The 71490-nt window shown below is 47.0% G+C and overlaps 2 protein-coding genes across 4 annotated transcripts; one reads left to right on the top strand and one right to left on the bottom strand.

Annotated features, from left to right (window-relative positions):
- Positions 1-11396: 11396 nt before the first annotated feature.
- LOC137320414 (sialic acid-binding Ig-like lectin 12) lies at positions 11397-50158 on the top strand. 3 transcript variants are annotated; one of them, XM_067982114.1, is made up of 13 exons: positions 11397-11472; positions 13215-13607; positions 16888-17247; positions 18717-19076; positions 19630-19998; positions 21690-21761; positions 30362-30433; positions 39487-39558; positions 40050-40121; positions 42207-42242; positions 45632-45703; positions 48407-48453; positions 49006-50158. In XM_067982114.1, the coding sequence occupies exons 1-12, from the start codon at positions 11424-11426 to the stop codon at positions 48448-48450; spliced, it is 1971 nt and encodes a 656-aa protein (XP_067838215.1). In that variant the 5' UTR covers positions 11397-11423; the 3' UTR covers positions 48451-48453; positions 49006-50158. The 3 variants fall into 3 exon arrangements, with proteins under 3 accessions (XP_067838215.1, XP_067838218.1, XP_067838216.1); XM_067982117.1 differs by lacking the exon at positions 16888-17247; XM_067982115.1 differs by lacking the exon at positions 30362-30433.
- Positions 50159-50336: 178 nt separating this feature from the next.
- Positions 50337-69892, bottom strand: LOC137320413 (sialic acid-binding Ig-like lectin 15). Its single transcript, XM_067982113.1, has 6 exons — positions 69780-69892; positions 61153-61554; positions 58882-59265; positions 55838-55868; positions 52888-52943; positions 50337-51949 (listed from the first exon to the last, which is right to left on the bottom strand). Exons 1-6 carry the CDS (start codon positions 69829-69831, stop codon positions 51906-51908), a joined length of 969 nt encoding a protein of 322 aa, XP_067838214.1. The 5' UTR covers positions 69832-69892; the 3' UTR covers positions 50337-51905.
- Positions 69893-71490: the final 1598 nt, after the last annotated feature.

The following is a 71490-nucleotide window of genomic DNA, read 5'->3' as shown; positions in this document are numbered from 1 at the left end:
CCTTCAATCTGTGTCCTCTGGTTACCGACCCTTCTGCCACTGGAAACAGTTTCTCCTTATTTACTCTATCAAAACCCTTCATGATTTTGAACACCTCCATCAAATCTCCCCTTAACCTTCTCTGCTCTAAAGAAAACACCTCATTGCTATTTGTGGGACTTTGTTAATGAAGAATAGAAGCTGCATTTAAGAAAGAAATTGCATTTCTAGAGTGCCATTCCTGACCTCAGGATGTCACAAATGAAGTACTTCTGAAATGTAATCAGACTTCAGTGTAGAATCAGACTGACACAAACAGAGGAAAAGGGAGGGACAGCAACATATCAAGGTCACCAGTCAAATGTGCTAAGTATTATCGCAAAAATCACCTTCTAATGAGGTTAATGAGCTTCTAATTAGGGGCCATAAATATAAGATAATAAATCCAAGAGAGAATTCAGGAAAAACTTCTTTACCCAGAGAGTGGTGAGAATGTGGAACTCGCTCCCACAAGGAATAGTTGAAGCAAATAACATAGATACATTTAAGGGGAAGCTGGATAAACACATGAGGGAGAAATTACATAGAAATTATAGCACAGAAACAGGCCCGACAGGCCCATGCCGGTGTTTATGCTCCACACGAGCCTCCTCCCTCCCTACTTCATCTCACCCTATCAGCATATCCTTCTATTCCTTTCTCCCTCATGTGTTAATCGAGCTTCCCCTTAAATACATCCATACTATTTGTCTCAACCACTCCACGTGGTAGCGAGTTCTACATTCGAACCAAACTCTGGGTAAAGCTGTAAAGTAAGAAAGGAATAGAAGGTTATTTTGACGGGGTTAGATGAAGAGGGGGGGGAGGAGGCTCATGTGGAGCATAAACACCGGCATGGACCAGTTGGGCCGAATGGCCTGTTTCTGTACAGGCTGTGTAATTCCATGTGATGAACTGGAAGTAGATTAAAAAATTAAAAGTGTGAGAAGCGCTGGGTGATGGACAAAGGTCACCTCAGGCAGCCCTGAAATGGTGTTCGAAAGACAAAAGGTGAAGAGAACAGCTCAAAATTACAGTCCGCCTGATTCTCTTCCATTTTGAGATTCTGATCTGGATTCTCCTCTGAATTTGTTTTGGGCAGATTTGAGACATTAAGTGGGTTCTTACGAACATAGGAACAGGAGTTGATCATTCAGCCCCTCGAGCCTGTTCCGTCATTCAATTCGATCATGGCTGACCTGTACCTCAACTCCATCTACCCGCCTTTGACCCATATCCCTCGATACTCTGACCCAGCAAAGTACATGTCTCTGGACCCCGGGGTAAGTGTGCAAGTTGGTGAATTTTGTTGTCAGGAGGAGGGTGGTGGAGTGACAGAGTGACCTCCTGCAATGAGTGAGGGTCTCCCCCCAACCTGTCAAATGGACCTTTGCAACTGCCACAGGCTGATGGCAAGTTGGTGAATTTTGTTGTCAGGAGGAGGGTGGTGGAGTGACAGAGTGACCTCCTGCAATGAGTGAGGGTCTCCCCCCAACCTGTCAAAGGTTACAGGCCACGGCCTCAAATCCGCTGCTAGAAAACAGCTCTTGAATTACCCTCCGAAACAATTGACAGTGCAGTGATTATATTACTGGACTAATAAACCTAGCAGGCCTGGACTAATAATCCAGTGAGAAATGGGTTCAAATCTCACTCTGGTAGTTTGAGAATTTGATTTCAGTTTTCTAAAAAAGTCTGGAAATAAAAAGCAGGTCTCAGTAAGCGTGACCTTGGATTGTCATTAAAAACTCAACTGCTTCATTAATGTCCTTTAGGGAAGGAAGAACATAAGAAAATAAGAAGTAGGAGCAGGAGTAGGGCCGCACGGCCCCTCGAGCCTGCTCCGCCATTCATTCAGATCATGGCTGATCTTCAACCTCAACTCCACTTTCCCGCCCGATCCCAATATCCCTTGATTCCCCTGGAGTCCAAAAATCTATCGATCTCAGTCTTGAATAAACTCAATGACTCGGCATCCACAGCCCTCTGGGGTAGAGAATTCCAAAGATTCACAACCCTCTGAGTGAAGAAATTCCTCCTTATCTCAGTCTTAAATGGCCGACCCCTTATCCTGTGACTATGACCCTCTAGTTCTAGACTCTCCAGCCAGGAGAAACAACCTCTCAACATCTACCCTGTCAAGACCTCTCAGAATTTTATATATTTCAATGAGATCCCCTCTCATTCTTCTAAACTCTAGAGAGTATAGGCCCATTCTACTCAAACTCTCCTCAAAGGACAACCCTCTCATCCCAGTAATTAATCCAGTGAACCTTTGTTGCACCGCCTCTAAGGCAAGTATATCCTTCCTTAGATAAGGAGACCAAAACTGGACCCAGTACTCCAGATGAGGTCTCACCAAAGCCCTGTACAATTGTAGTAAGACTTCCTTACTCTTGTTCTCCAAACCCCTTGCAATAAAGGCCGACATGTCATTTGCTTTCCTAATTGCCTTCTGTTTTTTTGTACCAAGACACCCAACTCTCTCTGGACACTAACATTTAATAGTTTCTCATCCTTTAAAAAATATTCTGTTTTTCTATTCTTCCTACCAAAGTGAATAACCTCACATTTCCCCACATTATACTCCATCTGCCACCTTCTTGCCCATTCACTTAACCTGTCTATATCCCTTTGCAGACTCTTTGGGCTTGATTTTCGCACCCCCGAGCGGGTGCATTCATGGCGGGGGGGCTGCGAAAATTGGGGATTCCCGGGGCAGGTCTGGAGCCCGGCTCCAACCCGCCCACTTCCGGGTTCCCCAGTGACGCGCTGACATGCGCGCGCAGTCCCCGCATGTGGGACTCCCGCCAGCAATTAAAGCCGGCGGGATGCCACTTGAAGTAATTAACCAGGTACTTCAGGTCGTTTACAGACCTGATTGACCTGATATTTTAGGAGGGGTGGGATTTTCAGATCAACTGGGACTGTTTCCCGTACTGGGGGAAACACTCCCAGTTCAAATGGACGTGTTGCAGCCATCAGCCTGTGGCAGTTGCAAAGGTCCATTTGACAGATTGGGGGGAGACCCTCACTCATTGCAGGAGGTCACTCTGTCACTCCACCACCCTCCTCCTGACAACAAAATTCACCAACTTGCACACTTACCCCGGGGTCCAGAGACATGTACTTACCTTGCGGACCCCCTCAAATGTACATCTTCCGGATGGGGGCTGCCGTAGCTGCAGTCATGACCACCTCGGAGGGCGAACAGCATCACCAGCCTCACCAGCCTCGCCAGCCATGCCGTCCACCTCTGACACGTGGAGCTCTACAACACAGTGCTGTGACACGTCCATCTGCACAGCAGGAGGGAGGGCAACGGCAGAGAAAGATGCATCGCAGAAGGTACTACCCTCGCCACAAGGTCTACAGACCGAGGCTCAGCTTCCTGGACCTCTCTGAGCAGCAGTGCACACGGAGGCTCAGAGTCACTCGGCATGTAGTCGTGGACATCTGCAGCCTCCTTCATGCCGAGCTGCTCCCAGCTGGCCCGAGCACCATCTTCTTACCTGTCGCTGTCAAAGTCACCACTGCCCTCAACAACTTCTCCTCCACATCCTTCCAGGGTGCCACCGGGGACATCGCCGACGTCTCTCAGTCGTCTGCACAAAAGAGCCCTGCAAATACACCTACACCCACTCTGCAGTGACACAATGGGTGGCATCAGTTGTGGGTCTTCATTGTGATCCTCAGGAAAGGGCATTATTGCACAAACCAGACAAGATTCGCACAGACGTGGCAGTAGTGGTGCCAATATAATATGTAATGTGGGTTGGTCAGAAATTAAATATAAGTAAAAACCATGACAAACCCTCAAACACCCTTGTGCATCCCCATCATGCTCATGACACGTTTGCCTTACGCTTCCTACTGCACATATGTGATGCATGCCCTGTGGCTGCAGCACGGGTAGTGGCAGGTGGGGTGAGGCTGACCGTGAAAGAGATGCACGAGAGGGTGAGTATGAGATAGAGCCATGAGATTGTATGAGGATTGGGTTGAGTGGTAGTGGTGGGATGAGTACTGGCGAGGTGAGTAGGTGCAGGTAAGATGAGGATGAGCTTTGAGTGGGTGTGAGGGGTGATGTGACAGAGTAGTGTTGGCAGTGCAGAAGGAGATGTGGGGTGGGGGCGGTGATGTGGCAGACGGAGTGTAGGGGAATGAGTAAGTGTGCTCACTTTGGCTGACCTACTGAGGTCATTGCAGCGTCTCCTGCACTGTATGCAGGTGCACGATATGTTGGTGGTGCTGGTGACCTCCTCTGCCACCTCGAGCCAGGCCTTCTTGGTGGCAGAGGCAGGCCGCTTCCTCCCACCCGCCGGGGAGAAGATCTCTGTCCTCCCTCTCCTCCTCACCCCATCCAGTATGACCTGGAGTGAGGCATCATTAAACCTGGGAGCAGCCTTCCCCCTGGGCTGCTCCATGCTGTAATTTTTCCTATTTCCTGCAGCTTCAGTCAGTGGAGGACTGCCCCTTTAAACAGGGCTCCTCCAGCTGACAGCCTATGATGCGCTGCGCAGCTTTCCAGGGCGAGACCCGGAAGCAAAGGTAAATGGCTCCAATTAGCCTGCGATTCCGTGCGGAGCACCCCGATTTCACTGGGCGCGTTACCCACGCACCCAGTCGACCCCCCGCTGCGTACCCGCCTCCCTCCTAATATCGGGCCCTTTGTGTCCCCCTCACAGCTTATTTTCCCACCTAGCTTTGTATCGTCAGCAAACTTGGATACATTACACTCGGTCCCTTCATCCAAGTCATTAGTATAGATTGTAAATAGCTGAGGCCCAAGCACTGATCCTTGTGGCACCCCACTAGTTACAGCCTGCCAACCTGAGAATTACCCGTTTATCCCTACTCTCTGTTTTCTGTCCATTAACCAATCCTCAATCCATGCTAATATATTACCCCCAACCCCACGAGCCCTTATCTTGTGTAACAACCTTTTATATGGCACCTTATCGAATGCCTTTTGGAAATCCAAATATACTACATCCACTGGTTCCCCTTTATCCACCCTGCTGGTTACATCCTCTAAAAGCTCTAATAAATTTGTCAAACACGATTTCCCTTTCATAAAACCATGTTGACTCTGCTTAATAATGGATTCCAGTATTTTCCCGACGACTGATATCAGGCTAACTGGCCTGTAGTTCCCTGTTTTCTCTCTCCCTCCTTTCTTGAATAGCGGGGTTACATTTGCTACTTTACAATCTGTTGGGACTGTTCCAGAATCTAGAGAATTTTGGAAGATCATAACCAGTCCATCCACTATCACTGCATCCACTATCTCTGCATCCACTATCTCTGCAGCCACCTCTTTTAGAACCCTCAGATGCAGGTCATCAGGTCCAGGGGATTTAGTCCCATTAGTTTCTCAAGTACTTTTTCTCTACAGATATTAATTATTTTAAGTTCCCCACTGTAATTAGCCCCTTGGTTCCCCACTATTTCTGGAATGCTTTTTGTGTCTTCTACTGTGAAGACAGATACAAAATATTTGCTTAACGCATCTGCCATTTCCTGATTCCCCATTATATATTCTCCTGTCTCAGCCTCTAAGGGACCAACGTTTACTTTTGCTACTCTCTTCCTTTTTACATACTTGTAGAAGCTCTTACAATCCAGGAAAACTGCCATCCTTACCCAGTCTGCCCTACATGTGATAACATCCCACATCAATGTGGTTGACTCTTAACTGCCCTCTCTACTGGTTGACTCTTAACTGCCCTCTCTAGTGGCCCAGCAAGCCGCTCATTTGTATCAAACCACTCCCACCACTACCTTCTCAAGGGCAACAAGGGATGGCCAATAAATGCCGGCCTCGACAGCGACGGCCACATCCTGAGAATGAATATTAAGAAAGGTTCTCTTTATGGTCCACTGGGATCCTGTAAACAATGTCAAGGGGGGCCCGGCTAACCCCTCTGACCCATTCTCCCCAACTTCAGCCCCAAATCAGCCCAAAAAATTAACACCTACTTTGGAGATTCAGTCAGGACTTTTTTCTGCTTGTTTTACTCAACTCTGCTCAAAGTATTGCTTTGCACAGGGGGCACGACCTTCACCAGGAGGACGGCACAGTCTGTATCTATTAAGGGCAATGTGGCCCTGAGTTACTTTGAGACTGGATCCTTCCAGGCAGCATCTGGTGCTCATTGCTACATTAATCAGACAGCTGCTCACCACTGTCATCAAGAAGGTTACAGAGGGGCTGCCCAATCATATCCTTCCAATGAAAGCAGACATTGGTGAAAATATTCTCCACATCTCCTTTCTGGTTCTTTTGCAAATTACCTTCAATCAGTGTCCTCTGGTTACTGACCCTCCTACCCGTGGAAAGATTTTCTCCTTATTTACTCCATCAAAACCCCTCATGATTTTAAACATAGAAAATAGGAGCAGGCGTAGGCCATTCGGCCCTTCGAGCCTGCTCCGCCATTCAATATGATCACGGCTGATCCTCTATCTCAATACCATGTTCCCGCTCTCTCCCCATACCCCCTGATGCCTTCTGTGTCGAGAAATCTATCCATCTCCTTCTTAAATCTATTCAGTGACTTGGTCTCCACAGCCTTCTGTGGTAGAAAATTCCACAGGTTCACCACCCTCTGAGTGAAGAAATTTCTCCTCATCTCAGTCCTAAATGTCCTACCCCACATCCTGAGACTGTGACCCCTCGTTCTGGACCCCCCATCTTTATTAGATCTCCCCTTCTCTGCTCTCAGGAGAACAACCCCAGCTTCTCTAGTCTCTCCACATAACGGAAGTCCCTCACTCCAGGTCTCTTAACACCACGTCTACCCTTTGTGCCAGTTAACTTGTTCATGCCCCGAGGAGGTGCTTCCTAAGTGAAATTGCGGAGCTACTGGCCATAATCTTCCAAACATTCATAGATACATGATGGACAGAATTAACAGTCACTTGGACGAGCGTGGATTGATTAGGGAAAGCCAGCACGGATTTGTTAAAGGCAAATCGTGTTTAACTAACCTGATAGAGTTTTTTGATGAGGTAACAGAGAGGGTTGATGAGGGCAATGCAGTTGATGTGGTGTATATGGACTTTCAAAAGGCGTTTGATAAAGTGCCGCATGGTAGGCTTATCATCAAGATTGCGGCCCATGGAATAAAGGGAGCAGTAGAAACATGGATACAGAATTGGCTAAGGGACAGGAAACAGAGTAGTGGTGAATGGTTGTTTTTCGGACTGGAGGGAGGTGTACAGTGGTGTTCCCCAGGGGTCAGTACTGGGACCACTGCTTTTCTTGATATATATTAATGTCTTGGACATGGGTGTACAGGGCACAATTTCAAAATTTGCAGATCAAACAAAACTTGGAAGTGTAGTGAACAGTGAGGAGGATAGTGATAGACTTCAAGAGGATATAGACAGGCTGGTGGCATGGGCGGACACGTGGCAATGAAATCTAACGCAGAAAAATGCGAAGTGATACATTTTGGTAGGAAGAACGAGGAGAGGCAATATAAACTAGAGGGCACAATTCTAAAAGGGGTACAGGAACAGAGAGATCTGGGGGTTTATGTGCACAAATCGTTGAAGGTGGCAGGGCAGGTTGAGAAAGCGGTTAAAAAAGCATACGGGATCCTGGGCTTTATAAATAGAGGCATAGAGTACAAAAGTATGGAGGTTATGATGAACCTTTATAAAACACTGGTTCGGCCACAACTGGAGCATTGTGTCCAGTTCTGGGCACCGCACTTTAGGAAAGATGTGAAGGCCTCAGAGAGGGTGCAGAAAAGATTTGCAAGAATTATTCCAGAGATGTGGATCGACTGGAGAAGCTGGGGTTGTTCTCCTTGGAACAGAAACATTTGCGAGGAGATTTGATAGAGGTATTCAAAATCATGAAGGGTCTAGACAGATTAGATAGAGAGAAACTGTTCCCATTGGCGGAAGGGTCAAGAACCAGAGGACATAGATTTGTGATTGGCAAAAGAACCAAAGGTGACATGAGAAGAAACTTTTTTACACAGTGAGTGGTTATGATCTGGAATGCACTGCCTGAGGGGGTGGTGGAGGCAGATTCAATCATGGCCTTCAAAAGGGAACTGGATAAATACTTGAAAGGAAAAAATTTGCAGATCTATGGGGATAGGGCGGGGCAGTGGGAATAGCTGGATTGCTCTTCCACAGAGCCAGCGTGGACTCGATGGGACGAATGGCCTCCTTCCGTGCTGTAACCTTTCTGTAATTCTATGATTCTATGAGATGAAATTGAGCAGTGGGTGGCTGTGAAGATCCCCCTGGAGCCTTAGAGGCCTGAGGTGCCTCTCATCTCAGGGACCAGCTTCCACAAGCCTTTCCCTCTCAATGGCAAGGGGTGCTGGACACATGCCTACAGTCTTCTTGTGTTTAGGCATTGGAGGGAGTCTTAAAGTGGCAGAGACAGTGACATCTGCAGCCACGGTGGGCCGGTGGCGGAGGGAGTGGATGTTCAAGGTGGTGGATGGGGTGCCGATCGACCGGGCTGCTTTGTCCTGGAAGGGGTTGATCTTGTTGAGTGTTGTAGGAGCTGCCCCCATCGAGGCAAGTGGAGAGTATTCCATCACACTCCTGACTTGTGCCTTGTAGGTGGTGGAGAGTCTTTGGGGAGTCAGGGGGTGAACCACTCGCCACAGAATACCCAACTTCGGACCTGCTGTGGTCGCATTTCTGTGGCTGAATAAGGGTAAAGGACCCAATTTTACAAGAGTTCCCATTAAATTGAATTGTAAGCACAACTCAGAGATGTACTGAAAAGTCACAATCGTGTTAATATCAGTATACACATGATGTATGTGAGAAGATAAAGTGTGTAAAAAATGTTTGACGAGGGTTTAAGAGACATGGAGCCAAGGTGGGTGGGTGGAGTTAGGATACAGATCAGCCATGATCTCATTGAATGGCGGAACATGCTCGAGGGGCTGAATGGCCTACTCCTGTTCCTATGTTCCTAATAGAGAGAAATAAGGCAAATATCACAAGAGGGGCATTTGTGGTTTTTTTATTTGTTCATGGGATGTGGGCGTCGCTGGCGAGGCCGGCATTTATTGCCCATCCCTAATTGCCATTGATAAGGTGTTGGTGAGCCGCCTTCTTGAACCGCTGCAGTCCGTGTGGTGAAGGTTCTCCCACTGTGCTGTTAGGAAGCGAATTCCAGGATTTTGACCCAGCGACGATGAAGGAACGGCGATATTTTTCCAAGTCGGGATGGTGTGTGACTTGGAGGGGAACGTGCAGGTGGTGTTGTTCCCATGTGCCTGCTGCCCTTGTCCTTCTAGGTGGTAGAGGTCGCGGGTTTGGGAGGTGCTGTCGAAGAAGCCTTGGCGAGTTGCTGCAGTGCATCCTGTGGATGGTACACACTGCAGCCACAGTGCGCCGGTGGTGAAGGGAGTGAATGTTTAGGGTGGTGGATGGGGTGCCAATCAAGCGGCTGCTTTATCTTGGATGGTGTCGAGCTTCTTGAGTGTTGTTGGTCAAAGGTGACTCCCAGAATGTTGATGGTGGGGGATTCGGCGATGGTAATGCCGTTGAATGTCAAGGGGAGGTGGTTAGACTCTCTCTTGTTGGAGATGGTCATTGCCTGGCACTTGTCTGACGCGAATGTTTCTTGCCACTTACGAGCCCAAGCCTGGATGTTGTCCAGGTCTTGCTGCATGCGGGCTCGGACTGCTTCATTATTTGTGGAGTTGCGAATGGAACTGAATACTGTGTGATCATCAGCGAACATCCCCATTTCTGACCTTATGATGGAGGGAAGGTCATTGATGAAGCAGCTGAAGATGGTTGGGCCGAGGGCACTGCCCTGAGGAACTCCTGCAGCAATGCCCTGGGGCTGAGATGATTGGCCTCCAACAACCACTACCATCTTCCTTTGTGCTAGGTATGACTCCAGCCACTGGAGAGTTTTCCCCCTGATCCCCATTGACTTCAATTTTACTCTGGCTCCTTGGTGCCACTCTCGGTCAAATGCTGCCTTGATGTCAAGGGCAGTCACTCTCACCTCACCTCTGGAATTCAGCTCTTTTGTCCATGTTTGGACCAAGGCTGTAATGATGTCTGGAGCCGAGTGGTCCTGGCAGAACCCAAACTGAACATCGGTGAGCAGGTTATTGGTGAGTAAGTGCCCCTTGATAGCACTGTTGATGACAACTTCCATCACTGCCACTATCCTTCACAGACTCGGAGTGAGTGAGGGCAGAGCAAGCTTAGTGATGGGTTGGCAAGATATGGATTTTATTTACTGTAAACTTTAAAAGGTTTGAGCTGCCAAACTACAGATTGGTATCTAGACACGGAGAGAACTCACCGGAGAGTTGTGCCCATTGAATGTGTCTGTCTTCTAGTGACCCTGTCACAAAGAATTCAGCATTGATCTGAGCATCAATCCCATCAGCTGATGTAACTGCACAGCACTGATCTTACTGCCGTCATCTGCCCTCGATCACGAGGGATTGGACACTCTGGGATAAAAATGTGAGATGAGACCTTTCCTTCAGGGCCGTTTGTAATTACATTTTTGTGTCATTAAGGCTTTTAATTGCTGAAACTCTAAATACCCTCATTGAAAGAAAGAACAAACCTGCATTTCTATCGTGCCTTTCACGGCCTCAGGGTGTCCAAAAGGCATTTTACAGCCAATTAAATAATTTTGAAGTGTATTAATGGAGGGAAACACAACAGGCAATTTGTGCAGCAAGCTCCCAGTGAAATGAAATAAATGACCAGGTCATCTGTTTTTAGTGATGTTGGTTGAGGGATAAATGTTGGTCAGGACACCGGGGAGAACTCCCCTGCTCCTCTTCAAATAGTGCCATGCGATCTTTTACGTCCACCTGAGAGGGCAGGCGGGGCCTCGGATAACATCTCATCGGAAATATGGCGCCTCTGACAGTGCAGCACTCCCTCAGTACAGCACTGGAGTGTCAGCCTGGGTTATGTGCTTAAGTCTCTGGAGTGGGACTTGACCCCAATGACCTTCTGACTCAGAGGTGAGAGTGCAACCCACTGAGCCAAGGGCTTTGTAGGCTCAGTATCGTATCCTGTGATTTGTTCTCAATCCCATTCACTATGTGACCCACGATCCTATTAGCCCGTATTTACTGCTGTCACACACCATGCATTCAGTGAGCTGTCCGGAGAGGGAACTTTGTCTGACGCTTGGTTTGGAGCTGCTCAGTTTTGCTTGGTGTCTTCGTTGCTCTGTACATGGTGGGTGAGATCAAATGTGCCAAAAGGCACTTCCTCATCTGAAGCTGGTCGGCAGCCTTGCGAAATATCGCAGTTTTTTTATCAACCACAAATTTAAGAAGAACATTAAGGAAATAGTGAGATGCCATCTGAGTTGAATATTGTCAGCAGTCAGCCATTAGAGAGATCTCTGCGCTGAAGGAGTGAAGAGGATGCTGTGCATTTTGTTTTGTGCGCTCGCAATGTCCCTCTCGGCAGAACGTACGTATTCTCCAATCAGAAACAGGAATCCAATTTCTTACTGTAATACTGTTTTAGTAAAATAATTAACTGAGCAGAGAAGGGCTGGATGTCAGTAGAAAAGGAGAAGGATCAGTTACTTTGTACAATAGAACCAAGTGTCTCCCCGCAATGGCAAAAACAACTTTTATACTTATGCATGTGTGTGTTTTTATGTTTGTGTGTGTGTGCTTTAATTATCTTTTTAGATTTGCATGTATCCCAAATAAGAACATTTTGAGATACAGTAAATGAGTAATTTGAGACATGACAGGTACAAAGCTCTTGTTAGACCTCATCTGGAGTACTGCGTTCAGTTCTGGGCACCGCATCTCCTGATGGGGTGCAGTGCAGATTCACCAGAATGATAACAGGACTGAAGTGGTTACATTTTGAGGACAGATTGCATGGACCAGGCTTGTGTTACGTTGAGTATATAAGGGTAAGAGTTGATTAAAGGAGTTGATAGGGTCACTGTAAAGCGCTTTGGGAAGCTCTGAGGTCATGAAAAGTGCAAATATATAAATGCAAATTCTTTCTTTTTTTCTTTCTTGTGGGCTTTGGGAACGAGCAGAGGAGTGGAAAAAATTCAATAGATATTTCGACGAGCTGGGACAGGCAGGACATTTATCCCTCAACCAAGACCCAAAACAGATGATATGGCCGGTTATTTCATCGCTATTTCTGGACCTTGCTGTGTGCAGATTGGCTGCTGCATTTCCCTATATTACAACAATGACGACACATCAAAAGTACTTCATTGGTTGTAAAGCACTTTGGGTCGTCCTGAGGTTGTGAATGACGCTATATAAATACAAGTTCTTTCTTTTATTTAAAAAACACACTGATGGGATAAATATCTCTGAAGGAAGCAGCAGGCTTAGACATGAGGTGTGAAATGACTTCCTGTGCTGTAGGCCTCTCCCATTCTCTTTCTTTTCTCTGTGGAATAGGTTTGAGGAACTCCAGCTCACTTTCTGTTGAGTTACATCGAAACTACACCACAGAAACAGGCCATTCGGCCCCACTGGTCTATGCAGGGCGTTTATGCTCCACACGAGCCTCTTCCCTCCCTACTTCATCTGACCCTATCAGGTTACCCTTCTATTCCTTTCTCCCTCATGTGCCTATCCAGCCTTCCCTCAAATGCATATATGCCCCAACCATTCCCCGTGGTAGCGTGTTCCACACTCTTACCACTCCTTGGGCAAAGAAATTTTTCCTGAATTCCCCACTGGATTCACTAGTGACTATTCTATATCCACGACCTCTTGTTTTGCACTCCTCTACAAAGTGGAAACACTTTCTCTATGTCTACACCACCAAACCCTATCATCAACTTAAAGACCTCTATCAGGTCACCCCTCAGCCTTCTCTTTTCTAGAGAAAAGTGCCCCAACCTGTTCAGCCTTTCCTGATAAGTATATCCTCTCAGTTCCGGTATCATCCTGGTGAATCTTCTCTGGACCTTCTCCAGTGCCTCGACATCCTTTCCATAATATGGGGACCAGAACTGTGCACAATACTCCGAGTGTGGAATAACCAAGGTTCTGTACAAGTTTAACAATGTGGACACACAGCACACACAACTGCTCATAATTCAACACGGTTTCAGAAAGACATTAGAATGTGAGAAATCTCAGGGTGCATTGTGGTTTCCCCCGTGAAATTTCTGACTATTGTGCTCAGTTAAGTGTTAACATGACATCTATGTGTGCTCACAGGTTTGAACAAGAATGGTTGGTCCATGGAGACCCCAGATAGGGTGACGGGGAGGGAACGGAAGTCTACTGTTCTGTTCTGCAAGTTCACTCACCCTTACCCTGGATATAAAGGCAACATCACCGTCACATGGAGGAGAAATATGGCAGAAGTGGTTTTTAGTTACACAAATTATCCATCACGAAAGCGGCAGAGCAGTGGGTCTGAGAATCTGATCCACCAGAATGTAGGCGAGCGCTACAGACTGATGGGGAACCCGAGGGAGAACGATGCTTCCATAATGATCCAATCACTGAGGAAAGTGGACACAGAAGAGAGATACAATTGTCGTGTGGATTTCAAGGAAAAAGAGAAAGGAAAATTTCAACTCATTCACGGAGTTCTCAAGATAACGGGTAAGGAATAATTCAAACTAGAAATAAGGATGTGCTGTAAAATGATTCGATCACAATCGGGTGTCTTATTTAATTCATCCTGAGGATGTGGACATTGCTGGGAAGGCAGGCATTTATGGTCCCATCGCTGAGAAGGTGGCGCTCGAGGCTACTTCAGAGGGCAGTTCGGAGTCAGCCAGGTTGGTGTGGGACTGGTGTACTGTGAATAATAAAGTGAATAGTTCAATTATTAATGAGTGAGATTAGGCAATCTAAAGAAAGGTCTCACACAGAAACAGTGCTTGCCTTTGTTTTATTCATTCTCGGGATGTGGGCATCGCTGGCAAGGCCGGCATTTATTGCCCATCCCTCGTTGCCCTTGAGAAGGTGGTGGTGGGCCTTCTTCTTGAACCACTGGTAGCAGTTTGATACAACTGAGTGGTTTGCTGGACCACTTCATAGGGCACTTATGTGACAACCACTTTGGTACAAGACTGGAGTCACATTTCGGCCAGAGCGGGTAAGGACGGCAGGTTTCCTTCCCTAAAGGACATGAGTGAACCAGTTGATTTTTTTTAATGACAATCTGACATCTTCATGGTCACTTTTATCAATACCAGCTTTTTAAAACTGAATTCAAATTCAAATTCTCAAACTGCCATGGTGGGATAAGAACTCACGATCAGCTGGATTACTAATCCAGTAACATAACCACTACACTACCGTACCGTCCGTTTACTCATTTGCAACACTGCATCGTTGGAGACGCTGGCCCTGAAAATCCACTGTGTTTCTGGTGCAGCCACAGTGTTATCGGGACTGATTTTGGTGGAGACTTGAATTCGTTGTGTCTCCACCTCGAGTTACGCACATCAAAGAAAATTCCCTCCACACGCAGTGATGAGCACGAGATTGGGAATATTACAAACAGGAGGAGTCTCGTTCCTGCTCCGCCATTCAATCAGATCATTGCTGATCTGGACCTCAGCTCCATTTACCCATCGCTCCACATCCCTTAATAACCTGACCCAATAAAAAATCGACCTATCTCAGCCTTGAAAGCTCCAATTGATCCTCAGCCTTTTCGGGGAGAGAATTCCAAATTTCCACCAACCTTTGTGTGAAAAAGTGCTTCCTGATTTCATTCCTGAACGTCCTGGCTCTCATTTTAAGATTACTCCCCCTTCTTCTGGATTCCACAACCAGAGGAAATCGTTTCTCTATTTCATAGAATCATTGTATCATAGTAGGTACAGCACAGGAGGAGGCCATTCAGCCCATCGTGCCTGTACTGGCTCTTTGAAAAAGCTATCCCCTGCTATTCCCCTGCTCTTTCCCCATAGCCCTGTCTTTGTTTTCCCTTCAAGTATTTATCCAATTCACTTTTGAAAATTATTCTGGAATCTGCTTCCATTGCCCTTTCAGGCAGTGCATTCCAGATCATAACTCGTTGAGTGAAAAAAATGTTTCCTCTTGTTGCCTCTGGCTCTTTTGCCGATCACCTTAAATCTGTTCCTCTGGTTACTGACCCTTCTGCCACTGGAAACAGTTTCTCTTTATTTACTCTATCAAAACCGTTCATGATTTTGAACACCTCTATCAAATCTCCCCTTAACCTTCTCTGTTCTACGGAGAACAACCCCAGCTTCTGCAGTCTCTCCAAGTAACTGAAGTCCCTCATCCCTGGAACCATTCTAGTAAATCTCTTCTGCTCCCACTCTAAGGCCTTTCCGAAAGTGTGGTGTCTAGAATTGGGCCCAATATTCCAGTTGAGGTCTAACCAGTGTTTTATAAAAGTTTAGCATAACTTCCTTGCTTTTGTACTCAATGCCTCTATTAATAAAGCCCAGAATGCCATTTGCTTTTTTAACAGCCTTCTCAACTTGTCCTGCCACCTTCAAAGATTTGTGTACCTACACCCCCAGGTCTCTCTGTTCCTGCACCCCCTTTAAAATTGTACCCTTTAGTTTATATTGCCTCTCCTCATTCTTCCTACCAAAATGTATCACTTCAGACTTCTCTACATTAAATTTCATCTGCCATGTGTCTGCCCATTTCACCAATCTGTCCATGTCCTCCTGAAGTCTGTTACTATCTGCCACATTGTTTACTCCATTTCCGAGTTTCGTGTCATCTGCAAACTTTGAAATTATGCCCTTTATACCCAAGTCCAGGTCATTAATATATATCAAAAAGAGCAATGGTCCTAATACTGACCCCTGGGGAACATCCTCCAGTCTGAAAAATAACCGTCCACCACTACTCTCTGCGTTCCGTCCCTTAGCCAATTTTGTATCCACACTGCCACTGTCCCTTTAATCCCATGGGCTTTAATTTTGTTAGCAAGTCTATTATGTGGTACTTTATCAAATGCCTTTTGAGAGTCCAAATACATAACATCAACCACACTACCCTCATCAACCCTCTCTGTTACTTCATCACAGAATTCAATCAACTTAGTCAAACATGATTTTCCTTTAACAAATCAGTGCTGACTTTTATTTATTAGCCCATGCTTTTCCAAGTGCCGAATAATTGTGTCCTGCATTATTGTCTCTAAAAGTTTCCCCACCACCGACGTTATGCTGACTGGCCTGTAATTGCCGGGGTTATCCCTCTCCCCTTTTTTGAACAGAGGCGTAAATTTACAATCCTCCAGTCCTCTGGCACTGTCTCCATATCTAAGGAGGATTGGAAGATTGTGGCCAGAGCCTCCGCAATTTCCACCCTTTCCTCCCTCAGTAACCGAGGATGTATCCCATCTGGACCGGGCGACTTTTCTACTTTGAGTACTGCCAACCCTTTAAGTACCTCCTCTTTGTCTATTTTTATCCTATCCAATATCACTACTACCTCCCCCTTTACTGCTACAATGGCAGCATCCTCTTCTCGAGTGAAGACCGATGCAAAGTGTTCACTCAGTACCTCAGACATACCGACCCTATCGAATCCCTTTAATATTTTAAACACCTTGATCAGGTTACTCCTCAATCTCCTCGACCCAAGGCAATGCAGCCAAGTTTATGCAGCCTGTCCCCACCTGAGCTCAAGTTTTGGTGATGGAGCAGATATGGGGTCGGAAGCTCATCTCAGGGTCAAATAGGAAGCCAAGGTTGTGAACGGTCTGGTTCAGACTCAGACCGTGGCCAGGGAGGGGGTTGGTGTTGGTGGCCGGGGTGAACGGAGTTTGCGGTGGGGGCCGAAGACAATGGCTTTGGTCTTCATACATGTCGTATAAACTGTGTTTAATACACTGCGCTACTGAATAATATACATTCTTTGAAACCCTTCTCTATCTCAGCTGATAGGAACAATATCTGGCAAGTGACTGTGAACAAGGGAGATTCTGCCACACTGCCCTGCACCTTCAGTCCCCCTGACCAGTATCCGAGTAACATCACTGTCCTCTGGATGAAGGAGAATCCATGGAAAGAGTCGGTTGTTTTTAGTCAAACTCGTTCCCTCAGGGATGGTTCTGACTCAGTTACTGTAAATAAAGGAGAGCGATATCAGCTGATCGGAGACCCAACCCAAGGAGACGCCTCCATAAGGATGAGGGACCTGGGGCTGAACGACACCAGCAAGTATTTCTGTCACGTACACGTCAAGAATGGAGATGGGGAAAACGTGACTCAGGATGAGATGAGGCTACAGGTTGTCGGTAAGGAAACATATACGTCAGTGATGTTGGGAAAACGATAAAAAGATGTTGAACAAACATAAGAGCAAATTCACTCCCAGTGAGGAGCTGAGAACTTGAGATAGGCCTGAAACACTGTAATTCCAATTGATGAACCTGGGCTCCGCAGACTCACTCAGGCTATTTCCCTCTGTGGGTCACTGCACCGTGATTTTTGTTGCCTTTTCCAATCTGTATGGCGGCGCACTTCTGCCTCGTAATGAGCGTGCGTTTCCTGCCGCCATAGCGGAGGTTTAGGAGGCTGTTCAGTTTCGAAGTCGCTGCATTGTTAAGATCCACAGACTCACTCAGGTCAACTTCCATCCGCCTCCTCCATTAACGTCAAACCTGCGTCCCTTTCGATCAGGAGCCAGTCCGTTCCCTCACGGAATATTTCAATCCAATCTCCTCCTGTTGGGCGTCACCCCTCTATGCTCACGTGTCTCTCAGCTCTACGTAACGGATTTCATCGCAACGGACCAACAAATAAACTCCTTCAGTTACATGGATAGAGTGGAGAAGCTGGGGTTGTTCTCCTTGGAACAGAGAAGATTGAGAGGAGATTTGATCAAGGGATTTAAAACCATGAAGGGTCTAGACAGAGTAGATAGAGAGAAACTGTTCCCATTGGTGGAAGAGTCAAGAACCAGAGGACATAGATTTAAGGTGATTGGCAAAGAACCAAAGATGATTTGAGGAAAATCTTTTTTACACAGCGAGTGGTCAGGATCTGGAATGCACTGCCTGAGGGGGTGGTGGAGGCAGATTCAATCATGGACTTCAAAAGGGAACTGGATAAGTACTTGAAAGGAAAAAAATTGCAGTGCTACAGGGATAGGGAGGGGGAGTGGGACTGGCTGGACTGCTCTTGCATTGCGCACTCAATGGGCGAATGGCCTCCTTCCGTGCTGTAACCTTTCTATGATTCTATAATTTACCCAATTTTCTGCTGTAGTTTTTGGCCTTGATGGGGTCCTGTACTATGGTCCTTTCACCTATGTTTCTCCATTAAAAAGAATTCTTATTCCATACTACCTTATGTTTTTGTATCTTGATAGATCCACAGGAACCTGGAAGTGTCCCTGTTTACAATATTATTACTGGTACGGTGTCACAGCAAAGACGTGGATGTGGGTTTCAGCAGCAGATGAGCTGAGGCAGGGGCGGAGACGGGCGATGTTACGGAGGGGGAAGTAGGCGGTCTTGGTGATGGAGTGGACATGTGGTCGTAAGCTGATCTCAGGGTCAAATAGGACGCCAAGGTTACGAACGGTCTGGTTCAGACTCAGACCGTGGCCAGGGAGGGGGTTGGTGTTGGTGGCCGGGGTGAATGGAGTTTGCGGTGGGGGCCGAAGACAATGGCTTTGGTCTTCATACATGTCGTATAAACTGTGTTTAATACACTGTGAGACTGAATAATATACATTCTTTGAAACCCTTCTCTATCTCAGCTGATAGGAACAATATCTGGCGAGTGACTGTGAACAAGGGAGATTCTGCCGCACTGCCCTGCACCTTCAGTCCCCCTGACCAGTATCCGAGCAACATCACTGTCCTCTGGATGAAGGAGAATCCATGGAAAGAGTCGGTTGTTTTTAGTCAAACTCGTTCCCTCAGGGATGGTTCTGACTCAGTTACTGTAAATAAAGGAGAGCGATATCAGCTGATCGGAGACCCAACCCAAGGAGACGCCTCCATAAGGATGAGGGACCTGGGGCTGAACGACACCAGCAAGTATTTCTGTCACGTACACGTCAAGAATGGAGATGGGGAAAACGTGACTCAGGATGAGATGAGGCTACAGGTTGTCGGTAAGGAAACATATACGTCAGTGATGTTGGGAAAACGATAAAAAGATGTTGAACAAACATAAGAGCAAATTCACTCCCAGTGAGGAGCTGAGAACTTGAGATAGGCCTGAAACACTGTAATTCCAATTGATGAACCTGGGCTCCTCAGACTCACTCAGGCTATTTCCCTCTGTGGGTCACTGCACCGTGATTTTTGTTGCCTTTTCCAATCTGTATGGCGGCGCACTTCTGCCTCGTAATGAGCGTGCGTTTCCTGCCGCCATAGCGGAGGTTTAGGAGGCTGTTCAGTTTCGAAGTCGCTGCATTGTTAAGATCCACAGACTCACTCAGGTCAACTTCCATCCGCCTCCTCCATTAACATCAAACCTGCGTCCCTTTCGATCAGGAGCCAGTCCGTTCCCTCACGGAATATTTCAATCCAATCTCCTCCTGTTGGGCGTCACCCCTCTATGCTCACGTGTCTCTCAGCTCTACGTAACGGATTTCATCGCAACGGACCAACAAATAAAGATTAATTAGATTGAGTTAACTCACTGTCTCTTTCTTCCCCAAGCCCCAGCCACCATCCTGGAGCTGTCTGTCGTGACCGATAACATAACCGGAGACACCATCGTGTGTAAGGTCGAAGGGGAGCCACCTGCAAACATCACATGGATCGACCCTGAAAACAGCGCACTGCCCGGGAACAGCACGACAGTCACACAACTCCTGGAAAAACATCAAACTGTCGGAGAGATTCTTAACCCAACGCTGAGAGGGAACTACAGATGTGTGGCTGTAAATGAGCACGGGAGGGACGTCCGTCAGATCCACTTATGGGCCACTGAGAGGGACATGTTGACGATCTCTCTGTACATTGGGTCCGCCATTTTATTCATCCTCCTTGTTTTGATTGGTTTCACTGTCTGGAGGTTGAAGAAAAGTAAGTTTCATGATGAAAACTCTCTTGGTGTGGGCCAACGTGGTAATATTGTGGCATCTTCTCCATTACAGCAGTGACTACACTTCAAAAGTACTTAATTGTAAAGCACTTTGGGATGTCCTGAGGTTGTGAAAGGCGTTATATAAATGAAAGCTTTTCTTTCCTTTCCTTATACATGTTTTCTGTGGTTGGTTCTGATGATGTGGATCAGGTGGGGCAACTTCTGAAAGAACGGGTAAGGCATTAAGATATTCCACACTTTAGGAAAGATGTCAAGGCCTTGGAGAGGGTACAGAGGAGGTTTGCCAGGATGATACCAGGGATGAGGGACTTCAGTTATGTGGAGAGACTGGAGAAGTTGGGATTGTTCTCCTTAGAGCAGAGAAGGATAAGGGGAAATATCAAAGTGGTATTCAAAATGATGAGGGGTTTTGACAGAGCGAGTAGCGAGAAACTGTATCTTCTGGCAAGTGGGTTGGTAACCAGAGGTCACAGATTTAAAATAACTAGAGGGGAAAGGAGGAGAATTTTTTTTCACACAGAGGGTTGTAAGATCTGGAGTGCACCTGAAAGGGTGGTGGAAGCAGATTCCACAGGAACTTTCAAAAGGCAATTGAAGAGGACTAACTTACAGGGTTAGGGGGAAAAAGCTGGGGAGTGGGACTAAATTGGAGAGCTCTTTCAAAGAGCTGACACAGGCACGACGGGCCGAATGGCCTCCTTCTGTGCTGTAAGATTCTTATCATTTCCCCTTCTTAGAGTCCAATTGAAATTCGAATCGAGACTTCTGTGTTTGAGAGTCCCTAGTCAAAGGTCCTGGTGTGGAGCCTCACTGGACAGTACACATGTTGCTGGGGCATTTGGTTGTCCACCAAAACTCTACTTTTGGCTAATTAGATTCCCAGATGTTCCTCCACACTCTGGATGACGGCTCAGCTTCAGAGTCTTTCCCCTTGAACCCAAGAACCTTTCCCACTTTTCTCTTTCCCACTGTCAGTGGTCTCTTCCACTTATTACCCAACTCTGCCCGACACTTTTTCTGATGATTCTCCTCTACAGTTCCCTTCAGATCGCACGTCCCTAGTGCAAATGTCCACCATTCCAGGCACAGCCCAACAGCTGGATTGCTGGATATTCTCGGGGGGGGGGGAGAATCCTTGTGGGATAAACGGTTATAGAGCCCGCCCACTTGATTTTCATTTCTATTGATTTCTCGGGAAATGAGAACTGGGCGGGTTATATAACGGGCGGGTTATATATCATGAAAGTCCCGCTGGTTTCAGGCTGGAGCCTTGACAACGCAGCAAGCCAATTTGTGCACAGCAAGATCCCACAAACAGCAGAGTATAATGACCAGATAATCTGTTTTTACTGATGATAGTTGAGGGATAAATGTTGGCCCAGGACACCAGGGTGAATTTCCCTGCTCTTCTTCGAAATAGTGACCCTGGGATCTGTTATGCCCACCTGAGAGGGCAGACAGAGCCTTGGTTGAATGTCTCATCCGAATGACGGTACCTCCGACAGTGCAGCACTCCCTCAGTGCGACACTGAAGTGTCAGCTTGGCTTATGTGCTCAAGTGTCTGAAGTGCGACTTGGACCCACAACCTTCTGACAAAGAAATGAGAGAGCTACCCACAGAGCCATGGCTGAGAATCAATACTATCTTACGTTTTTGTGTCTTTGATAGATCCACAAGAACCTGGAAGCGTCCCTGTTCACAGTGTCGTTAATGATGCGGTGTCACAGCAAGCAGAGACAGGTAATGAGACAAAGTCACTCGCAACTCCTGCTTTGCATTGAGAACATTCTTTGAAATACATACCCAAACTTCAAATGTGTGTTTAAAAACTGCTCTCCTGCAGTGTCGCTCATCTGCGTCATTACAATTGGTTTTCCGCACATTCACACCATCCCTCGGGATTTGCACATGGATCTTTCCAAAGTCCGTCCTTCCCTGAGCTCTGTAATAACACTGTAGGGGATCACTCAGAGGGAAATTATTTTCCAGAGGGAATTCAGTCAGTCTGGATTGACAAGGAGAAAGAGATATGGTTACAGGTTGGGCAGTCACCTCAAACAGAAGAGGGGAGTCGGACTGTGTCACTGCACTTGTTGTACAACACTGCAAATGGAAATAACCCTTACATAGGAACAGGAGGAGGCCATTCAGCCCTTCAAGGCTGCTCCGCCATTCGATCAGATCATGGCTGATCTGCACCTCAATTCCATTTACCCCCCTTAGCTCCTTGTCCCTTGATGCTCTTACCCAATAAAAATCTATTGATCTCAGTCTTGATAGCTTCAATTGTCCCAGCATCCTCAGCCTTTTGGGGGAAGGAATTCCAGGTTTCCATTACCCTTAGAATGAAAAAGTGCTTCCTGATTTCCCTCCGAAACGGCCTAGCTCTAATTTTAAGTATATAAGACCATAAGAAAGAGGAGCAGGAGCAGGCCATACGGCCCCTCGAGCCTGCTCCGCCATTCAATCAGATCATGGCTGAACTTCTACCTCAACTCCACTTTTAAGATTATGTCCCCTCGTTCTTGATTCTCCATCAGTGGAAATTGTTTCTCTCTATCTATCCAATCGAATCCCTTTATCATTTTAAACACCTTGATCAGATCTCCCCTTGAATCTTCTATACACCAGGGATTACAAGCCAAGTTTATGCAACTTGTCCTCATAATTTAATCCTTTAAGCCCTGGTATCAATTTTGGTGAATCTGCGCTGTAACCCTTTCAAGGCCAATATATCCTTCCTCAGGTGCGGTGTATTATCTCCAGATGGGGGTCTGACCAATGCTCTGTACAACTGAAGCATCATTTCCTCCCCTTTGTGATCCATCCCCTTTGAGATAAAGGCCAACATTCCATTAGCCTTTTTGATTGCTTTTTGTACCCGTCTACTAGCTTTAAATGATGAAACAGCGAAGAATGCATCCATTACCAACAATACAGATCTCTGCACTCCTCCAATTCTGGCCTCTTGCGTAGCCCCGATTTTAATCACTCCACCATTGCCGGCCGTGCCTTCAGCTGCCTAGGCCCTAAGCTCTGGAATTTTTTTTGATTCGTTCATGGGATGTGGGCGTCGCTGGCGAGGCCGGCATTTATTGCCCATCCCTAATCGCCCTTGAGAAGGTGGTGGTGAGCCGCCTTCTTGAACCGCTGCAGTCCGTGTGGTGAAGGTTCTCCCACAGTGCTGTTAGGAAGGGAGTTCCAGGATTTTGACCCAGCGACGATGAAAGAAACGGCGATATATTTCCAAGTCGGGATGGTGTGTGACTTGGAGGGGAACGTGCAGGGGGGAATTCCCTCCCACAAGCCTCTCCTCCTTTATCTCTCCTCCTTTAAGACTCTCCTCAAAACCTACCTCTTCGACGAAGCTTTCGGCCACCTGGCCTAATATCTCCTTATGTGATAAGAACATAAGAACATAAGAACATAAGAAATTGGAGCAGGAGTAGGCCAATCGGCCCCTCGAGCCTGCTCCGCCATTCAATAAGATCATGGCTGATCTGATCCCAACCACAAATCTAAAGAACACAAGAAGTCGGAGCAGGACCCGGCCACATAGCCCCTGGGCCCTCTCCGCCACCCACAGGGCATTGACCGATCCGAACTCAGCTTCATGTCCAATTTCCTGCCCGCTCCCCATAACCCCTAATTCCCTTTACTTCTAGGAAACTGTCTATTTCTGTTTTAAATTTATCTAATGATGTAGCTTCCACAGCTTCCTGGGGCAGCAAATTCCACAGACCTACCACCCTCTGAGTGAAGAAGTTTCTCCTCATCTCAGTTTTGAAAGAGCAGCCCCTTATTCTAAGATTATGCCCCCTAGTTCTAGTTTCACCCATCTTTGGGAACATCCTTACTGCATCCACCCGATCAAGACCCTTCACAATCTTATATGTTTCAATAAGATCGCCTCTCATTCTTCTGAACTCCAATGAGTAGAGTCCCAATCTACTCAACCTCTCCTCATATGTCCGCCCCCTCATCCCCGGGATAAGGAATGGAGAATACAGAGCTAGCAACAATAATCTAGAGCCAACCATGATTGCTACTTTGTATTGAAGAGTACACCTTTCACATAACCACAATTGGCATGATAGCGTACCTTTTAAATACAGACAGTGAGCAGGGCTGCCCCTAATGGCAATGTGTCTAAAAGATGGCGCTTGTACGGAGAGGCATAAATAGATGTTTTCCCTGGGATTCCCACTGATCTTCTGCTGAAGTTATGGTGGGAGATCTGGAGAAGCCCCATGGAAATTCCATGGTGTGTAACATTACATTCAGCAGCTCGAAACCTGGTATCAGTAAAAGTGACCCTGAGCTGTCGGATTGTCGTAAAAACGCAACTGGATCACCAGTGTCCCTAGAATGAAGAAAACCTGCCATCCTTACCCGGTCTGGCCTATATGTGACTTCAGCCCCTCACCGATGGGGCTCACTCTTAACTGCCCTCTGAACTGGACGAACAAGCCACAACTAGCGATGAGCAATAAAAGCCGACCTTGCCAGCGTCGCTCCTGAGAATGAATTTTTTTTAAAAAGCCTGTTGTGCGTATCAAATGACGCCTCGCCCAAGGAAATGGGTCAGATTGGGAGGGGCGGATGGAACTCCCATCCCCCCAGCCCTCCGCCCTGAGGAGGAGAATCCAGCCCTGGACATGTTGCTCTCTACCACACTGTCAATGAGCAAGTGCCATGCCGAGCAGAGGCGGGTAAGGATGAAGATTGTAGAGCGAGCAGCATAAAGCTACAGCCAGCAGTGTCTCGATACATTGCACTGAGAGCTAAGGGTGAACTGATGAGTCAAAGGTCCTGGTGTGGAGCCTCGCTGGACAGGACCCAGGTTGCTGGGGCATTTAGTTGTCCACCAAAACTCTACTCTTGGCTAATTAGGTCCCTCCACGCTCTAGATGATGGCTCAGCTTCAGAGTTTTTCCCCCTTGAACCCAAGGACCTTTCCCACTTTGCTCTGTCAGTGATCTCTTCCACTTATCACCCAACTCTATCCAACTTTTTTCTGATGATTCTCCTCGACAGTTCCCTTCAGATCGCACGTCCCTAGTGCAAATGTCCACCATTCCAGGCACAGCCCAACAGCTGGATTGCTGGATATTCTCGGGGGGGGAGAATCCTTGTGGTATAAACAGTTGGGACAGATCACCCACCGGTTATAGAGCCCGCCCACCTGATTTTCATTTCTACTGTTGCCTCGGGAAACGAGAACCGGGCGGGTTATATAACGGGCGGGTTATATAACGGGCGGGCGATTCGCTTCGCCATTTATCGCCCAACCGGTGAAGATCAAATTGACCCTCTTTATCCCCTCAAATTCAATCACCTTCCAGTCGTTGATGGATCTGCCCTTGATCCTTCTTCAATTAATGACATTCTCGGCCTTATTATCTCCTGTAATATTAAATGGAACGCCTACAACTCTTCCACGGCTAAAGTTGTCTCTCAGCGAGTTGGATTCTTTTACTATGCTTCTTTCCCCCCTCGACAACTCTTAACTCTTTATAAAGCTTTAGTCCATCCAGGAATTTTGGATGCTGCTCCCATATCTGGGGGGACTCGTCTAACACCTCTGTTGTGCCTTAAGGATAGGACACAAGATAAACATATCATCAATTGATACATGGTCCCTCTCTCAATTGTAGCCTCCAATGTCTCTCTCTATCGCAAACTTTCTTGTCTCCATTTTTTTGAATACTGCTGAGGCTCGTGCTCCTCTTGTTTCTCCTAAGCGACAAATTCACCGTTCTCTGTCCTCTTCCTCCTCCCTTCACCAGGCCTGTGTTGAAACCAAGAATTAGTCTCCTATTCCAACTCATTGGGGCCGACTTTGATGTGACCCCTTTTCATTGGGCAGGAGGTGGGCGGAGTCAGCCCGCTGCCCTCCCGTCCAATGATAGCGGTCGGAGGACTGAACCATTTTGATGGTCGGGCCTGATTGGCGTATTTGAGAGGAGCTGCTCGGTGCAATCGGAGCAAGTCGCCAATTGGGAAATCGAGTGGCTCCTCCACGGAGCTGAGCAAATGGAGTTATATTAATGGGTGGGGGGGGGGTGAGGGGACAATCCCTGGGGAGGGCCACCGAGGGTCAGGCATCGAGTGGACTGAATTTTGTGGGGCCTCGAGCAACATTAATGCTAAAAAAAAAATCTAACTGCCCTGTTTCTGGAGCAGCCTCATCGGCCCCTTTACTGCCGCTGGTTAGGCTGCTCTATGTCCACTTCCATTGGTATTTAAAAGATGCATCAAGGTCCTATTGACATTATACGATCCCTGATTTGCATTGTATAATGAAACTCCCGCTGGTTTCACGCAAGAGCCTTGACAGGCTACCTGAAGGCCCCACCAAAATGGCGGCCAGTGGAATGATGGTGGGAATGGGGCGGTGTGTTTTCCATTCCAATTCTGTACGTTCTACCGCCCCGTTCCCAACCTAAAACAGGGAGGAAAATCGGCCCAATTCTTTCCCGAGACCACAAAAAACATTGCCTTCCTAAGTCTTTCTTTCCTACAATCTACTGGCTTTTAAAGAAAGAACTTGCATTTATATGGTGCCTTTCACAACCTCAGGATATCCCAAAGTGCTTCACAGCCAATTAAGGATTCTTGAAGTGTAGTCACTGTTGTAATGAAGGAAACACGGCAGCCAATTTGTGCACAGCAAGATCCCAAAAACGGCAATGTGATAATCTATTTTAGTGATGTTGGTTGAGGGATAAATATTGGCCCCAGGACGTCAGGGAGAACTTCCCTGCTCTACTTTGAAATAGTGGCCACGGGATCTGTTACGTCCACCTGAGAGGGCAGACAGGGATCTCGGTTTAATGTCTCATCTGAAAGACAGCACCTCCAGACAGCTCAGCAGTCCCTCAGTACTGCACTGGGAGTGTGAGCCTAGATTATGTGCTCATGTTGCTGGACTGGGACTTGAACCTATGACTTTCTGTCACAGAGCCACTGAGCCATGGCTAAGACTCCAAGCTGAAAAGCTAAGAGCATTTAAGAGTTTTTAAAAGATTAGTTTGGCGTCCCCCCAATCATTACTTTGTGATTTTTTAAAACTAATTTGGCAGGGGGATGGGCACCAGGATGTAGCATTGGAAAGGAGAAGCAAGGTGTGTAAAGGACTGGGAGAGACAGATAGCACTAGAGTAAGGAATAATATGGTAGTCGATGGGATCAGACTAAGAGAGAATACACAAAAGTCTAAGATAGGTTCAGAGTGCATGTGTGTAAACGCACGAAGTGTGGTAAATAAGGTTGGTGAGCTGCAGGCGCAAATGGCCACACGGGAATATGATGTCATGGCGATAACGGAGAACTGGCTCAAAAAAGGGCAGGATTGGGTATTAAATATTCCTGGATACAAGGTGTTCAGGAAAGATAGGGAAGGAAAAAAAGGAGGTGGGGGGGTGGCAGTATTGATTAAGGAGAATATTGCAATGCTGGAGAGAGAGGATGTCCTGGAGGGGTCAAGGACAGAATCTATTTGTTTAGAGTTAAGAAACAATAGAGGTGCCATTACACTACTGGGTGTATTCTATAGACCACCAACTAATGGGAAGGATATAGAGGAGCAAATCTGCAGGGAAATTACAGAGAGGTGCAAAAGCCATAGAGTAGTGATAATGGGGGACTTCAACTATCCTAATATAGACTGGGATAACAATAATATAAGGGGCAAAGAGGGGGAGGAATTTTTGAAGTGTGTTCAGGAGAACTTTTTTGCTGAGTACGTTTCTGGCCCAACGAGGAAGGAGGCATTGCTGGATCTTGTTCTGGGGAATGAGGCGGGCCAAGTGGAGAAAGTGTCAGTGGGGGAGCATTTAGGGAGCAGCGATCATAGTATCATAAGGTTTAGAATAGCTATGGAAAAGAACACGGACCATTCTAAAGTAAAAATACTCAATTGGAGGAGGGCCAATTTCAATGGGATGAGAACAGATCTGGCCCGGGTAAATTGGAATCAGAGATTGACAGGTAAAAGTGTAATTGAACAATGGGCTGCGTCTAAAGAGGAGATGGTTTGGGTACAGTCTAGGTACATTCCCACGAGGGAGAAAGGTAGGACAACTAAAGCCAGAGCTCCCTGGATGACAAGAGATAGAGAGTAAGATGAAGCAGTAAAAAGGGGATATGACAGATGTCCGGTTGATAATACAAGTGAGAACCAGGCTGAATATAGAAAGTTCAGAGGGGAAGTGAAAAAGGAAATAACAGGGGCAAAGAGAGAGTGTGAGAATAGACTGACGGCAAATATAAAAGGGAATCCAAAAGTCTTCTACAGGCAAGTAAAAGGGTAGTAAGAGGAGGGGTGGGGCCGATTAGGGACCATAAAGGAGATCTACTCATGGAGGAAGAGGGGATGGCCGAGGTACTAAATGAGTACTTTGCATCTGTCTTTACCAAGGAAGAAGATGCTGCCAGAGTCTCAGTAAAGGAAGATATAGTTGAGATACTGGATGGGCTAAAAATTGATAAAGAGGTGGTACTAGAAAGGCTAGCTGTATTTAAAGTAGATAAGTCACCCGGTCCGGATTGGATGCATCCTAGATTGCTGAGGGAAGTAAGGGTGGAAATTACGGAGGTACTGGCCATAATCTTCCATACATCCTCAGATACAGGGGTGGTGCCAGAGGACTGGAGAATTGCAAATGTTGCACCCTTGTTCAAAAAAGGGTGTAAGGATAAACCCAGCAACTATAGGCCAGTCAGTTTAACCTCAGTGGTGGGGAAACTTTTAGAAACGATAATCCAGGATAGAATTAGCAGTCACTTGGACGAGTGTGGATTGATTAGGGAAAGCCAGCACGGATTTGTTAAAGGCAAATCGTGTTTAATTAACTTGATAGAATTTTTGGATGAGGTAACAGAGAGGGTAGATGAGGGCAATGCAGCTGATTTTGTGTAAATGGACATTCAAAAGGCGTTTTGATAAAGTGCCGCATAATAGGCTTGCCATCAAGAGTGAAACCCATGGAGTAAAAGGGGCAACATGGATACAAAATTGGCTAAATGACAGGAAACAGAGAGTAGTGGTGAATGGTTGTTTTTCAGACTGGAGGGAGGTGTACAGTGGTGTTTCCCAGAGGTCGGTGCTGGGACCGCTGCTTTTCTTGATATATATTAATGACTTGGACTTGGGTGTACAGGGCACAATTTCAAAATTTGTAGATGAGACAAAACTTGGAAGTGCAGTAAACAGTGAGGAGGATAGTGAGAAAATGGTATTGAGATAGAGGATCAGCCATGATTATATTGAATGGCGGAGCAGGCTCGAAGGGCCGAATGGCCTACTCCTGCTCCTATTTTCTATGTTTCTATGATAGTGATGGACTTCAAGAGGATATAGAGATGCTGGTAAAATGGGCAGACACGTGGCAGATGAAATTTAACACAGAAAAATGCGAAGTGATACATTTTGGCAGGAAGAACGAGGAGAGGCAATGTAAACTAGAGGGCACAATTTAAAAGGGGTACAGGAACAGAGAGATCTGGGGGTTTATGTGCAGAAATCATTGAAGGTGGCAGGGCAGGTTAGGTTGAGCAGTGACTAAAAGCATACAGGATCCTGGGCTTTATAAATAGAGGCATAGAGTACAAAAGCAAGGAAGTCATGATGAACCTTTATAAAACACTGGTTCGGCCACAACTGAAGTACTGTGTCCAGTTCTGGGCACCGCACTTTAGGAAAGATGTGAATGCCTTACAGAGGGTGCAGAAAAGATTTACTAGAATGATTCCGGGGATGAGGGACTTTAGTTACGTGGATAGACTGGAGAAGCTGGGATTGTTCCCCTTAGAACAGAGAAGGTTGAGAGGAGATTTGATAGAGGTATTCAAAATCATGAAGGGTCTAGACAGAATAGAGAGAAACTGTTCCCATTGGTGGAAGAGTCAAGAACCAGAGGACATAGATTTAAGGTGATTGGCAAAAGAACCAAAGGTGACCTGAGGAAAATCTTTTTTACCCAGCGAGTGATTATGATCTGGAATGCACTGCCCGAGGGGGTGGTGGAGGCAGATTCAATCATGGCCTTCAAAAGGGAACTGGATAAGTACTTGAAAGGAAAAAATGTGTAGGGGTACGGGGATAGGGCGGGGTAGTGGGACTAGCTGGATTGCTCTTGCATAGAGTCGGCACGGACTCAATGGGCAGAATGGCCTCCTTCCATGCTGTAACCTTTCTATGATTCTATGATTTACCCAATTTTCTGCTGTATTTTTTTGGCCTTGATGGGGTCCTGTACTATGGTCCTTTCACCGATGTTTCTCCATTAAAAGTAATTCTTATTCCATACTACCTTATGTTCTTGTATCTTTGATAGATCCACAGGAAGCTGGAAGTGTCCCTGTTTACAGTATTATTACTGGTACGGTGTCACAGCAAGCAGAGACAGGTAATGAGACAAAATCACTCACAACTCCTGCTTTGCATTGAGAACATTCTCTAAGCTTCAAACAAGTGTTTAAAAACTGCTCTCCTGCAGTGTCGCTCATCTGCATCATTACAATTGGTTTTCTACATTCACACCATCCCTCGGGATTTGCACATGGATCTTTCCAATGTCCGTCCTTCCCTGAGCTCTGTAATAACACTATAGGGGATCACTCAGAGGGAAATAATTTTCCAGAGGGAATTCAGTCAGTCTGGATTGAGACAGAGAAAGAGATATGGGTACAGGTTGGGCAGTCACCTCAAACAGCTGAGGGGAGTCGGACTGTGTCACTGCATTTGTTGTACAACACTGCAAATGGAAATAACCCCTCAAAGGAACAGGAGGAGGCCATTCAGCCCCTCGAGCTTCTTCTGCCATTCGATCAGATCATGGCTGATCTGCACCTCAATTCCATTTACCCCCCTTAGCTCTTTATCCCTTGATGCTCTTACCCAATAAAAATCTCTCTCTCAGTCTTTAAAACTCCAATTGACCCCCAGCACCCACAGTCTTTTGGGGGAGAGAATTCCCGATTTCCACTCCCCTTAGAGTGAAAAAGTGCTTCCTGATTTCCATCCTAAATGTCCTAGCTCTAATTTTAAGTTTACATCCTCTCGTTCTTGATTCCCCATCAGTGGAAATTGTTTCTCTCTTTCTACCCTATCGAATCATTTTAAACACCTCGATCAGATCGCCCATCAATCTCCTAAACTCACGGGAATACAAGCCAAGTTTATGCAACTTGTCCTCATAATTTAACCTTCTAAGCCCCAGTATCATTCTGGTGAATCTGCACTGCACCCCCTCCAAGGCCAATATATCCTTCCTGAGGTGCGGTGCCCAGAACTGAATGCAGTATCTCCAGATGGGGTCTGACCAAGGCTCTGTACAACTGAAGCATCACTTCCTCCCCTTTGTAATCCAGCCCCTTTGAGAAAAAGGCCAATATTCCATTAGCCTTTTCATAGAATCATAGAATCATAGAATGGTTACAGGCCAGAAGGAGGCCATTAGGCCCATCGAGCCCGGGCCATCTCTTTGTAAGAGCAATCCCAGTTAGTCCTATTCCCTTACACTTCCCCCGTAGCCCTGCAAATTTTTTCCCTTCAAGTATTTATCCAATTCCTTTTTGAAAGCCATGATTGAATCTGCTTCCACCGCCCTTTCAGGCTGTGCATTCCAGATCATAACTACTTGCTGTGTAAAAAAGTTTTCCCTCATGTCGCCTTTGGTTCTTTTGCCAATCACCTTAAATCTGTGTCCTGTGGATCTCGACCCTTCCGCCAGTGGGAAAAGTTTCTCTTTATTTACTTTATCTAAACCGTTCATGATTTTGAACACTTCTATCAAATCTCCTCTCAACCTTCTCTGCTCTAAGGAGAACAACCCCAGCTTCTCCAGTCTATCCACGTAATTGAAGTCCCTCATTCCTGAAACTATTCTAGTAAATCTTTTCTGCCTAATGCCTTCACATCCTTCTTAAAGTGCGGTGCCCAGAATTGGACACAATACTCCAGTTGTGGCCAAACCAGTGTTTTATAAAGGTTCATCATAACCTCCTTGCTATTGTACTCTGTGGGCGCTAAATTGGGCCATCTGTGAACCAAGGCTATTAAGGGATGTGGGGCTAAGACGGGTATATGGAGTTCGGTTACAGATCAACCATAATCTCAATGAATGGCAGAACAGGCTCGAATGGCTAAATGCCACGGCCACTTGCTGCCTCCTGATATGCGCCACCGTCTCCTGCAAGAAAGCGGGACATGTGTCCGGGTGATATGCCTGTCATGGTTGGACAGCTGCCAGTGTGTGTGGCCTGTGAGTTGTGGGTGGGCGGCTTGAAACAGTGATAATGTGTACGGGTGAGAGGAAGCATCTGATTGGAAGAGTTGAGTACTGATGGAAAGAGTTTATTGGTGTGTAGGTGATGGGGGGGTGTAGTGGGTGGAGCTGTGGATGCGGCTAGTGGTGCAGTTGGTAGAAACTGTCGAAAACTTAATTACCTATTATACACAATGCATTAACTCCAAACACTTAATTCAGACAAGTAAGAATTTATTAAGAAACTTGACACGATGGGCCGAAGGGCCTCTATCCATGCTGTATAACTCTATGACTCTTGTACAAGTTGGAAGCTGTGTCCAAGCAATGGTTGGAACCACCTCTTCGCTGAGCAGATGAAATGGTTAACTTTTATACAGTTCAATTAGTAATGTCTGTCCATCATAGAATATGGGCGTACATGTACACTCTCATTGGTTCAAGTGGTTCGTCAATCAAAATTAGGGATCCCACCCTTTTGGTTCCCATGCCTGTTCAACATCACAAGACAATGTCTAGGGGAAAGTGGCTTTCCCCTAAGAAAGTGTCTTTATTATCAGTTCTGTACTCAGTCTCAAGGCTATATGGTCATTCGTTTCTGCTAGTCAGACAGTTATCTCATAAGCAGACAATAGCTCTTCTGTGTGTCTTTGCTGGGAACCGAACATAAGCGTTCTATTGTATTCAGCTGGTCAGCTAACATGGTCAACTTATTCCATCATGCTTTGCTTCTTTTATGGTTCTGTATTTCTACATTAATATGGTCAGCTTTATGGTTTAAGTTTATTAGAAAGTCAATTTAGTAAGGCAAAGCTTATAGTTTTCCACAGGAGACGCCACTTGACAGTTGACCTCACTCACCTTGACCACTCGTGTCAAAGCATTGAATTTTTTCCTGCACTGCATCCGTGTTTGTGGTGATCCTGGCATTGACTTCCTCCCCTGCTGCCTCCCACGTCCTTTTGAGCATATGTCTGGAGGGCCTCTTGCCCCCTCCGCCCCCATCCTGTGGATATAGGATGCCTTTCCTTCTGTCCACCTCTTGTACCAAGGCCTCTAGTGCATCAGTAGAGAACCTTGGTGCACGCACTCTCGCAGGCCTGGTACAAACTCAGATCGGCAGATTGGTGAGGTCTGGCATGCAGATTGGAGGATGTGGGATTTAGTAGTGCACAACCTTTATTCAATGTTTTAACAAGTCATTAATATATATCAAAAATAACAGTGGTCCTAGAACCGACCCCTGGGGAACACCACTGTATACCTTCCTTCCTGGGGAAACCTGACAGTGTACAATTTCTGCTTACTTTCCCCTGATACCAGGACTATACCAGTAAGCAAACTCACCATGCCTGTGATTCATATTAGTGTGATGCCAGTATCAGTACAGTGTAATGCCTTGTTTATATGGCCTCACAGTGAAACTGAATCCAGAATGATTCTGCTTTCATCACAGTTGTACCTGAAATGGATTCTGCAGAGTATCAGTGATAACAGATCAAGGGTGCCAGAAGCAGTAGGCCAAATAGAGCATTTTTTCGACCAATAGACTTGAACAACATTAAAAGAGGTGTGCCCATTGCTACTTTCTAGGGATTCTTAAATAACTAACAAATTGCACCTAAATACTGCCTTTAACATAGTAACGATCTCAAGATGATTCACTAAGGAGAAACGAGCACAAGAGTTAGGAGAGATGGTTGAAGAGACAGGTTTTGAGGAGGCTTTTAAAGCCAGGAAATGAAGTTACAAGGTGGAGGGTTTAGGAAAGGAGTTTCAAAGAGTGGAGCTGAACAGCTGAAACTCTTATTGTGATTATTCGAGTGTTTGGAAAATAGGTGAGTGGGCACCATTTTAGGAAAGTTAATCAATGACTAACAACTGACGTTCCCATTGTAAGTCCACTGAAATCTACACCAGGTCATTAAAGGGCAACGTCACTATATATTCACCGTTAGTTGCAAATAGCACTGCACTGAAAATTTGAAGTGTTCCAACTGCCCAAGGACAACACGACATAACAGGGCATAACATGACATAATAGGGCATAACAGGGCATAACAGGACATAACAGGGCATAACAGGGCATAACAGGGCATAACAGAACGTAGCAGGGCATAACAGGGCATAACAGGACTTAACAGGGCATAACAGAACGTAGCAGGGCATAACAGGGCATAACAGGACTTAAGAGGGCATAACAGAACGTAGCAGGGCATAACAGGGCATAACAGGACTTAAGAGGGCATAACACGACATAACAGGGCATAACAGAACGTACCAGGGCATAACAGGGCGTAGCAGGGCATAACAGGGCGTAGCAGGGCATAATAGGGCATAACAGGACTTAACAGGGCATAACACGACATAACAGGGCATAACAGAATGTACCAGGGCATAACAGGGCATAACAGGACTTAACAGGGCATAACAGAACGTAGCAGGGCATAACAGGGCACAACACGACATAACAGGGCATAACACAACATAACACGACATAACAGGACATAACGGGACATAACACGACATAACAGGAAATAACACGACTAGTCTTTGATCTGTATCTTTTATCTCCAGTAAACTGGACATTAAATAGAACATCCCCAGCATCTCTGCTCCCCATAGCATAATGGAATAAAAAATTCCAAGGATTCCAATAGTGCTCCCAAAGAGAATGTACTGACCAGCTACTGATTCAATTGTGACATTTTAGGGATATTAAAGCATTCATATAGCAAAAGCTGATATTCTGTATGACATTTAAAAAAAAACATATGAAATCACATTGAACATTGAATTTTATGAATATTTTGCCAGCATAATTTGGTTGCTATATTTCTATGACAATAATTTTTACATGAACGCAAGCGTCAGGCAGGCACTATTAAGGTTATTTGTCAGTAATTACTTTGTTTTTTTTTGTTTCCAAAGTATGATTGGATCAAAGAAAATCCAATCCAGCACATGAGTGCAAGCCGCACAGTGTCAGAACTTCATGCCTAGTGTGAAGGAGATAGAACACCATCTGTAAGTGTGAATGCTGCATAGTCACCACACTGAAAAAAAATAAGAGGTCTTTAAACAAGCTGAGAAGTAATTATGAAAAAGTAATTATTGTTGCAGGACTATTTGTCTGTTTACCACAGGTTTAATGAAGTGACTCCTTGACTGTTACAACTGGTTGTAGCTGAAGTCTAATTTTGTGCTTTGTGGGTTGTTCTGCACTCAGCTAGAAGTTAAGCCAAATTGCTGGTGTTGCAGCATCATGTCAGTGCTATTTTCCCCGGTTGTTTTGGAAACAACAATGCTTCGAACAATGGCTTGCGTCAGTCTGCTAAAAAAAAAATGATTGTTGCCATCTGGTTGGATTTACCTACCCAGGATGTTAACAGGCTGCAGAAATACAGCCACCTAGCAATCACATGTTCTTGCACCCAATGATGTTGTATAGCTTTACCGATAACTGAGACGAGCACACAGTACACCCACCCACAGGAAGCATCTTCTTAGAGTGATAAACGCATCCTTCTTTTGTAATAGTGCCCCCTTGAATCTCACTTTAGTGAAAACCCTTGCAGACATAACACTCAGCATATGGAAAGACAGAGGGAAACAGAAAGGATTGGAGAAACAAGATAAAAGAAGACCCATGCGTTTTTTTATTTAGTTGGTGAACAGCATCACTGAAGATCAATTTAAAATAATGATTCATGCAAACAATATATTTATATAAAGCACAAAAAATTCTCAGTACATGAAAGTGTTGCAGCAATTGTTCAACATTATGTAGAATGAGTTTACATTATGTAAGGAATCTTACATCACCAGGTTATAGTCCAACAGTTTTATTTGAAAATCACAAGCTTTCGGAGGCTTTCTCCTTCGTCAGGTGAGTGTCACCAGACGAAGGAGAAAGCCTCCGAAAGCTTGTGATTTTCAAATAAAACTGCTAGTTTACATTATGCAGAAGTGGGCCCACAGGGGTTGCCAGGCTAAATTTAGGACCTGAAGGGTGTAACATTTGCAATTCTCCAGTCCTCTGGCACTACCCCGTATCTAAGGATGTTTGGAAGATTATGGCCAGTACCTCTGTAATTTCCACCCTTACTTCCCTCAGCAATCTAGGATGCATCCCATCCGGACTGGGTGACTTATCTACTTTAAGTACAGCTAGCCTTTCTAGTACCTCCTCTTTATCAATTTTCACCCCATCCAGTATCACAACTACCTCCTCTTTTACTATGACTTTGGCAGCATCTTTTTCCTTAGTAAAGACAGATGCAAAGTACTTATTTAGTACCTCGGCCATGCCCTCTGCCTCCATGCGTAGATCTCCTTTATGGTCCCTAATCGGCCCCACCCCTCCTCTTACTACCCGTTTACTATTTATATGCCTATAGAAGACCATTGGATTCCCTTTTATGTTGGCCGCCAGTCTATTCTCATACTCTCTCTTTGCCCCTCTTATTACCTTTTTCACTTCTCTGAACTTTCTATATTCAGCCTGGTTCTCACTTGTATTATCAATCTAATATCTGTCATCTTTTTCTGCTTCCTCTTACGCTAAGGGCACTAAATTGGGCCGTGTAGCGCATTTTTTGGTGCTACGCCGCCTCCCGGATATCCAAGATGACGCTTTGGATACGCACGCACGCTGCGCAAGACGCCATCTTGGTAAAGGGTTTAGCACAAGCGCAAATAACGAATGCCGGCATCGTGTAAAGTAGGGAGAATATGTGTTCGATCAGTGTGCAACGCTGATTTAAAGTGATAGACATTTACGTATGCGATGTCTGATCTCCATTCAGACTCTGTGCAGACCTGTGCCTTATTTTTAGCAAGTAAGAGGTACAGGCTACCTTTAAGAGATGCAAGCTGCCTGTCAGAGATACAGCCTGCCTTCAAGAGATTCGGGCTCCCCCTGCTGGTGGGAAGTGTGAATGTTATTGACTCCTCATGTCAACACTGGTTTGGAACACTTGGTTTAGGTGAATGTTCAGGCAGGACAAATAACCAATTTAACCCCCTATATCTCTTTGGTCATCCAGGGAGCTCTGGCTTTAGTTGCCCTACCTTTCCCCCTCGTGGGAATGTACCTGGACTGTACCCCCGACCCATCTCCTCTTTAAAGGCCGCCCATTGTTCAATTACAGTTTTGCCTGTCAATCTTTGATTCCAATTTACCCGGACCTGATCCGTTCTCAACCCACTGAAATTGGCCCTCCTCCAATTAAGTATTTTTACTCTAGATTGCTCCTTGTCCTTTTCCATAACTGATCTAAACCTTATGATACTATTCCCTATCACTGTTCCCTAAATGTTCCCCCACTGACATTTGCTCCACTTGACCCACCTCATTCCCCAGAACCAGATCCAGCAATGCCCCCTTCCTCATTGGGCTGGAAACATACTGATCAAGAAAGTTCTCCTGAACACACTTCAGAAATTCCTCCCCCTCTTTGCCCCTTTACACTATTACTATCCCAGTCTATATTAGGATAGTTGAAGTCCCCAGTTATCACTACTCTATGGCTCATGCTCCTCTCTGTAATTTCCCTGCAAATTTGCTCCTCTATCTCCTTCCCACTAGTTGGTGGTCTATAGAATACACCCAATAGTGTAATGGCACCTCTATTGTTTCTTAACTCTAAACAAATAGATTCTGTCCTTGACCCCTCCAGGACATCCTCTCTCTCCAGCACTGCAATATTCTCCTTAATCAATACTGCCCCCCCCCACCCCCCACTCCTTTCTTCCCTTCCCTCTCTTTCCTGAACACCTTGTATCCAGGAATATTTAGTACCCAATCCTGCCCTTTTTTGAGCCAGGTCTCCGTTATCGCCATGACATCGTATTCCCATGTGGCTATTTGTGCCTGCAGCTCACCGACCTTGTTTACCACGCTTCGTGTGTTTACACACATGCACTCTAAACCTATCTTCAACCTTCTTGTGCTCTCTCTTAGTCTGATCCCACCTAATACTGTATTATTCCTTACTCCAGTGCTATCTGTCTCTCCCAATCCTTTGTGCACCTTGTTTCTCCTTCCTAATGCTGCATCCTGGTGCCCATCCCCCTGCCAAATTAGTTTACACCCTCCCCCACAGCGCGAGCGAACCTCCCCGCCAGGTTCTGTTGAGGTGCAACCCGTCCGTCTTGAGCAGATCCCTCCTGCCCCAGAACTGGTCCCAATGCCCCAAGAATCTGACGCCCTCCCTCTTGATCCATGTCTCTAGCCACGCATTAACCTGTCTTATCGAACTATTCCTAATCTCACTAGCGCGTGGCACTGGGAGTAATCCAGAGATTCCTAGCTTTGAAGACCTGCTTTTCAACTTCCTCCCTAGCTCCTGAAATTCTGACCGCAGGAACACCACCCTTTCCTTTCCAATTCGTTGGTACCCACGTGGACCATGACTTCTGGCCGTTCCCCTCCCCCCCGTAGAATGTCCTGCACCCTCTCCCTGATGTCCTTTACCCTGTCACCAAGGAGGCAACACACCATCACGTCGGCGGTCACAGAAATGCCTGTCTGTCCCCCGACTAACGAATCCTCTATGACTACTGCATTTCTACACTTCACTGTGGCCCCCTGTGCAGTCCTTTGCCCCATGGTGCAGTGCTTAGGACTGCACTCCTTTGAGGTGTCGTCACCTTCACCAGTATTCAATGCTAAATACCAGTTTGAGAGTGCCGCACGCCCAGACGATTTCTGCACTGCCTGCCTCTTCCTATCCTTTCAGATGGCCACCCACTTGCTAATATGATTGCTTTTTGTACCCGTCTACTAGCTTTAAATGATGAAACAGCAAAGAATACATCCATTACCAACAATACAGATCTCTGCGCTCCTCCAATTCTGGCCTCTTGTGCAAACCTGATTTTAATCGCTCCACCATTGGCGGCCGTGCCTTCAGCTGCCTGGGCCCTGAGCTCTGGAATTCCCTCCCTAAACCTCTCCACCTCTCTACCTTTCTCTCCTCCTTTAAGACGCTCCTTAAAACCTACCTCACCTGTCCTAATATCTCCTTATGTGGCTCGGTGTCACATTTTGTCTGATAATTGCTCCTGTGAAGGGCCTTGGGACGTTTTACTACGTTAAAGGCGCTATATAAATGCAAGTTGTTGTTGTTGAATTTATTATTTTGCTGATGAGGATGTAAGAAGGAAGTAACTGACTGTGTCCTTTACAGATCCACAGGAGTCTGAAAGTCTCATTCTCTACAGCAGTGTTCATGTTCTGAGATTCCACCAAACGGAGACAGGTAAGGAATGGAGAATACAGAGCCAGCAGCAATAATCTAGAGCCAACTATGATTCCTACTTTGAATTGAAGAGTAAACCTTTCACATAACCACAATTGACATGATAGCGTACCTTAGTACCCTAGTGGTAATGCGTGTAAAACACCATTGCATACTCCGGTGGGGTCAGTGGCAGAGGTCACTGCCGGGAGTGATCCTGGTGAAATTGCTGGGAATCACATCTCAGAGGAATTTTGCCCTCCCCTCCCGAGGTTTTTTAAAATGGCAAAATCCAGAATCTTTGTCTTAAATGTAATTGCTAAGCACGTTTTGTTCCCTAGTGTTAAATGGCCTTTGGGTTGGTCAGACAATGTGATTATCTTAACTGTGATCTAGCCTGTTGTGCAATCATCAACTCAAAAGGAACAGATTGTCAGTAACACAGGACATTTGGTTTTCTAATTCTTTTCTCTATGACGTACCTAAGGAGCTAATCGATTGTGTCTTAATAGGTGTGCGGGAGTCAGAAAGTACTCTCTATAGTACTGTCAACACACCCAAACTAGCTCGGGCACAACAGACAGGTAGGACAACAAGAATTGCCCTCAGATGTCATTAGATCATGCATCGGCCATCACTCAGTGTTGTTCAATTGGAGGGATTGGATTTTGAGGACCGATTATGTAAATTGGGCATGTTCTCACCGGGAAGGAGATGGTTGAGAGGTGATATGATTGCAGTTTTTAGCATTCTAGATAATGTAGACCATAACAAGCTGTTTCACCTTGTCCAGATCAGTAGAACCAGAGGACACGGCCTGCACTCGAAGGGGAGTAAATTCACAACTAATCTGCGGAAACAATATTTCAGTGAGCGAGTGGTCAATCTATGGAACAGGCTCCCTCGGGAGACGGTGGAAACCGTCAGTACTGATTCATTCAAACACAAATTAGATAGATTTCATTCAGAAAAATAACATTCTGAGATACAGTATATGAGTAATTTGAGACATGACGTGTGGTGGGTGTAACATGCTCAGGAGGAACAGGTGACTTTGGATCTATGTTTCCCAAAACTCTCCACCACTGGGGGTTCTCCTCACCTCATGTCTGGGTCTGTTGTAGACATAGGAACATAGGAACAGGAGTAGGCCATTCAGCCCCTCGTGCCTGCTCCGCCATTTGATAAGATCATGGCTGATCTGTGATCTAACTCCATATACCCGCCTTTGGCCCATATCCCTTAATACCTTTGATTGCCAAAAAGCTATCTATCTCAGATTTAAATTTAGCAATTGAGCTAGTATCAATTGTCGTTTGCGGAAGAGAGTTCCAAACTTCTACCACCCTTTGTGTGTAAAAATTTTTTCTAATCTCACTCCTGAAAGGTCTGGCTCTAATTTTTAGTCTGTGCCCCTTACTCCTAAAATCCCCAACCAGCGGAAATAGTTTCTCTCTATCCACCCTATCTGTTCCCCTTAACATCTTATAAACTTCAATGATCTATGTACCTGAACCCCTAAGTCCCTTTGGACATCCACTGTTTTTAACTTTTTACCATTGATAGAGATTGATTGCTATGATTAGTCAACAACTCCATTATTGTTGTACCATGCGATTACCAGGATGGTAGAAGGCGAACTGGATGAACCTTGGTCATTTTTCATCTAGCAATTCCGTTGTTCCTATTTTAATCCAGACATTTTGTTTTTCATCATATCATCCTGCTTGCTTCCCAACACAGACCCAGTTGGTTTCTCACTACTAGTTTGGCGGGAATAAATATTGGTTTGTTGGTGACTGAATTTTGAGCCAGCTGATGCCTTGTTCCTCCCTTCTCTCTTCCTCAATCCCCCTCCGAGCTAGACTCCCCCCAAACCCTGAGGGTTTTGCCTTACTCTTTGTGCGGCCTGACACACAGCAACCCACACCCGCACCCCCCAATCCCTCCCAGTAAAGGTAAGGCAGAAAAGGAAAAAGCAACCCAAGGGTGGAGTGAAATAGAAGGCTAAAATATTTTTAAACGCTCAAATTTAATAATTTCGAAATCCGACCATCTAATTGGATATCTTAGATCTAATGTGGGGGGGGGGAACTTCTCGATTTGGCTGAATTATAGGAAAGAACTTGCATTTCTACCTCACCTTTCACCATCTCAGAACGTCCCAAATGCTTTACAGCCAATGAAGTGCTCATTTTTTTGAAGTGTAGTCACTGTCGTAATGTAGGAAACGCGGCAGCCAATTTATGCACAGCAAGATCCCACAAACAGCAATGCGGTAAATGGCCAGATAATCTGTTGAGGGATAAATATTGTCCAGGACACTGGGGAGAACTCCCTTGTTCTTCTTTGAAATAGTGCCATGGGATCCAGACAGTTCAGCACTCCCTCGGTACTGCACTGAACTGTCAGCCTGGATTACGGGCTCAAGTCTCTGGAGTTGGACTTGAACCCACGACCTTCTGACTCAGTTAGGCAAGAGTGCTGCCCACCGAGCCAGCACTGACACTATTGTACAGTATAACTGGGGATGAGATATAAATTCAAAAGCAGCACATTTTGGATAGTAATTTAAATTATGTTGTGTCTTAATGGTTGGTCCAATTGTAATAAGATTATTTTTTCAATTGTCTACATTGTAAAAACTCTCTCTTTCTCTCATTCCCAAGTGTATGAAAACTGCAGCACCAGAGCCTCTGAGGACAGTGAGTCATTTAACTTCTACTCTGGTTTGATGTTGCTCGATTGTTGATTCAGGACAGTGCTCAGCATTTTAGAATGATCGGGCTTTAATACAGCAAGGCCTTCACATGGTGGTGGATGGATTGGCCCCCCATCCACCACCCTAAACATTCACTCCCTTCACCACCGGCGCACTGTGGCTGCAGTGTGTACCATCCACAGGATGCACTGCAGCAACTCGCCAAGGCTTCTTCGACAGCACCTCCCAAACCCGCGACCTCTACCACCTGGAAGGACAAGAGCAGCAGGCACATGGGAACAACACCACCTGCACGTTCCCCTCCAAGTCACACACCATCCCGACTTGGAAATATATCGCCGGTCCTTCATCGTCACTGGGTCAAAATCCTGGAACTCCCTTCCTAACAGCACTGTGGGAGAACCGTCACCACACGGACTGCAGCGGTTCAAGAAGGCGGCTCACCACCACCTTCTCAAGGGCAATTAGGGATGGGCAATAAATGCTGGCCTTGCCAGCGATGCCCACATCCCATAAATGAACAAAAAAAAGGTCATTTCTCTTCACCAGAGAAAAGCTTCGGGGGTGGGGGGGATTTCATCTTAACCGAGCTCCCTGGGTGTCACTGGGTACAGACTGATTGTCAGATTGATGCGAGTTGCACACCTGTAACACACACTGCTTCAGGTGAAGTTATTGAGTATCCTCTAGAGAAAGGCACGGACCTAGACATTGGATCGAGGTGTGCCTGTTTTCCAGGCGTAAAACTGGTGCGTCTGGGCCCAATATGGCGGGCAGTGTGCACGTGCTCATTCCACACTGGAGGTGCGCTGTCCGCCATATTGGTAAAAACTCCTCCGTAGGCGTCCAGAGCACGTGCCTGAAACAGGCATTGGGTCCTTTGCATATGTAAAATTAGTTTGCGACTGACCGCAGCACACGCCATGCAGTCAGTATTCTCAGGCGCTAGGTAGCCACACCAAGGGTCCTGAAAGGTGCTAACGGAAAGGTAAGTTTGGACTGTTTTACTTCCCTTATTGTGGAGCCAGAGGGAGCAGGAGTGCTCCTCCCAGGTCTACTTTAAATCCACGGGCCGCTGCCGGCCACAGCTTGCCCCCGCCGCCCTCCCCCCCCCCCCTTGATCTTCCTGCCCTCCCTCTCCCCAGGGACCAATGTGCTGGCTCTGAGGCCCGCAGCTCGCTGGTAATAAGCAAATGAGACCAGCGGACCAATTTTCCACGTTCCTGTCCCCAGACAGCACCGGGATCGCGACCCGATTCGGGCCCCATCCAATATCCAGGCCAAGGACTTCCTGCTCACACCTCATTCTGTACGAAAAAGCACAGTCGCTCTGCTATAAGATCCACCAACACTGTGGAGGGATCAGTCACCGTTTGATTTGGAGTCTTAGCATCCTGGGATCAAACGGTCACTTCAACAAATCCTTGGTCCAAGCCTCACCTTTTGAAGGAGTGGCCAGGTGCTGCTCTGAGATTCCTCTGGGCGCTTTGGTCAGCCCTCCTGTTTCAAGGCTACAGTAGGGTTGCCAACTCTGGTTGGACATATTCCTGGAGGTCTCATCACATGACCTCCTGCCTCCAACTGCCCCGCCCCCACACTCCCGCCATTGGTTGCTCGACATGTCCATCCTCGCAGTGCCCCGCCTTCCCACAGCCAATCGGAAAGCGAACAGACTCTTCATTATCCGATTGGATGATCCTTGGCTGTCAGTCAAACAGCCCTTTTTTTGCCATGTCCGATATTTTTATAACTAATGAACAAAAGTTTTCAAAGACAAATAAAAAAAGCACCTTTTATTTTAATGACACTGTGATTTTTCTCCTGGGTGTTGCTCGCAGCAGTGTCCTGGAGATTAATCTTTAATTCCTGGAAACTCCAGAACAATCCTGGAGGGTTGGCAACTCTAGTCTACAGACAAAGGAATCTATCCCTCTTATAGAAGGAAAGACTTGCATTTACAGAGTGCATTTCGCAACCTTGGGATGTCCCAAAGCACTTTACAGCCAATTAAGTACCTTTTGAAGTGGAGTCACTATTGTAATGTAGGAACCCCATGGCGTCATGGCGGTGGGGGGGTGCAAAGCAGAGAGTGGAGGTTCTGTCCCACCGCACTCCCAATGGCACAGTGGTGCTGGCCAGAATTTCTAGGCTTATATGCTTGAGCAGGACTTGAACCTATAACCTTCTTGCACTCAGAGGGCGAGAGTGCTACCAACCCAATTGAACCCACATTGTCCCAGGCTGGTCTCTGGGTTGGATGCTTGGTGTTGAACCCAAAGATTGAGACCCATCAGTTAAACAGCTCCACCATAATGAGTTCAATCTACGCGCCGAGCTCAGACTCGGCTTCCTGGTCCTCTTAGCCAATGAGGCCACTTTCAACAAAGGGCCAGTGACCTGACCTCACTATAACTTAAAGGGGCCAAGGACCAAATATTCTAGAATGCATGATTTAAGTTGAAAGCTCACGTACTTTCAGCAATAAAACAATGCATGACAAAATGGGATTGCAATGGTTGGGTGACAGCTGTATGCACTCACGCAGTGAGTCCTTGTTTGCTTTCAAATCCCTCCATGGCCTCGCCCCTCCGTATCTCTATAATTTCCTACAGCCCTACAACCCTCCAAGATCTCTGCACTTCTCTCATTTTGGCCTCTTGCACACCCCTGATTTCCGTCACTCCACCATTGGCGGCCATGCCTTCAGCTGCCTAGGCCCTAAGCTCTAGAATTCCCTTCCTGGACCTCTCCACCTCTCTACCCTCCTTTAAGATGCCCCTTAAAACCAGCCTCTTTGATAATTGTTTGGTCACCTCTCCTAATATCTCTTTATGTGGCTAGACGTCAAATCCTAGCAACAGCAATGTATAATGACCAGCTAATCTGTTTTTAGTGATGGTGGTTGAGGGATAAATATTGTCCAGGACACAAGGGAGAACTTGTCTGCTCTTCTTTGAAATAGTGGCCAGAGGATCTGTTACATCCACCTGAGAGGGCAGATGGGGCCCCAGTTTAACCTCTCATCTGAAAGACAGCCCCTCCAGCAGCATTCCCTCAGTAATGCACTGGAGTGTCAGCCTGGATTATGTGCTCAAGTCTATGGAGTGAGACTTGAACCCGTGACCTTCTGACACAGAAGCAAGAGTTCTACCCACTGAGCCATGGCTAAGACTCCAAGCTGAAAAGCTAAGAGCATTTAAGAGTTTTTAAAAGCTTAGTTTGGCGTCCCCCCAATCATCACTTTGTGATTTACTTCATTTTCTCCATTCCATTCTCTGGCCTTGATGGGGTCCTGTACTATGGTCCTTTCACCGATATTTCTCCATTAAAAGTAATTCTTATTCCATACTTATGTTTTTGTATCTTTGATAGATCCACAGGAAGCTGGAAGTGTCCCTGTTTACAGTATTATTACTGGTACGGTGTCACAGCAAGCAGAGACAGGTAATGAGACAAAGTCACTCACAATTCCTGCTTTGCATTGAGAACATTCTCTAAGCTTCAAACAAGTGTTTAAAAACTGCTCTCCTGCAGTGTTGCTCATCTGCATCATTACAATTGGTTTTCTACATTCACACCATCCCTCGGGATTTGCACATGGATCTTTCCAAAGTTCGTCCTTCCCTGAGCTCTGTAATAACACTATAGGGGATCACTCAGAGGGAAATAATTTTCCAGAGGGAATTCAGTCAGTCTGGATTGAGACAGAGAAAGAGATATGGGTACAGGTTGGGCAGTCACCTCAAACAGCAGAGGGAACATAGGAATATAGGAACAGGAGTAGGCCATTCAGCCCCTCGTGCCTGCTCCGCCATTCGATAAGATCATGGCTGATCTGTGATCTAACTCCATATACCTGCCTTTGGCCCATATCCCTTAGTACCTTTGGTTGCCAAAAAGCTATCTATCTCAGATTTAAATTTAGCAATTGAGCTAGTATCAATTGCCGTTTGCGGAAGAGAGTTCCAAACTTCTACCACCCTTTGTGTGTAGAAATGTTTTCTAATCTCGCTCCTGAAAGGCCTGGCTCTAATTTTTAAACTGTGCCCCCTACTCCTAGAATCCCCAACCAGCGGAAATAGTTTCTCTCTATCCACCCTATCTGTTCCTCTTAATATCTTATAAACTTCGATCAGATCACCCCTTAACCTTCAAAACTCCAGAGAATACAACCCCAATTTGTGTAATCTCTCCTCGTAACTTAACCCTTGAAGTCCGGGTATCATTCTAGTAAACCTACGCTGCACTCCCTCCAAGGCCAATATGTCCTTCCGAAGGTGCGGTGCCCAGAACTGCTCACAGTACTCCAGGTGCGGTCTAACCAGGGTTTTGTATAGCTGCAGCATAACTTCTGCCCCCTTGTACACTAGTCCTCTAGATATAAAGGCCAGCATTCCATTTGCCTTCTTGATTATTTTCTGCACCTGTTCATGACACTTCAATGATCTATGTACCTGAACCCCTAAGTCCCTTTGGACATCCACTGTTTTTAACTTTTTACCATTTAGAAAGTACCCTGTTCTATCCTTTTTTGATCCAAAGTGGATGACCTCACATTTGTCGACAATGAATTCCATTTGCCACAGTTTTGCCCATTCACCTAATCTATCAATATCGCTTTGTAATTTTATGTTTTCATCTACACTGCTTACAATGCCACCAATCTTTGTGGAGTCAGACTGTGTCACTGCACTTGTTGTACAACACTGCAAATGGAAATAACCCTTACATAGGAACAGGAGGAGGCCATTCAGCCCCTCGAGCTTCTTCTGCCATTCGATCAGATCATGGCTGATCTGCACCTCAATTCCATTTACCCCCCTTAACTCTTTATCCCTTGATGCTCTTACCCAATAAAAATCTCTCTCTCAGTCTTTAAAACTCCAATTGACCCCCAGCACTCACAATCTTTTGGGGGAGAGAATTCCCGATTTCCACTACCCTTAGAGTGAAAAAGTGCTTCCTGATTTCCCTCCTAAATGTCCCAGCTCTAATTTTAAGATTATGTCCCCTCGTTCTTGATTCCCCATCAGTGGAAATTGTTTCTCTCTTTCTACCCTATCGAATCATTTTAAACACCTCGATCAGATCGCCCCTCAATCTCCTAAACTCCAGGGATTACAAATCAAGTTTATGCAACTTGTCCTCATAATTTAATCCTCTAAGCCCTGGTATCATTCTGGTGAATCTGCGCTGTAACCCTTTCAAGGCCAATATATCCTTCCTCAGGTGCGGTGTATTATCTCCAGATGGGGGTCTGACCAATGCTCTGTACAACTGAAGCATCATTTCCTCCCCTTTGTAATCCATCCCCTTTGAGATAAAGGCCAACATTCCATTAGCCATTTTGATTGCTTTTTGTACCCGTCTACTAGCTTTAAATGATGAAACAGCGAAGAATGCATCCATTACCAACAATACAGATCTCTGCACTCCTCCAATTCTGGCCACTTGCGCATCCCCGATTTTAATCACTCCACCATTGGCGGCCGTGCCTTCAGCTGCCTCGGCCCTGAGCTCTGGAATTCCCTCCCTAAACCTTCCCGCCTTTCCACCTCTCTCTCTACTTCTTCAAAACGCTCCTTAAAACCTACCTCTTTGATCAAGAGTTTGGTCACCTGTCCTAATATCTCCTTATTAGGCTCGGCATCAAATGTTGTTTGATAATCGCTCCTGTGAAGCGCCTCGGGACGTTTTACTACGTTAAAGGCGCTATATAAATGCAAATTGTTGTTGTTATTGAGTTGTTATTTTTAACGCAGTGAGTTGTTCTGATCTGGAATGCGCTGCCTGACAGGATGGTGGAAGCAGATTCAATAATAACTATCAAAGGGGAATTGGATAAATACTTGAAAAATTTACAGGGCTATGGGGAAAGATCGGGGTGGGGGGGCGGTGGAGAGTGGGACTAATTGGATAGCTCTTTCAAAGAGTCAGCACAGGCATGATGGGCCGAATGGCCTCCTGCTGTGCTGTAAGATTCGATGACTTGCAGTCACAGGCAAGAGCTGCAGCCAGGCAGATCTTACTCTATCTGATTAATCGTCCGTAAGATTCTTAAATGTTTTCCTCGCAATTGTTCCGTGACAAAGCAGCAGAACCTCGGAAAGCAAAAAGAATCCTAAACCAGAATTGTTTCTTTTCCAGCTGCAATTTATGCTGCTGTCGTCAAATCTACAAAACAGAACTGAGACGTGAGTTAAATAGTAATTGTGTGTGTTTTATAACGGTGTTGATAAATTTAACGCTGGGTCCACACCTGGGTCAAGCTGATCAGAGGAAATCTTTATCGTAAAGTTAATAAAGCATTAACTTTATCGACTGTGTGTCCACCAGTGTCTGCTGACACCGCGGTGGGCACAAAGTGAAAGGAAAGTGGAGCAGCTGCACGGTGGGAAAGAAGGGGCCGGAATTATTCGGCATTAAAACCGACACTAAACTGGAAATCTGGCTGGCAAAGAGCAGGAGAAAGGCAGCTGTTGGAAATGGAAATGTCCCAGCTGTGCAGCCTTCTTAAGCCTGGGTTTCAAAAAGATGCATTCTTTGATCAACATTAAGGGCACGTTAGGTTGCGTTGCATGTGACCCGTAATGTACCTGTCCATGCTATGCCCCGTACTAAGATGGAATTCAAAATGTATTCATCAACTGATCCACGAGTACAAATTTCTGTTCTCAAAAATAAAAACCCCCCTAAATATTTATAGGACGAGCAAGAATGAATAACAGTCTCCATCTGTTTTGTAGATTGGTGTATCGTGAATCTAGAACAGTCACGACTGGCCAGCTCGATGAATTATCTGAAGAAATCACCACGGGGAAAAGAAGATTGTTTCTTTTTTCCATCTTCTTCTTTTATGGATTGTTAACCAACGATTGAAGTGTGCAAACAGCATGGCCGTTTTAACTCGGCCCTCTCGGAGTGAACGGGGAGTAACGGCCCTAAAATCGGAGTGCTGCGTTGCCGCCCGCCGCCATCTTTCCTGGGGCCTTCGCAAGAGCAGCCCGGGAGCCTGCCTGAATCAGGTGGGAGACACGGAGGGTTCGCCAACTCTGGTATTCCTGGAGGTTTTGTCACATGACCTACTGCCTCCAACCCCGCCCTCCCCCCACCCCACCTGGTCAAACTGCCCATTTTATCCACCCCCCGCCCCTCATCTCCATTATATTTAGAACTAATAAATTAAAAAGTTCAAAGAAATTGAGCAACGTGCACAATTTTAAAAAAAAAATTCCCCTTTTGATTCTTCTCCCGGGGTTTTTTGCTCTCAGCAGTGTCCGGGAGATTAATCTTTCATTCCCAGAGAATCCAGGACAACCCCGGAGCCTGGTTAAATATTAGATTCAGCGTATTGAGGTCCTAGGACCTACCTGTGGCCGCCATTGACGTTTGGAGGTACAGATAGGCGGAGTGTGCTCTCCTCTTCCAACTGAGCCCATAAAAAAATATCTGGGATCACCTTCCCTTCACACCCCCACTCCTCCAACCCCTCCCTCCGGCTGGCTCACCGCAGGTTGTGGGGGGAGGGGGGGAGGGGGGCTGGCCAATTTTCCGCCATTGAGTGCGCGAGGCGTCCGTCCGTTTGGTGCACGCAGCCCGCAGCCCGAACGTAAACGAGGCCCGGGGCTCCGAATGGTTGCGACCACCTGGCCAGAGTGGGCAGGCAGGTGGGCGCGCTCTTGCTCGCCCGTTCTCCGTCGCCGGGTGAAAGCGGCCCGACCGCGCCACCAATCGCTCCGGCGGTGGTGGCGATTAGAGGGAAACCTTCCCCCTCCCCCTCCCCCCCCCCCCCCGCGACGGGGTCAAAAGGAGATCGCTCCAAACATTGTCCCTTGCGTGGCGTTGTTGTGTTGTGAGAATTATTTTCTTGTACACGGAGAATAAACGATGGCTGAGTGAGGTACAAGGAGTGTGAACTAATGGTGTTCTAAATGCAAGTTCGTTCTTTCTTTGTGTTAAACATGCGATTCGTTGACTTATTGTCGACCCAGTAACGCACCACTGTGGCTGCAATATCCCACTCCCGATCCATTGGTGTACGTGGGGGAAAAAAGGGTCAGAGACTACTTACAAAAGGTTTAAGTTATAACAATTTATTAGACCGTTACGTGTGCAATGCACTAATATTGTATGAATAATATAATAGCACTGATTCCACACGGAGGTGCTGGCTGGCATGTGATGATAAGCTGAGCTCTGTGCACTGGTTGGTTATAAAACAGTCAACAGCTGAATCAGCCTGAAAATTGCCATTATCTTTCCTTGATGTAGATTTTCATAGAATCATAGAATCATAGAAGTTACAACATGGATACAGGCCCTTCGGCCCAACATGTCCATGTCGCCCAGTTTATACCACTAAGCTAGTCCCAATTGCCTGCAATAGAATCATAGAAGTTACAACAGGGGAAAAAAAATAAATAATTGACCTGGAATAGTAAGTAAATATTTATCACTCAGAGGTAGCTTCTTTCAGCTGAAACACTAAGTACAAATGCAGGGATTCATCCCACTCGGCTCTGACTTAACCTGCAAGCCCTCGCCTAACGGGTCGGCCGGTCTCAGCTCATCAAACAGTGGGAAGCTTACCAATTCTCTACACTGGTAAACTCTCAGGTTTTGGCACTCGTGGATAGGGTAATGGTTATGTTACTGGACCAATAATCCAGAGAACGTGAGTTTGAGAGTTTGAACGCAGTTTAAAAAAAGAATCTGGAAATAAAAAGCGTGACATCAGTAAAAGCGACCGTGAAGATGTCGGATTGGTGTAAAAACCCAACTGGCTCACTAATGTCCTTTAGAGGAGGGAAACCTGCCGTCCTCACCCGGTCTGGTCCTATACGTGGCTCCAGTCCCAAAACAACGCAGAATCATAGAAAGGTTACAGCACGGAAGGAGGCATTCGGCCCATCGAGTCCGTGCCGGCTCTATGCAGGAGCAATCCGGCTAGTCCCACTCCCCCGCCCTGCAAATTTTTTCCTTTCAAGTGCTTATCCAGTTCCCTTTCGAAGGCCATGATTGAATCTGCCTCCACCACCCCCTCGGGCAGTGTATTCCAGATCATAACTTGACTCTTAACGGCCCTCCGAGATGGCCTAGCAAGCCACTCGGTTGTGTCAAACCACGACAAAGAACCGCAACAGTTCAAGAAGAAGGCCCACCGCCATCTTGGGCAATTGGGGGTGGGCAATAAATGCCGGCCTTGCCAGGGACGCCCCCATCCCGAGAATGAAAGCTGCAGCTGGTGAAGCTTCCAGCAGAACCCTCTACACATGCTTGGCGCTCCGAAGCTGTTTCTTCTCAACCCATACGTAGATTGTCTAGGCTTAGATGAGTTGGATGTTCTCTTCCCCCCCGCAGGAAGAGAGTGTGGATTTCCATATCAGACTTATTGGTTTGGTGATCGATGGCTCTCTGTGTGGGTCAAGACACCCAGCTGATCAAAAAAAAATACCTGAAAAAGTCACAATTCAAAATACATCCAACTGCACACGACACGTCGACGCACAGAATGGGGCCGACATGACAAAGGTGACCTGTCATTCGATTTCATGCAGAATCTGACTCCATGCAGGTGAAACACGTCTCGAGTTGCTTATTTTGGGTTAACGTCCCTGCTGCGTTGCACAGTAAAACTCGTCACTTATTAGTTGTTCACTTCCATGGGTTTTGCAGCGGTGCAAATCACAACTGAAAAAAAGGAAGTAATTTACTTTAGTATTGGGGACAATCTCACTGTCTGTCTGTGTTATAAAGTGACGGGCTCTAACCCTGTCACGCTAACTCAGAGTCTCAAATACTTCATCCTTTCCAGTTCTGAAGATACTGAGAAAAACAAAGAAAAGATTACAATTGATTTGAAGATGGAGTTGATGGGTTTTTTTGTAGAAAGGAAGAATTAATTTGCATGTATATAGCTCCTTTCACGACCTTGGGAGGTCCCAATGTGCTTTACAGCCACTGAAGTACATTTTTTTTTGCAGTGTAGTCACTGTTGTAATGTAGGAAATGGAGGATGAAAAAGAGTCTCACATTTCTGAGCTGAAGGAATAGACTTGCCCAGTAGATTTTTTTTACAGCAGTAACGTGTAGCTTTTCTGGACCAGTTCTGGCCAACACAGAAACACCAATACACATGAAACAAACCATAGAATGATACAACACAGGAGGAGGCCATTCGGCCCATCGTGCCTGTGCCGGCTCTTGGAAAGAGCTATCCAATTAGTCCCAATCCCCCCGCTCTTTCCCCATAGTCTTGCAAATTTTTCCTCTTCAAGTATTTATTCAAATCCATTTTGAAAGTTATTATTGAATCTGCTTCCACCGCCCTTTCAGGCAGCGCATTCCAGATCATAACAACTCGCTGCGTAAAAAAAAAAATCTTCTCTCTCACCCTCTGGTTCTTTTGCCGATCACCTTAAATCTGTGTCCTCTGGTTACCGACCCTCCTGCCACTGGAAACAGTTTCTCCTTATTTACTCCATCAAAAACCCTCATGATTTTGAACACCTCTATCAAATCTCCCCATAACCTTCTCTGTTCTAATGAGAACAACCCCAGTTTCTCTAGTTAAATAATTAAATAGTTATTTAATTGTTAGAAGTCACTGTAAGTGGATCCATAGTTACCTGATTGCTGCTGATCCAGGTTAACTTTACAATACTTGGATGAATCCTGCTTGTATCTAAGAGATAAGCAAGAAATAACACTAAATTATAACTGTTATGATAGACACAATGTTCACAGTAAGTTCCAATGAACCCATGTCACTGCAGGACTCACCCTCAGTGACCCTCAGACACAAAACCTGCATTTATATAACGCCTTTAACGAAGAAAAAACATCCCAAGGCACTTCACAAAGGCGTAATCAAAAAAAATGGATGTGGAGCCAAAGAAGGAGATTTTAGGATTGGTGATGAAAAGCTTGGTCAAAGAGGTAGGTTTTAAGGAGCGTCTTAAAGGAGGAGAGAGAGGCGGAGGAATTTACAGACTAAGGGGACTAGACGGCTGAAGGCACGGCCACCAATAGTGAGAAAAAAGGGGGTGGGGGGTGTGCAAGAAGCCAGACTCAGAGGAAAAAGAAAGACTTGCATTTATATAGTGCCTTTCAAGACCTCAGAAAGTCCCAAACCGCTTTACAGCCAATTAATTAGTTTTTGAAGTGTAGTCACTGTTGTAATGTAGGGAAATGCAGCAGCCAATTTGCGCACAGCAAGATCCCATAAACAGCAATGTGATAATGACCAGATAATCTGTTTTTAGTGATGTTGGTTGAGGGATAAATATGGGCCCAGAATGGAGTGTTATATGAATTGTGAGGCCGGAGTAGGTATTAGAGATAGGGGGTGGGGGGCCATTTAAACACGAGGATGAGAATTTTTAACTTTGAGGCATCGGGGGACCAGGAGCCAATGTAGGTCAGCGAGGACAAGGGTGATGGGTGAGCAGGACATGGGGTGAGTTAGGATACGGGGTGATGGGTGAGCGGGACATGGGGTGAGTTAGGATGTGGAGTGATGGGTGAGGCAGGACATGGGGTGAGTTAGGATGTGGAGTGATGGGTGAGCAGGACATGGGGTGAGTTAGGATGTGGAGTGATGGGTGAGCAGGACATGGTGTGAGTTAGGATACGGGGTGATGGGTGAGGCAGGACATGGGGTGAGTTAGGATGTGGAGTGATGGGTGAGCAGGACATGGTGTGAGTTAGGATACGGGGTGATGGGTGAGGCAGGACATGGTGTGAGTTAGGATGTGGAGTGATGGGTGAGCAGGACATGGGGTGAGTTAGGATGCGGGGTGATGGGTGAGGCAGGACATGGGGTGAGTTAGGATGCGGGGTGATGGGTGAGCGGGACATGGGGTGAGTTAGGATACGGGGTGATGGGTGAGCAGGACATGGTGAGAGTTAGGATGCGGGCAGTGGAGTTTTGGAGGGTGCGGAATAGGTGGTCAGCCAGGAGAGCATTGGAATAATCGAGTCTGGAGGTGACAAAAGCATGGATGAGGGTTTCAGCAGCAGATGGCCTGAGGTATCATAGAATCATAGAAAGTTACGGCACAGAAGGAGGCCATTCGGCCTATCGATTCCGTGTCTGCCGAAAAAAAGCTTTCCAGCTTAATCCCATTTCCCAGCACTTGGTCCGTAGCCCTGTAGGTTACGGCACTTCCAGTGCACATCCAAGTACTTTTTAAATGAGTTGAGGGTTTCTGTCTCTACCACCCTTTCAGGCAGTGAGTTCCAGACCCCCACCACCCTCTGGGTGAAAAACATTCTCCTCAGCTCCCCTCTAATCCTTCTACCAATTACTTTAAATCTATGCCCCCTGGTTATTGACCTCTCTGCTAAGGGAAATAGTTCCTCCCTATCCACTCTATCCAGTCCCCTCATAATTTTATACACCTCAATTAAATCTCCCCTCAGCCTCCTCTGTTCCAAAGAAAACAGCCCCAGCCTATCCAATCTTTCCTCATAGCTAAAATTCTCCAGCCCTGGCAACATCCTCGTAAATCTCCTCTGTACCCTCTCTGGTTACTTGGGACTTTTTTCTACAATGAACGGAAGTTGTTGTTGTTGTAGGGCGTAGGTGGCTAAAGGTAGGGGGAGAGGAGGTTACAGAGACAGGGAGGGGTGAGGCCATGGAGAGATTTAAACATGAGAATGAGAAGTTTATATTGGAGGAGCCAATGTAGGTCAGCGAGGACAAGAGCAAAGGGTGAGGTGGACTTGGTGTGAGATAGGATACAGGCAGCAGAGTTTTGCATGAGCTGAAGTTTACAGAGGCTGCCCTCAGGGGGCATAGATTTAAAGTAATTGGTAGAGGGATTAGAGGGGAGCGGAGGAGAAATTTTTTCACCCAGAGGGTGGTGGGGGTCTGGAACTCACTGCCTGAAAGGGTGGTAGAGGCAGAAACCCTCAACTCATTTAAAAAGTACTTGGATGTGCACTTGAGGTGCCGTAACCTACAGGGCTACGGACCAATCGCTGGAAAGTGAGATTAAACTGGATAGCTCTATTTCGGCCAGCACAGACACAATGGGCCGAATGGCCTCCTTCTGTGCTGTAACTTTCTATGACGATGGGAGGCCTGTCAGGAGAGCGTTGGTACAGTCGAGTCTAGAGGGAACAAAGGCACGGATGAGGGTTTCAGCAGCAGATTGGCTGAGGTAGGTGATATTACAGGAGGTGGAAGTAGCCAGTCTTTGTCATGGAGAGGACACACAGGCTCTGCGACTGTGTCAGTGAAACCTGGAGGAGCATTTTAACCTATTTCGTCTGGTGGGAAGCCAGCAGGATCCGGTGGAACGCTGGATATTACTCTCCACCGACTTCACAACACTGAAGCTCCCTATCGTTTCAAACCCCAATTCCCCACCCGTTCCTCAGGTCCCATTTTTATAGATGTTCAGGTACTGAAATACAAACTGAAATGTGGCTACAACTAAGAAATAAACATAGACCATTTGACAGAAATTGAATGACATATTAATTTGACGTAGATAGTCGTAATGATATAATTTTAAGAAACCATATCAACATGTTTAATAGAGAAAAGCTGAAAGGTAGAATCATACATACCCTGTTGACTGTGGGGTAAACTTTGCTGTTCCTGAATGGGGAAAGAAAGACAAAATATTTTAAGCACTATCTCATGGCTGATGTGGCATTTCAGTTACCACGCAGTGACTGTGGTGCATGAGTTTCAGTGACCCCGTGACTTGGAGAGGTCAACATGTCACTGGAAGGGTCTGATTACAGATCCGAGTCTACATGAACCATCAATAGTTAACTTGGTGCATCGTCTCATTCTAACATGCATAGATGGAGCAGCCACATAAATGCCGTGGCTGTTACAGCAGGTCAGAGGCTGGGTATTCTGCAACGAGTGACTCACCTCCCGACTTCCCAAAGCCTCTCCACCACCCACAAGGCACAGGTCAGGAGGGTGATAGAATACTCTCCACTTGCCTGGATGGGTCAGCTTAAATTACACTGCAAGAAGCTCGACACCATCCAGGACAAAGCAGTCCGCTTGATCAGTACCCCATCCACCACCTTAAATATACACCCTCTCCATCAGCGCACTGTGGCTGCAGTGTGTACGATCTACAGGATGCACTGCAGCAACTCGCCAAGGCTTCTTCGACAGCACCTCCCAAACCCGCGACCTCTACCACCTAGAAGGACAAGGGCAGCAGGGACATGGGAACAACACCACCGGCACGTTCCCCTCCAAGTCACACACCATCCTGATTTGGTCTCTCCTTCTGATTTCCCATCTCCTGCCTGGTCTCTCCCTCTGATTTCCCGTCTCCTGCCTGGTCTCTCCCTCTGATTTCCCGCCTCCTGCCTGGTCTCTCCCTCTGATTTCCCGTCTCCTGCCTGGTCTCTCCCTCTGATTTCCCGTCTCCTGCCTGGTCTCGCCCTCTGATTTCCCGTCTCCTGCCTGGTCTCTCCCTCTGATTTCCCGTCTCCTGCCTGGTCTCTCCCTCTGATTTCCCGTCTCCTGTCTGGTCTCTCCCTCTGATTTCCTGTCTCCTGTCTGGTCTCTCTCTCTGATTTCCCGTCTCCTGTCTGGTCTCTCCCTCTGATTTCCTGTCTCCTGCCTAATCGCTCTCTCTGATTTCCTGTCTCCTGTCTGGTCTCTCCCTCTAATTTCCTGTCTCCTGTCTGGTCTCTCTCTCTGATTTCCCGTCTCCTGTCTGGTCACTCCCTCTGATTTCCTGTCTCCTGGCTAATCGCTCTCTCTGATTTCCTGTCTCCTGTCTGGTCTCTCCCTCTGATTTCCTGTCTCCTGTCTGGTCTCTCTCTCTGATTTCCCGTCTCCTGTCTGGTCTCTCCCTCTGATTTCCTGTCTCCTGCCTAATCGCTCTCTCTGATTTCCTGTCTCCTGTCTGGTCTCTCCCTCTAATTTCCTGTCTCCTGTCTGGTCTCTCCCTCTGATTTCCCGTCTCCTGTCTGGTCACTCCCTCTGATTTCCTGTCTCCTGGCTAATCGCTCTCTCTGATTTCCTGTCTCCTGTCTGGTCTCTCCCTCTGATTTCCTGTCTCCTGTCTGGTCTCTCTCTCTGATTTCCCGTCTCCTGTCTGGTCTCTCCCTCTGATTTCCTGTCTCCTGCCTAATCGCTCTCTCTGATTTCCTGTCTCCTGTCTGGTCTCTCCCTCTAATTTCCTGTCTCCTGTCTGGTCTCTCCCTCTGATTTCCCGTCTCCTGTCTGGTCTCTCCCTCTGATTTCCCGTCTCCTGTCTGGTCTCTCCCTCTGATTTCCCGTCTCCTGTCTGGTCTCTCCCTCTGATTTCCTGTCTCCTGTCTGGTCTCTCCCTCCGATTTCCTGTCTCCTGCCTAATCGCTCTCTCTGATTTCCTGTCTCCTGTCTGGTCTCTCCCTCTAATTTCCTGTCTCCTGTCTGGTCTCTCCCTCTGATTTCCTGTCTCCTGTCTGGTCTCTCCCTCTGATTTCCTGTCTCCACCCAGATCTCTCCCTCTGATTTCCTGTCTCCTGCCTGGTCTCTCCCTCTGATTTCCCGTCTCCTGCCTGGTCTCTCCCTCTGATTTCCTGTCTCCACCCAGATCTCTCCCTCTGATTTCCTGTCTCCTGTCTGGTCTCTCCCTCTGATTTCCTGTCTCCTGTCTGGTCTCTCCCTCTAATTTCCTGTCTCCTGCCTAATCGCTCTCTCTGATTTCCTGTCTCCTGCCTGGTCTCTCCCTCTAATTTCCTGTCTCCTGTCTGGTCTCTCCCTCTGATTTCCTGTCTCCTGCCTGGTCTCTCCCTCTGATTTCCTGTCTCCTGTCTGGTCCCTCCCTCTGATTTCCCGCCTCCTGTCTGGTCTCTCCTTCTGATTTCCCGCCTCCTGTCTGGTCTCTCCCTCTGATTTCCTGTCTCCTGTCTGGTCTCTCCCTCTAATTTCCTGTCTCCTGTCTGGTCTCTCCCTCTGATTTCCTGTCTCCTGTCTGGTCTCTCCCTCTGATTTCCTGTCTCCTGTCTGGTCTCTCCCTCTAATTTCCTGTCTCCTGTCTGGTCACTCCCTCTGATTTCCCATCTCCTGTCTGGTCACTCCCTCTAATTTCCCGCCTCCTGCCTGGTCTCTCCTTCTGATTTCCCGCCTCCTGTCTGGTCTCTCCCTCTGATTTCCTGTCTCCTGTCTGGTCTCTCCCTCTGATTTCCTGTCTCCTGTCTGGTCTCTCTCTCTGATTTCCTGTCTCCTGCCTGGTCTCTCCCTCTGATTTCCTGTCTCCTGCCTGGTCTCTCCCTCTGATTTCCCGTCTCCTGCCTGGTCTCTCCCTCTGATTTCCTGTCTCCTGCCTGGTCTCTCCCTCTGATTTCCTGTCTCCTGCCTGGTCTCTCCCTCTGATTTCCTGTCTCCACCCAGATCTCTCCCTCTGATTTCCTGTCTCCTGTCTGGTCTCTCCCTCTGATTTCCCGTCTCCTGTCTGGTCTCTCCCCCTGATTTCCTGCCTCCTCTCAGTTCCCTCTCCTTTTGATTTGTAGCTTCTTGTATAACTTTATCTTTGGCTCTTCCATCCTTAGTAACGTTATGTGACACCCAACAAGTTTTTTTATACATGAGCCCAGTGTAAAATGACTACAGCAACATCATCAATCCTTGACTTATAATAACCTACCTCTCTTTCTCCTCCAGATTGCCAAGGCGATAACAATTAGGATTACCAGAACTAAACTTCCAGCCAAAATGCTGATAATCAATTTGAGCAGGAGCCCATCCTCATCGACAACGGCAAAGTAGATGGTGTGGGTGACACTGCCCTGGTCATTTGTGGCCACACAGGTGTAGTTCCCTCCGAGCTTCGGGTCATGGAGTTCTCCTACGATCTGATACTTCCCTGGTCCTCGCGTTACCGTGGTGTTGCTGCCGTTCACGGTGAGCCTGTTGTTCTTGGGATCGATCCACATGATGGTCGGGGAGGGCTCCCCTTCGACCAGGCAGACTATGGTGAACTGCGTGGCATTAACAGCCTGGATAGACAGGTTGAGGATGGCGGGCAGGCCTGAGAACAAAAGGGTAGACGTGCGGATAAAGTAAGAAACCGCCACACGGAGTAATCCACCTCATGACCGATCAAGCGTAATAAAAGACAGACTGGGTGACGCACTGGGCTAGAAGAGGAAGCAGGTGACTGGAAACCATCTGCGAGACCGCAAAGAGGAAGATATAAAAATAATACTTTAGTTCCACTCTACAGACTTGAGCACATAACCTAGGCTGACGCACCAGTGCAGTACTGAGAGAGTGCTGCACTGTCAGAGGTGCCGTCTTTCGGGTGAGACGTTAAAACGAGGCCCCGTCTGCCCCCTCAGGTGGACGTAAAAGATCCCACAGCCACTAATAGCAAAAGAGAAGGGGAGTTCTCTCCGGTGTCCTGGTCAATATTTATCCCTCAACCCACATCACTAAAAACAGATTATCTGGTCATTAGCACATTTGTGGGATCTTGCTCTGCACAAATTGGCTGTCGCGTTTCCTACATTACAGCAGTGGCTACACTTCGAAGGTACTTCACTAGCTGCAACCGAGAGGCTTAAAGGAAAAGAGGGATGTGGAGGAGTTTGGAATGGGAATTCCAGAGCATGGGACCAGGGTGGCTGAAGGCATGGCCGGCAAAGGTGGAACATAGGAAGGATTATAGGAACAGGAGTAGGCCATTCAGCCCCTCGGGCCTGTTCCGCCATTCAATTAGATCATGGCTGATCTGTATCTTAACTCCAACTACCCGCCTTGGTTCCATAACCCTTAATACGAGTGGGTTGAAGAGAGAGGGATGCACAAGAGGCCAGAGTCAGAGGAATGGAGAGTTTGGTGTGGGGCGGAGGGTGGGTGGGGAGGCGAGGAGGGGATGGTTGTAAGGCTGGCGGAAGTTACAGAGATAGAGAAGGGTGAAGCCACGGAGAGATTTAAGTATGAGAAACAGAATTTTAAACTTGAGACATTAAGGGACCAGGAGACAATGAAGGTCAGAATGGGAAGGAACGATGGGCGATACGGTAGCAGAGTTTTCGATGGGCTGGAGGATGGGAGGTCGGCCAGAGGAGCATTGGAGTAGTCGAGTCTGGAGGTGACACAGGCATGGATGAGGGTTTCAGCAGCAGGTGAGCTGAGGCAGGGGATGGAGGCGGGCGATGTTACGGAGGTGGAAGTAGGCGGTCTTGGTGACGGAGCGGACATGCAGTCGGAAGATCAGTTTAGGATTGAACAGAATGCTGAGGACGCAAACGGTCTGGTTCGGCCTCAGACAGCGGCCAGGGATGGGGATGGGGTCCGTAGCAAAGGTTATGGCGAGGGCTAGAGAAAATGGCTTCGGTCCTCCCAGAGTTTAGCTAGAGGAAATTACACCTCATCCAAGACTGGATGTCACGCAAGCACTGTGACAACACAGCGGCAGCAGAGGGATGGAGAGAGTTGGTGGCGAGGTAGAGCTGGGTGTCGTCAGAGTACGTGTGGAACCTGACAATGTCACCAAAGGGCAGCGCGTAGATGAGGAAGAAGAGGGGGCCAAGGATGGATCCTTGAGATACTCCTGAGGTGACAATGCAGGGGGCGGGAAGAGGAGCCATTGCTCTGGCTGCACTTGAACAGGTAAGAGTGAAGCCAGGTGAAGGCAGTCCCAATGAGCTGGACAATGGAGGAGAGGCGTTGGAGCAGGATGGTGCGATTGACCACGTCAAAGGCTGCAGAGTGGCTAAGGAGGACAAGGAGGGATTATACAGCAACTTGCACTTAGAGCACCTTTAACGTAGTAAAACGTCCCAAGGCACTTTCATAGAGGGCATGCCACATAGAGGATCTCAGAGCTAATCGAGAGACCCATCAGTCAGACTCAGGGCTCGTCCAACTCTAATCAGCATCCCCCAGCAATTTAGGCTCATGGTGAATTTACCTGTCACTTCCAGGGTGGTCCCAAGCTTGGTTTCAATCATGAAAGTAGGTAGCCCCGGCCGCTTGACTTCCACACGACAGAAGTACTGGCTGTTGTCACCTAAGGCAGCGTCTTTCAGCTCCAAAGAAGCGTCCTTTTCCCTGGGGTCCCCAGCCAGCCCGTATCGGCCATTGACGTTTGTGTTAACGACGTTTTCGAACTGCTCGTGCGCCTTGGCCCTGTTCGTCGAGTTGAACAGAACCGGTCCTTTGAAAAACTCCTCCATCTTCCAGATGACAGTGATCTCAACGGTCGTGTAATGAGAGTAGGAGGAGTTGAACGTGCAGGGCAAAACCACAGAGCTTCCCACTCTACCCCTCACTCTGCTCTGTACTTTCACGGTCATCGGCACTCCATTACTTCCTGCAGGAACACGGAGTCAGGGAGTCAACAAATTAGCGTGTCCAATGACCCTCAGTGGAGTCTCTCAGCCAAACGATATCACTTTGGTTTGTGTCGATGGACAACGTCTGTTTATCCATCAACGTATTCTGGCGCAGACTTTAATCTGCAGGTAAAGCTCAGGTACTCCCCGAGGATCAACAACATATTACAACTGCAACACCCGCCCTTTTCACCTCCTCCCTTCCCACCGTCCACGGCCCCAAACACGCCTTCCAGGTGAAACGGCAATTTACTTGTACTTCTTTCAGTTTACTACACTGTATTCATTAGTCCTGACGCGGTCTCCTCTACACTGGGGGGACCAAACGCAGGTTGGGTGATCGCTTTGCTGAACACCTCCGCTCTGTCCGCAAGTGTGACCCTGACCTGCCGGTCGTTTGCCATTTTAATTCCCCGTCCCACTCCCCTCTGTCCTCGGCCTCTTACACTGTTCTAATGAAGCTCAACGGAAGCTCGGGGAACAGCACCTCATCTTTCGATTGGGCACTTTACAACCTTCCGGACTCAACATTGATTTCATTAACTTCAGATCACAACCACTGTTAAATCTCTAACTACTTCCAGTTCTGATTAAAAGTCATCGGCCTGAAACGTTAACTCTGTTTCTCTCTCCACAGATGCTCCTGACCTGCTGAGTGCTTCTACCATTTTCTGTTCTTATAACATATTGCAAATTAAGGCTGCGTATAGTGAGATGATTGGGTAATTCCCCCGTCAATCATGCCTGGAGCCCGCACTGCTGTGAGTGACAGATTGATTTTATGCACATGTGTGTAACCATCTCCACTCACTTGCTGGAGAGATAATCCCGCTGTACTCGGGAGACTCAGTTTGCTGTAGTTTCGGTCAGGAGTTCAGAGGCTCTCAAGTCCCGTCCCCGCCTCCAACTCATTGGCTGACACAGTGGTGTCAATATTCACTCCTTACATTTATACTAGCCCCTCCCAAACTCGCGACCTCCACAACCTAGAAGGACAAGGGCAGCAGTCGCAGGGGAATAACACCACCACCTGCACGTTCCCCTCCACATCACACACCATCCCGACATATATCGGCCGTTCCTTCGTCATCGCTGGGTCAAAATCCTGGAACTCCCTACCTAACAGCACTGTGGGAGAACCTTCACCACACGGACTGCAGCGGTTCAAGAAGGCGGCTCACCACCACCTTCTCAGGGTAACTAGAGATGGGCAATAACTGCCGGCCTCGCCAGCGACGCCCACTTCCCCAGAATGTATAAAAAATTGGGAAAAAAATGCAGTGAAACATCCCAAGTCGCTTCACAAGGGGGAGAGGGGGGAGGTGTGTCAGATGCTAAGTAGGAATAAGGAGGGGAATTAGGGCTGCGACTGACAATGTGGTGCAGTAGTCTAGTGGTTCTGGTACTGGACTACCAACCTGTGAAGGTTAAGAGTTCAAATCCCACCTTGTCAACTCAGGAAATTGAATTTTAATAAATCTAGTCATTTGTCACCTGCCACCAGAGGGAAAGAAATGATTATGAAAGTTGTGCTAACCCAAACTGGTTAACTTTCAGGGATGGGGACTTGCTGCCTCTATCTGGACTGGTCTGGAGTCTGCCCTGTGTGGTTGACTCTAAACACAAACACACAAAAAGACCATCAAGCCTGCCCCACGTACCAAAATGGCCGGAGCATCATGACTAGACACATCCTCCTTCCCGTCCCCCCGACTGCCTGCCGCCATGTAATCTTCTGGGAGAGGTGAAAAATCACCCAGGGCCAAGAAGGGAAAAAATACCCTGATAAATTCCCTATTGGGTTTATTAATGACTATCTTATATTTATGACCTAGTTTTGGACTCTCACACAAGAAAAAAATCCTCTACCCTATCGAACCCCTTCCTAATTTTAAAGACCTCTATCAGCCATCTCTTTCCCAGAGATAAGTACCCCAACCTTTCCTCTTAGAAAAGTTATTGTGATCTTGCTTCAGTTCTATTCTTTCCTTCACCCTCGCTCCTTCAATCCTTTGCCTTTTCTTCCCTTGTGAGTCTCTATCCCCCTCTGCGTCCACCACCACCACCACTGACTGACTGACCGACCGACCGACCGAGTACAGCCGCACTGTGATACTGAGCACGGGACCAGGACTTTGGGAGCTTCGATAGTATTGGAGGTGCTTCACATGGTTAGAGCCATTATCCTGGAACTCCCCGACCCAACAGCACTGTGGGAGAACCTTCACCACACGGACTGCAGCGGTTCAAGAAAGCGGCTCACCACCACCTTCTCAAGGGGCAATTAGGCGATAAATGCCGGCCTCGCCAGCGACGCCCACACTCTGAGAATGAGGAAAAAAATATACAGAATACTCGATCTTGTTGCCAAAGAGACCCTGTATTGTTGTGTTCAATTCTGGGCACCACACTTTAGGAAGGATGTCAAGGCCTTAGAGACGGTGTAGAAGAGATTTACTAGAATGGTGCCAGGGATGAGGGACTTCAGTTATGTGGAGAGACTGGAGAAGCTGGGGTTGTTCTCCTTAGAGCAGAGAAGGTTAAGGGGAGATTTGATAGAGGTGTTCAAAATCATGAACGATTTTGGTGGAGTAAATAAGGAGAAACTGTCTCCAGTGGCAGAGGGTCGGTAACCAGAGGACACAGATTTAAGGTGATTGACAAAAGAGCCAGAGGTGAGATGAGGAAACATTTTTTTTACGCAGTGAGTAATGATCTGGAATGCGCTGCCTGAACAGTAACCTTCAAAAGGGAAGTGGATAAATACTTGAAGGGAAAAAATTTACAGGGCTATGGGGAAAGAGCAGGGGAATGTGACTAATTGGTTTGCTCTTTCAAAGAGCTGGGCACAGGCACGATGGGCCGAATGGCCTCCTCCTGTGCTGTACCTACTATGATATGGTTAAGAACAGGAGGAGGCCATTCAGCCCCTCAGGCCTGTTCTGCCATTCAATTAGACCACGGCTGATCTGTATCAACTCAGTCTCCCCGCCTTGGTTCCGTAACCCTCAATATCCTCACTCAACAAAAATCGACCAATCTCAGCTTTCAAAATTCCTGTGCTGTAATGTTCCAGGATTCGAACTCCGATGGGAAGCCCAGGGATCACAAGGCAAGAATGAACTTAGCTTTCAAGTTTCTTTTAATGAACACTGGAGCTTCCTCTGTGGAGTTAGCCTGATGGGGTTAAGCTGCAGCTCTTTCATGTCTCCCTTATAAAGCTTAAGAGTTCTGTGAGACTGAGCGTTCAACGGGAGCTGGATAGTTGTGGTGAAGTCACGTGACACACAGACCCAACGCAACTCACTCGTCACCAAGGGCCTGGCATGTGATGAGGAATCTGCTTTGTGGTTTTCAAGAGGTGAAATTGGCAGAACGAACTTCTAAAAACTCCGATAAAAATCCCGGGATCCCATTGAATAGAAATGCAGTTTAACTAATTCAGCCACCATAAAGCGACGGCCCCCTTTTCACGAGTTCTGGAATGCAGAGGGATTTCCAATCGCTCCCTGTGTTTCTAGAACATAGGCACAGCAGATACAATCCCTTAGGACTTCACAGTTAAAGAACATCCAGCAAACAATTGCTTGGACGGCTAAGGAGCTCAGCAGCTTGTATTTATAAACCACCTTTACTACGTTAGAATGTCCCCAAACTTTTGAGTTTGGGGAGATGACTAAGTGCAGGGTTCAGAAGATAGTTTCGGAGATGACTCAAAGGCAGAGGGAGAAGCTGAGGTGGCGGGGTTTTAGATAGGGAGCTCCAACAACGAGGGCTGAGCCCACTGAAGGTTCCCCCCACCCCACCCCACCCCCTGAACAAAGGGTTAGGGCGGATGGTGTGCGCAGGAGGTCAGTGCGAGGGGGAGGGTCAAAGGGTACAGAATGCTGTAAGGCTGAAAGAGTTGGCAGAGTCAGGGAGGGGCACGGCCATGGAGGGATCTGTAAATGAGGATTTTGAATTTGGTGTGTTGGGGGTGGGGGGAGCAGGATCGGCAAGAAAAGAAAGATTTGCATTTCAATAGCGCCTTTCAGGTTCATATTTCATACTTATGAAGTGTAAGGAAAAGGATGATGGTTCAGTGGGACGCAGTGTGGGACAGGAGGCAGATCATAAAATCATACAGCACAAAAGAAAGCCATTTAGCCCATCATACCCGTGCTGGCTCTCTGAAAGAGCTATCGATTAGTCCAACTCCTCTGTTCTATCCCCATGGCCCTGTAATTTTTTTCTTTTTCAAGTATTTATCCAATTCCCTTTTGAAAGTTATTATTGAATCTGCTTCCACCGCCCTTTCAGGCAGTGCATTCCAGATCATTACAACTCGCTGCGTAAACCAATCTACCTGTCGCAGATGCATCTGTCCATGACAGTATTGGTAGGAGTGACCACCGCACAGTCCCGTCTTCGCACTGAGGACACCATCCAACGTGTTGTGTGGCACTATCACCGTGCTAAATGGGACAGATTCAGAACCTCATGGCCCGGCATATTCCTCACTCTACCATTACCAACAAGCCAGGGGATCAACCCTGGTTCAATGAGGAGTGTAGAAGAGCATGCCAGGAGCAGCACCAGGCGCACCTAAAAATGAGGTGCCAACCTGGTGAAGCTACAACTCAGGACTACATGCATGCTAAACAGCGGAAGCAACATGCTATAGACAGAGCTAAGCGATTCCACAACCAACGGATCAGATCAAAGCTCTACAGTCCTGCCACATTCAGTCATGAATGGTGATGGACAATTAAACAACTAACGGGAGGAGGAGGCTCTGTAAACATCCCCATCCTCAATGATGGCAGAGCTCAGCATGTGAGTGCAAAAGACAAGGCTGAAGCGTTTGCAACCATCTTCAGCCAGAAGTGCCGAGTGGATGATCCATCTCGGCCTCCTCCCGATATCCCCACCATCACAGAAGCCAGTCTTCCGCCAATTCGATTCACTCCACGTGATATCAAGAAACGGCTGAGTGCACTGGATACAGCAAAGGCTGTGGGCCCCGACAACATCCCAGCTGTAGTGCTGAAGACTTGTGCTCCAGAACTAGCTGCGCCTCTAGCCAAGCTGTTCCAGTACAGCTACAACACTGGCATCTACCCGACAATGTGGAAAATTGCCCAGGTATGTCCTGTCCACAAAAAGCAGGACAAATCCAATCCGGCCAATTACCGCCCCATCAGTCTACTCTCAATCATCAGCAAAGTGATGGAAGGTGTCATCGACAGTGCTATCAAGCGGCACTTACTCAGCAACAGCCTGCTCACCGATGCTCAGTTTGGGTTCCGCCAGGACCACTCGACTCCAGACCTCAGTACAGCCTTGGTCCAAACGTGGACAAAAGAGCTGAATTCCAGAGATGGGGTGAGAGTGACTGCCCTTGACATCAAGGCAGCATTTGACCGAGTGTGGCACCAAGGAGCCCTAGTAAAATTGAAGTCAATGGGAATCAGGAGGAAAACTCTCCAGTGGCTGGAGTCATACCTAGCACAAAGGAAGATGGTAGTGGTTGTTGGAGGCCAATCATCTCAGCCCCAGGACATTGCTGCAGGAGTTCCTCAGGGCAGTATCCTAGGCCCAACCATCTTCAGCTGCTTCATCAATGACCTTCCCTCCATCATAAGATCAGAAATGGGGATGTTCGTTGATGATTGCACAGTGTTCAGTTCCATTCGCAACCCCTCAGACAATGAAACAGTCAGTGCCCACATGCAGCAAGATCTGGACAACATCCAGGCTTGGGCTGATAAGTGGCAAGTAACATTCGCGCCAGACAAGTGCCAGGCAATGGCTATCTCCAACGAGAGAGAGTCTAACCACCTCCCCTTGACATTCAACGGCATTACCATCACCGAATCCCCCACCATCAACATCCTGGGGGTCACCATTGACCAGAAACTTAACTGGACCAGCCACATAAATACTGTGGCTACAAGAGCAGGTCAGAGGCTGGGTATTCTGTGGCGAGTGACTCACCTCCTGACTCCCCAAAGCCTTTCCACCATCTACAAGGCACAAGTCAGGAATGTGATGGAATACTCTCCACTTGCTTGGATGAGTGCAGCTCCAACAACACTCAAGAAGCTCGACACCATCCAAGATAAAGCAGCCCGCTTGATTGGCATCCCATCCACCACCCTAAACATTCACTCCCTTCACCACCGGCGCACCGTGGCTGCAGTGTGTACCATCCACAGGATGCACTGCAGCAACTCGCCAAGGCTTCTTCGACAGCACTTCCCAAACCCGCGACTTCTACCACCTAGAAGGACAAGGGCAGTAGGCACATGGGAACACCACCACCTGCACGTTCCCCTCCAAGTCACACACCATCCCGACTTGGAAATATATCGCCGTTCCTTCATCGTCGCTGGGTCAAAATCCTGGAACTCCCTTCCTAACAGCACTGTGGGAGAACCTTCACCACACGGACTGCAGCGGTTCAAGAAGGCGGCTCACCACCACCTTCTCAAGGGCAATTAGGGATGGGCAATAAATGCCGGCCTCGCCAGCGACGCCCACATCCCAAGAACGAATAAAAAAAACATTTCTCCCTATCTCCCAATTTGCCAATTATCTTAAAACTGTGTCCTCTGGTTACTGATCCTTCTGCCAGTGGAAATAGTTTCTCCATCTACCCTATCAAAACCCCTGATAACTTTGAACACCTCTATTAAATCTCCCCTTAACCTTCCCTGCTCTAAGGAGAACAACCCCAGTCTCTCCACATAACTGAAGTCCCACATCCCTGGTACCGTTCTGGTAAATCCCCACTGCGCCCTCTCTAAGGACTTGACACCCTTTCCACGGTAGAGTTTTGCACAACTTGGTAGTATAGTGTGATCAGTGCCTGACCTCACTCTCACCCAATGTCCAACACCAGGGTGTTGGAGAAATCATGCCTGGAAGTAACTAAAGCATAATTGAAGATCTCAGATTTGGGGTGGGGCAGGAGGTGGGTGGGTAGGTGGGGCAGGAGGTGGGTGGGTAGGTGGGGCAGGAAAGGCGGGTAGGTGGTGGCAGGTCCAGAGGTGAATATAGTCTCGGAGATGGACAGAAGGTGGGGGAGGGGAAGTGAGCAGCTTGGGATGGGATAACATCAGGGACTTTCAGCAGGCCCCAATACTCAACACTTTAAGGACTTTCCCCAGCTTGCCCTACACATCCCATTCATGAATCAGTGAGCAACCACTTCTAATTTTGCTGGGAGGATGGAACTCAGAGCTATGAGGCGACCCCTCCCTTCATACACTGGTACCAACCCAACGCCTGAGCTCCCATTAGTTGTAGAAACCGGTTAGGTAGCCTCTCATCTCCGCTCCTCACAATTGGTGCTTCTGTCTTAACCTAAAATCCCCAATACTCAACAATCTCAAACAAAAAACAAGAAACGCTCAGCAGGTCAGGCAGCACCTGTACAGACAACACAAGTCAGGCCACTCTTCAGGTGTAAATCTTTAGGAAAAGCAGGAGGCCATTCAGCCCCTCGGGCCTGCTCCGCCATTCAATCAGATCATGGCTGATCAGCACCTTGACTCCATTTACCCGCCATTGCTCCATATCCCTTACCCAACAAAAATCTACTGATCTCAGCCTCGGAAGCTCCAACTGACCCCCAGCACCCACAGCTTTTTAGAGGGGGTGAGTTCTACATTTCCACCACACTTTGTGTGAAAAAGTGCTTCCTGATTTCACTCCTGAACCGTCTAAATCTAATGTGAAGTTTGCGTCATCTTGTTCTTGATTTCCTGGCCAGGGAGGAAATAGTTTCTCTGTAACTACCCTATCGAATCCTTTTAACGTTTTAAACACCTCGATCAGATCATCCCTCAATCTTCTATACTCAAGGGGAACGCAAGCCAACTTTATGCACCCTGTCCTCAGAATTTATTATTAATTATTTAACAATAAATGCTGGCCTTGCCAGCGACGCCCACATCCCATGAACGAATAAAAAAAAATCCTTTTAAGTCCTCAGAACTGAAAGATAATACATTTTATAAAACAACAGAACTAGAGAAAAGGGAAAGATTGGGGGGGGGAGCAATCAATTAATTTTTGCTTTCTTTTTACTCTCAAATCCTTCTTGGTCTAAATACCTGAGCTGATCCAACTCCCTCCCTCCCTCCCTCAGCTTGTTCCTAGTTCTCCGATGGTCTGTCAGCCCTCGGCTAGTTACAGAGGCCCAGTGATCAGTACATACCGGAGCCAGGCACAGATAGCAAGAGTGGGACCAGCATCCAGAGACCTCCCATCTTCACACCGTGCTCTACACCGACTCTGTCTGAAAGCCTCTCTCTCCTCTCTCTCTCTCAGTATAACCCAACCCTGGAAACTCCTCCTATTTAAAAAAAGATAACGTCATTGAGAAACTGAAAGCAAAGCCACTGTGAGGTGTCTCATCACCAGAGTGAGTCCTCTTCCTCCTTCTCAAGGGTAACCTTGGGCAAATTTCCTTTAGTCAGATGCAAGGATGGGAATAATCCCCACTCCCTGGTGTCGGGGCAGGGGGGGGGAATCTGTCTCTATCCGGGGAAGCTGCAGGTTTACATGTGCAAAGGCACTTCCTCAAAAAATGAAACAGAATCGGTCAGTTATTTTCAACCGACTAGGAAGTGAAATATGTATTTTATTTATATATAATTAAAAAACACACACATTAAAATGCTGGAAACTTTCAGCATCTGTGGAGAGGGGCAGGGTTAACGTCTCATACACCCTGCCTTTAACTCTCCTCTCCACACAGACTGTATCTGACCTGTTCAGTGTTTCCAGCACGTCCTGGGTTCGAACAATTTATTTTCTGTTTTTGCTGTAGGAACTTAATCAGGTCCCTGTGGGAGGAGAGTTCCTCTGGGATTTTGCTGGGGCTTTTATGTGTGCGAGCAGAGAGGGGGGGGCAAAAATCCAGTGCCCCCTTTTTTTTTAAAATTGTTGCTTAACTCTAGAGAGCAGGTGCAGTCTTTTTTTTTAAAAAAAACTGTGTTCAGCAAGAAGGTGGAATCGAGGACATTGAGAGGAGGGAAGCTTTTTTTTTTCGTTGGGAATCTTCCAATCCTGGCTAGAGAAAGGTAATGAGAGGAGGGGGAAGAGAGGGAATTCCCAGGGGATGCCCACTTCAAACACCCCAGGAGCTGGAACCTGTATGAAAAACTATTATCAAGGACCAGGGTTTGTTAGATCTGGCACTGCTCGAAGTTTCCAGGTGTTTTCTTTTAAATTTAATCTCTGTGGACTTTTTATGTTTGTTATCTCTGTGGGGGGTTATTGGGTTGGAAATCCCAGACTCAGTCACGCGTTCCGGTCACATTACTGCACGTGCGAATGGGGGAATCCCCCAGGGGGAAACCCCCTGAGCTGGGTTCCAGGAGCCTGAAACTGCCTTGTCTTTTTCTTCATTCCTGCTCCTGCTCCAACCGAGAACTGTTTTCTGATGGTCTCTTCCAGAATGTAACTTGTCCCTTTTTGCACGTGGATTTGTTTTATTTCTTAACCGTTTAAATTCCAGGAAGGTTAGTCCAGACGAGGAATAAATAATCAGGTGGTGCAACGTGAGGGATGAAACAAAAAAAAAACAGGGATCGACTAGACCTCCTCATCAGTAATTATTGTAAACAATTTTACAACACCAAGTTATAGTCCAGCAATTTTATTTTAAATTCACAAGCTTTCGGAGGCTTCCCCCTTCGTCAGGTGAACGATGTGAAAAAATTGTTTACAATTGTCAACCCCAGTCCATCACCGGCATCTCCACATCATCAGTAATTATGATCGACTTCACTCTCCCCACAGAAACCCCAGTCCCGCATCTGACTGACTCCAGATTTTTTCTTTCACTCCCCCTACTCTGAGACCAACCCAGGTATTTGTTTAATTTTTTAGTTGAAACTTATTATTTACACGCCTGTTTTAGG

This window comes from Heptranchias perlo, chromosome 4, assembly GCF_035084215.1.
Source record: "Heptranchias perlo isolate sHepPer1 chromosome 4, sHepPer1.hap1, whole genome shotgun sequence".
Taxonomy (NCBI): Eukaryota; Metazoa; Chordata; class Chondrichthyes; order Hexanchiformes; family Hexanchidae; genus Heptranchias; species Heptranchias perlo.
The sequence above is the reverse complement of the archived record's forward strand: the minus strand, read 5'-3'. Positions and strand labels throughout refer to the sequence as shown.

Bases quoted from the DNA above. Each gene is read 5' to 3' on its own strand.
- LOC137320413 (XM_067982113.1), bottom strand. From the start codon at position 69,831: ATGGGAGGTCTCTGGATGCTGGTCCCACTCTTGCTATCTGTGCCTGGC. The intron at 55,869-58,881 runs GTAGGTTATTAT...TTCCCCATTCAG, and splicing joins AATCTGGAGGAGAAAGAGAG to GAACAGCAAAGTTTACCCCA. The intron at 52,944-55,837 runs GTATGTATGATT...CTTATCTCTTAG, and splicing joins TTTACCCCACAGTCAACAGG to ATACAAGCAGGATTCATCCA.
- LOC137320414 (XM_067982114.1), top strand. From the start codon at position 11,424: ATGCTGTGCATTTTGTTTTGTGCGCTCGCAATGTCCCTCTCGGCAGAA. The intron at 11,473-13,214 runs GTACGTATTCTC...GTGTGCTCACAG, and splicing joins AATGTCCCTCTCGGCAGAAC to GTTTGAACAAGAATGGTTGG. The intron at 42,243-45,631 runs GTGAGTCATTTA...TATCTTTGATAG, and splicing joins CACCAGAGCCTCTGAGGACA to ATCCACAGGAAGCTGGAAGT.